This window comes from Mya arenaria, chromosome 13 (assembly GCF_026914265.1).
Source record: "Mya arenaria isolate MELC-2E11 chromosome 13, ASM2691426v1".
Taxonomy (NCBI): domain Eukaryota; kingdom Metazoa; phylum Mollusca; class Bivalvia; order Myida; family Myidae; genus Mya; species Mya arenaria.
In genome coordinates, this window is record NC_069134.1 from 4575283 (window position 1) to 4647371 (window position 72089).

Below are 72089 nucleotides of genomic sequence, written 5' to 3' on the forward strand. Positions count from 1 at the left end.
GTTCCGCTAGTTGACACACCACTGTAGAATGGTTAGTTCTTTCAAGAGTATAACTTAAAAGAAATTATCATATACATTTAAATAGCAAAATTGTAAGTTGCATTATATACATGGGAACTACACCATAGTATATTGATGTGTAGCTGGTAAGCATGTTTAACTTACTGTAGCTTAATAGGAAACATCTTTGATAGGTGTTACTAAGAGGAGGTATTGTATTTATCATGTAATGTAAATACTACTAAGTTCTGCTGATATTATCAGAAACAGTAGCGTTCAAACGCATGGTTTTTTCCATGATAAGGTCAATCCCTACCCATAGGTAACCCCCAAAAACTCTGCCCAGCCACTATTCTGACAATATATCAGCACCTACCACTGTGTAAGAATATTACTGGTTGGTATATGTTATACATCCATCCAACACAATAATGTATGAACTTAAGCCGCACCAACTCTTTTCACATACTTTATTGTATATACTTATAAGCATAAAGAGTTTTCCGGTTATTCTGTGTTACTGTTATTCCACCGACCCCTTTCACCACATGCTTTTCTTGTTGGTAAACTCAAACCGGAAGTATCTTAACTGAAATTCCTGCGACTTGATTGGCTGACGGGTGATCGTGTGAGCCTTTTTAATTTTTGGGTTACGTACAGTTCCTACATCATATAATTTATATAGTGTTATATGTGAAGAATTGTCATTGACTTTTCTGGTTTGTCAATTTATTAAAAGTCAGATTATTTTAATAAAAAATACATCCTCCGAAACGCGTTTCCTGAGCTTTGGTGAATCGAGTCCTTAGGTTCGAATAAAAAGAGATTTAAAAACCCTGTAGCCTACGAGTTTTAGAACGAGTTATCAAAAACCCATTAAATGTCCCCAACGGTGTGTTAAAACGGTATCTTGATGTTTCCCTTTTTCTTGTATAAGTTTATACGATTATTTGTTTATAAAGTTTTTTTATTAAATCACGTGACCCTCCATGATACATCATTGAGACCTATTCCAACACGCGACGTTAATAAAAACACCATATGATGGTGAACTAGGAACGTATCCATCTAATGAACGGTAATTAATAATTTCAAAATTAAAATCATTACGTTTTAAGGTAAATTGGCTAGACCTTGGAATTAAAATGTTAAACATACCACATTTTATTGTTATTTTACACGGTGAGAAAAAAGATCACATACGTATTTGGTATGTATTGAAACCTCTACGCAGTCTTAAAAACTTTTACTTGCAATGTTTAATTTGTCGGTCAGTGTCTTCTGGACCCCGATAACCATGGTGACTTGTCGGTCAGTATGTCCTTTGCCCCCATAAATGATAGTGTGTCGGTCTACATCCCTTAGACCCCAATACATATGATGACTTGTCTGTCAATATTCCCTTGTATTCATACTTATGAAGACTAGACAGTCGAAATACTTTGTCTAACATATGACTTGTCGGTGAATATCGTTTTGACCCTTAAACCTTCAGTCAATAACCGTTTTAACTAGGGATGGCAACGAGTACCCGAGTACTCGAGTACTCGATCGAACGTCCGAGTACTCGAGTACCAAATCACTACTCGAGTACTTGGAAAAAAATAATCTATAAAATCACCAAAAACACGATTTACAGACAAATTATCAGATCTGGTTAGTTGCCAAAAGGACAATTTACGGTCCCTCTAATCCCCGCTGTGTATACAATTGACCTCAATCAATTAGTTGACAGTTGTTGTGATAGTTGCAAACTGTCAACAAAGGACCCCTATATCAAATTAGCACTGATGTCAATTAGCGAAGTTTTGATAGCGGTACTTTCACCTACACAATTCTATTGTATACCAATTAGTTTAAACATTATATATTTTACAACGATTGTGAAGAAAACTATGAAAGCTTGTACTGATTCACTATCGTTGGCACGATGTTGCGCGAGAGTGTGGCCTTGTGTTGTGGGGGAAACCGGCATTCGGAACTCCTCGGCCATTTTTTCAAAAACAACCTCGGATGTATTTGGACGGTTTACATACTCAAAAAGAGGAACGTTTAAGTCAGCTGCAAGTAGATCGCGTAGTAATTTTATTTAGCAGTTAAACTTTATGTCTTTACTCTTGGAAATCTTAACCATGTTTGCAATAATACACTTCACTGGTAATCAATTTAAACTTAGATCAATTAATACAACTCTAAAAAACTAAATTTAATTAACGATATAATTTAAAAAAAAATACGAACTACTTCAACTGATGTACCGGCATATATCCGAAATTGTTTTTGAAAAAAATGGCCGAGGAGTTCCGAATGGGAAACCGGAGGACCCGGAGAAAACCCATTTGTCCGACCTGGTGACCACTAACCAAACTCACATGCGCCCAGGCCGGGAATCGTACCCGGGTCGCCTTGGTGAGAAGCTAGTGCGCTAACCACTGCGCTAACCGGACAACCAAATACCAATTAAAGACCTTTCACCAAACAATGGACGCTAACGAGCGAAAGAGTATCGACCGTTACGAGAATTTATTTCTTAATGGGCGTATTTTAATTATTTTTGCAATGATTATCACAATTGATTGGTTGATATTTTAAATCAAGAATTATGAATATTAATGAGGTAAACAACAAATACACAGTACGAAAAACTATCATTTGAAAAAAAAGTAGAGTAAACAACTAATAAACTGAACTTCGTATTGAATTTCGTTTACTTTTTATGTATGCTATAAATTTTCTGATTGTTGTTCATTTCTGCAGTGCATACTTGTATAAAGTGAAACGAATAAAACAAATTAAAAGCCTGAAACAACATTTGTTTTCTTTTTATATCATTTTTTGTTAAAATACGTAATGAAAGTTTACTTTAAAGGTGAAAATGACCAATAATACGACCAACGCACAATATACAATTAACGATACATGTATACACAATCTTGTCTTCGCGAACACATATTCAATTTTTTTCGAGTAATCGAGTACTCGATCGAACGATCGTCCGAGTATTCGAGTATTAATTTTACTACTCGTTGCCATCCCTAGTTTTAACCCAATACCTCGGATGACTTGTCGGTAATTGTTCCTTTGACTGCCTTACCTATGGTGACCTATTGGTCAACAACCCTTTTATCACAATATCTGTACCCATATTATATGACTGTTCGTTGAAAATCCCTTTGACTCACATACTTACAATATTATATTGACCTGCATATTCCCGATGACTTGTTCGTCTATACCCCCTTGACCCATAACTGATAACTTAAAAAAAGACGTGTCGTTTAATATACCCTTGACCCAAATACCTGTGATGACTTGTCGGTCAATGCCATCTTGGCCCCCAAACATGTACTTGTGATTACTTATCGGTCAATATCTCTACAACTTCCATACCTGTGTGTTCGGTCTTGTCTTGTCCGTATAAAAGTTGGCAGATATTTGTGTATCTTTGCTGATTTCAAAATACATGTTCAGAAATTTACTTTTGTTTGAATGACCTTCACAATTCTTAAATATCATATTATCATATATGACAAACATACATAATTATATCGCCATATAAATATGATATGCATTAAAAATCGATATAATAAAACATGTACAGTTTAATTGCTCCGTTCATGTACACATTTGGAACCGAATGTTTTGACTGTGAGAAGCAAATCTGAAATCAGACTCTGATCTTTGGATGTCAAAAGGCATTTACGGATTGCCTTGACATGCATTGCGAGTGTGCTTTTTTGCTTTGGTATTGTTTACTAGACCCGGCGACTTCGTGGAAAACATGTTTTAAGTAAGTGAAACGCCCCAAACTGTTCATCATATCGCAGCTCCTTTTTTTGTATGGTATTTATATTTTACAACACATTATCTGTATACAGGCACTTTTATATACATGTACATGTAGATTATACACTGGCATAAAGCATGAACTGGGTCCTGGTTTTTGAAGCAAACATACAATGTGTATTTGATTTTTTTCATGGATGCCAACACCTTGGCCCTAACATACAGGAACTCATTATCAATCTGGAAAGAAATATAAACAAAAGTTTAGATGATTGGGTATGATTTTTAATTATTGTAAACATAAAAGGGACTACGATTGTTTTTGTCTATACTATAGAGAAGTACAATTATACATCGTTTGAAATAACGTTTTATATCGGTCCATCTGGGGTTGTCCTTGCTTTTTTTGTGGTTAAGTTTAGATCGCCCAAACAGTTTCATTTCATGTGAAACATACCTTGTTAACAAAGCTGAGTATGTTTTAAACGCAAATTAATTCCCCTAAAATAGAAGGATTTTAGATAATTGTACTTGTACATCCATCATGCATATTTCTTTAAATTCCTTTATTCGTCTATTGTACAAGGGCTTTCTGCAAAAAATAGACTTTACGTCTGTTTTACAGTGTTGCGTTTCCAATAAGTATTCAGGCCGTACATTTCAGCTTTTCCTGAGAGAAACGAATAAAATCGAAAAAAATACGGCAAGACAACGGTATCCAGCTTAATTGTACACGCTTTTATGGCGAAAAACAAGACAATATATCAGATTTAATATTATAATAATAATACCGAAATGACATTTAAACTATGTCGCCTGTACTTATTTGTCCTGTTTTTGATATTGAACATGAAGGGGAAGGGTAAGACACAAAGCAATTAAATTCAACCGTCTGTTGCGAAGCGTTTGAAAAAACAACAACAGATGACATATGAGGCTGATAAAATAAATGACAATGGATCAATGTTGTAAAAACAATTAATAATTCGTTTGCCTTACATTTAAATAAAATATTAATGAACGGTCCGATAACCTTGGCCTTTTGATATGTTTTTTTTAAATGGGTTTTTCCTGAAGAAGATAAACTAACAAACGTAAAACTAAACTATATGAGCTTTAATGTTTTTTTTTTAAATGAATACTGTTGTAATATGATATCGGCTACCTGCGAGTGGCCGGGCTTATCAGCAGTCTGTAGTTAGCTAGCGTCGAATAAACATCGTAAACTACATAGCAGTCTTTATCTATCATCCCTATATAGTTAATAAGTAATACGACATGGTGGCAGCGCGGGATTAAACTCAACAATAATATTGGAACTATTTGCACTAGTGTTAATAAACAAAATGGCAAATTTTAATTTCCAACATCCGGATAGATTTGACTTCCAAAAGCAGGAACAGTGGGAAAAGTGGTTAAAACGGTTTGAGAGATTTAGGCTTGCGTCAGGATTAGGAGAAAAAGACGAAGAAGTGCAAGTTAACACTTTAATTTATTCAATGGGACCAGAAGCAGAAGAAATTATGTCATCGTTCAATCTTTCGAATGAAAACAGCAAGAAATATGACACTGTAGTGGAAAAACTCAATCAGCATTTCATTCCAAAAAAGAACGTTATTTTCGAAAGAGCCAAATTCAATCAACGATCACAAATGGCTGGTGAAAGCGTGGACAGCTTCATCACAGAACTGTACCATTTGGCAGAAAATTGTGAGTTTAGGGACTTACATGATAGTTTAATTCGCGACAGAATTGTGGTCGGAATCCGAGACCACAAATTGTCCGAAAGACTGCAGCTTGACCCAACACTGTCGCTAGAAAAGGCGGTGACTGAGGCCAAACAACGAGAGTCGGTTCGAGCCCAACAAGCGGTAGTAAGAGGCGAACCGTCATCTACAGTTGAGGCAGTGACAAGACGGCAACACAAGACTCAGGGGCACCGGAACTGGAAGCCAGAGAAAAAACCGGTCCCATCTACGCCAGCAAGCAGGGATTGTCAGCGTTGTGGCAACACGCCGGGGCACCCTCGAAACAAGTGCCCGGCAAAAGATGCGAAGTGCCGTAAATGTCAAAAAGTAGGACACTTCCAAAAGAAATGCCGCTCAACCGTTGGAGCCGTGAACGAGGCTAGCAACACCGAGCATTCCGACGAAGACGAGTCCTTCCTTGGTACAGTACGGGGATCAACGACCACGGACCCGTGGAAAGTGACACTAACCGTAAATGATGAAACGGACGTGACGTTCAAAATCGACACCGGGGCAGACGTAACAGTTATCCCAGAGAAACTGTTAAAACACATGTTTGGAGTGAAAATACAGAAAACTAACAGATCATTATTTGGCGCAGGCAATTCTAAATTAACAGTTCTCGGTAAATTCCAAACAACAATTGAATCTTCATCAAAAATGTGTGTTACAGAAGTGTTTGTTGTAAAAAGTTTGGAATTTCCTCTCCTTGGCCGACCTGCTATTGAGGCTTTACAAATTGTTCTGGTAAATGATTTTAAATACATTTCATCTGTCATCGTATGAACAAGTATATGAGAAATTCCCCATTGTCTTTAGCGACAAATTAGGTAAAACTGATTGGGAATACAAAATCACATTAAGTGAAAACTCAAAGCCGTACTCATTGTCTACACCGCGTCGAGTACCATTGCCTCTAATGAAAAAAAGTCAAAGCCGAGCTAGAGCAAATGGAGAGATCAGGGGTTATTTCAAAAGTATCAGAGCCGACCGAGTACTGTTCGCCAATGGTAGTAGCTCCAAAACCAAATGGTCAAATTAGGATATGTGAAGATCTGTCAAAATTGAATCAGTCAGTAAAACGAGAGCGTTATCAATTACCATCCGTAGACGAGTCACTTGCAAAGCTCGCTGGGGGACGTTTCTTTTCGAAAATTGATGCACGCCACGGTTTCTGGCAAGTAAGATTAGCACGCGAATCGCGACATTTAACTACATTCATAACCCCATTCGGTAGGTTTTGCTTTAATGTCTCGCCATACGGTATAAATGCTATGCCAGAATTCTTTCAGAGAAAAATGTCAGCATTGTTAGAAGGAGTACCGGGCGTAGTTTGCAAAATGGACGACGTCCTCATATTCGGTGAGAATAAAGATGAACATGATCAGCGTTTATTTCGCGTGTTAGGGCTCATTTCTGAGGCTGGCATCACACTGAACAAAGAAAAATGCCAGTTTGGTAAACACAGTTTGACATTTCTAGGTCATATTGTAGGCCAGGGCACAATTGGGGCCGACCCAGCCAAAGTGAAAGCAATTATTGACATGCTAAACCCGCAGAATATTTCAGATATCCGGAGATTTCTTGGAATGTGCAATCAATTAGCAAAGTTCACGCCAAACTTAGCACAAATGTCTAAACCGTTGCGAGACCTTTTAAAGGACAAAAACTCGTGGTTCTGGGGTCCGGATCAAGAATCGTCCTTCCAGAAATTGAAAGAGGAGTTAAGTTCTCCCAAGGTTTTGGCCCAGTATGATCCTAATAATGAAACAATGGTCTCAGCAGACTCTTCTTCATTTGGCATGGGGGGAGTTGTTATGCAAAAGCAGGGAAGTACATGGAAACCAATAGCGTTTGCTTCTCGTTCGCTTACTGAAGCAGAACAAAGGTATGCTCAAATAGAGAAAGAATGCCTTGCATTAACATGGGTTTGCGAAAAGTTTCAAAACTTTTTAATAGGATCCAAGTTTGTCTTAGAAACGGATCATAAACCGTTAGTTCCTTTATTAAGTACGAAAGACTTGACCGATTAACCTGCTAGAATCCAGAGGTTTCGCATGCGCCTTATGCGTTACGATTTTAGCATGGTTTACATAAGCGGATGTAAACTGGTTACAGCCGACTGTCTATCAAGGGCACCTCTGTGTACGTTAATTGATAAAGAATCCGAAAGTCTGCAGTCCGCGAGTGACGCATATGTTCAAATGATTTTCAATGACATCCCAGCGACCGCTAATCGACTGGAACAAATTAAGTCCCTTTACAAAGAGGATAATATCTGTACACAGCTTTTGTTGTATTGTAAACAAGGGTGGCCAGATAAGTCAGCACTTCCTGAATACATGAAACCATACTGGTGTTATAGGGGTGAGATAACTGTTCAAAGAGGTCAATTGTTCAAAGGAACGCGACTAGTAATACCAAACACATTACAGTCAGAAATGATTGATAGACTTCATGGTGAAGCGCATCAGGGAATTTCGAAATGTAGGGAGCGGGCAAAACAATCTGTTTGGTGGATTGGTTTGAGCTCGGCTCTAGAAAAGGTTGTAAAGTCATGCCATTAATGCATTGAAAACGGTTGCGATAGAGCAGAACCGCTTATGCCGTTCGAATTTCCAGAACGCCCTTGGCAACGCGTAGCAACAGACTTATTTGAACTAAAAGGTCACACATATTTGTTAGTAGTGGACTATTTCTCGCGTTATATTGAGCTGGCCAAACTTTCAAATGCTACAGCAGCGTGCGTAGTAAATCACATGAAGTCCATTTTCGCGCGACACGATATACCAGAAATAGTATTTAGTGACAACGGACCGTGTTACAACGCAGCGACTTTTAAAAAGTTTGCACGTGAGTATGGATTTGCACACCATACTTCTAGCCCAAAAATGCCTCAAAGTATTGGTCTTGCGGAAAGGTCTGTAAGAACTATTAAAGAGATGCTAAAGAAATCAGACGACCCGTATTTAGCACTGTTATCATATCGTGCAACGCCATTGCACAATGGATTCAGTCCGTCAGAATTATTAATGGGCAGAAAATTAAATACGTCAATACCGGTTAAACCCGAAACTTTAAATCCAAAGTGGCCAAATTTAAAAATTATCCGAAATCGGGAAAATAAGATTAAAGGTCAACAAAATAGAAATTTCGATACAAGACACAAGGCAAAAACTTTGCCTTGCCTAAAAAATCGCGACCGAGTTCTTGTAAAAGATCAAAACAAGTATGGGGTAATTAAATCACAATCTGTATTCCCACGTTCATACAATGTTGAGACGGATGAAGGTATTATCCGCCGGAATAGGCGCCATCTTATAGAAACTCCCAGGCGGCCTAATGGTCAGCAGGATGGTCAAGGAGAACAGATGGTTCAGATTAATGAGAGTGATAGTGAAAATTCTTTATCTTCATGGGAAAGTGAGGAGGAGACCGTGGAACCAGAGGATGGTTACGTAACAAGATCAGGAAGATTGTCAAGAAACCAAGAAAGACTAATCGAATCGTGTTAGTTAAAATATAGTATATGTTTCATATAAAAATGTTATATTTGTTTCAGAAGTAAACACCTCTAAATAATACATTCATTAAATTACTTATTAACTTGAAAGGGAGGTGTTGTAATATGATATCGGCTACCTGCGAGTGGCCGGGCTTATCAGCAGTCTGTAGTTAGCTAGCGTCGAATAAACATCGTAAACTACATAGCAGTCTTTATCTATCATCCCTATATAGTTAATAAGTAATACGACAAATACCTACGTAGCCACAAATCCCACAATTAAAACAGCATATTGCTTATACTTTTTATCTGTACCTAAATCATATGCAATTTCCGATACTGTCATTAAAGTTAAATAAGTTTAAAACGATGATGCATTCATATTTTTTTGCTTCAAACCGCTTAAAATGTTTTACTATGTGTTTGATTCAACTGTTATGTGTATATGTATGTTTCTGAGTATTTAATGATAACTGCAGCTGAGGAAACTCTTAATCTTTATAATGCTAAATTATAATGCATTTCTTAAACACACATTTACAAAAGTAAATTAGGTCATCACTTTAAGTTTTTACACGTGAAAAGCGGCATACGTGTAACTATTTCATCTTAAACTATACTTAACCAGTAATAACCTTTTTGTTGTTAATCTTTATTACGCTACATAACACTGAGGCATTATTGCAAACATGTCTCATTTTTACAACAAAATGCAATTTTTCGGACCAATTGGGAAAAGTAATTAATATTTTTATTCTTACTTTTATCTTGTTTCATGATAAGAAGAATGCAGGCTTGAAATATAAAGAAATGACAAATCGCTGTTTTTGTAGGAACCGAGCAACCGAAAAAAGAGTTAACGAGTTCGTACTTTAAAACTTTCCCGGTGTCAGACATTTCAACACCGGGAATAACTTTCTACTTTACATCTGCAGGATATATAATGCATAACTATAATCCGTAAGTTTGGTGTCCGAATGCGCCATGTAACATTAAAATATTGAAGCTTTTGTTATCCTACCCTATAAATTATAATAAATTGCAATTGTTGCATATCATCTGCTACCTGGTTCCAAAATACTACAGTGAGTTGTTTCTGGTAACACTAACAGCAGTGCAGTCAACTGGTAATATGTCTCTCTACCTGTAATTCGTCTTAAGTCTCTGTCTGTGAATTAACTCGAATAAATGATTGTGTGTATTCTTATAAGGTTTATGTTTAAACTTCTTGCTACTGAGCTTATTTTTGTAGTTTTTTACATAATAATTTATAAGAATTCGGAATCATAAAACAATTCGTTGCTATTGTTTTTAGATTATAGTGCAATTTCAAACGAACTGTAACTCATGGCGCATTTAATTTTAGATTAATGAAGTCTCTTATCGTCTTATCCGTCTACAAACGTTAAAGTAATGGTTGAAGATACAAATACCAACAAGAAGAAAATACCGACCACTTGTATATTAATTCAATGCTCGTATTGATGTTGCAAGAAGTTGTATTGAACTGGAATTCTTAGGAGCATAATTTTGTTTGAAATCGAAGAGGAACATTTGTTTAAATGCGTCTCTCTTATAAGTATATTTTGATGTGATACGTCGCAGTTGGGTAATATTAAAGGTGCACTCATACTCTCAAGTCAGCAGTATTAATTAATACAATTGTTTTTGTTTACCGAAAGGGATGAATAAATATTAAAAACAAAAGCTTTTTATGACGGACACCGTGTTTAATTTGTAAGAATGGTGCAGAAAAAAACGGTATTTCTACCTTATGAGACTATCGTTGATATCCGTAAATATTTTAGGATCTACAAGTCATGGTTACAATATTGTAATCAGTAATTGATATTTTCGATAAATACATTTTTAATAAGTAGTAGTTAAAGATTAACCACGCAAAAGTTATGTTTGTAATTTTGATTATAAATTATTTTAATACGAGTATCACTTAACGGTTGGTATAATTGAGTATACTAAATCAACTAGATATGTTATACAGTTTTGAGATTATACCATTTTCTATTTTTGTTTTCTGAAAGCAAACTCCGCGCAGTGTTACTTCCCTTGCAGTACAGTAATCACTGCCACCACAAGATTTTCATCCAAAATTGGATGAAAACTTTTAATGGCATTTTTTTTAATCATATATATTTATTCTTATATCCTTTCTTAAATAATTACTTTACGCCAGTTGATAGGCATAATATGTTTTATAAAAAAATAACAATTAAAAAAAACATTCGGAAATGTTCGGTCTTTTTTCAAATTCAAGCCCTACAAAGTCCATATCGTGTTGAAGGATGTACGGAAAAGAAATCTCGGAAATTTTTACCTGATATTGAACTTAGTTTTTGGATGATTTCGTCTTCCGTTGCATTTTTTCCTTTTATGGAATAAAATCGTTTATTTTCTAAACAAATGAAACATGTTGCTGGAATTTCTTTTAAAGGTGTTCCGTCCATTTTGTAAATTGCAATCACGTGCCGTTTCTATCATCACGTGATATTTGTGAAGGCAGTGATTACTGTACTGCAAGGGAAGTAACACTGCGCGGAGTTTGTTCTGAAAGCTTGAACGTACGCGACCCATTTAGGTTACACTAAACTATAATTTATTCATATTAAAGATATTTAAGTGCCATTAGGAAACATGTGTTTTGTAACAAATCAAATACTATAAGCAATTAATCTTGCAAATGATTCGTGCACATCTATATCTTCAAGTTATGCAATAGTGATAATAATTGTACAACTAGGGTCTCACTTGAACAGGCTGATTGTTTCGGCTTATAAAATGGTTTGTGTTCCTGTAAGAAAGGTTGCCAGTATAGTGCGACAGTTGATTTTGATGGCACTTGTTATTTGGAATATATCTTAAATTAACACTAGATATATGAGTGCAAACGTTTTGAATGATCGCCTTTTGATTAGTACATTTGTTTGAACGATGAGAGCAAAGAACAGGTTTTGTTTAGGAATAAAAAAGCGTCAATAAATAGAAAAAGTTTGAGCAGTACAAACATGTACTAAATGTAGTGTATTCAGATGCTAGTGACATTAGTAGGGTACGAGGTAAGTTCTGTAGAAGTGTAGATGGGGTTTCGCAAGGAGTCTAGTCAGATGAAAAGAGTATAGAATCGTTAACATGGCTGGAGTTACTTGCAGTGTACATAGAGTTGCTGTCGTTGGTACATATTGCAAGGCAACTAAAGGTTAAACGGTATACTGGTAATCAAGGTGTAAGATCAATTAGTTTTTGTTTCAAATCAACATGCTTATATAATGTGTACATAAAATTTAAATGAGAATGCGTTATACTGTTTAACAGCATCCGGTTTAAGTCTGCAAATGCGGTTTATTTGCAAACTTATTTTTTTATTATTTCAGATAGTATCTTCAAAACTGGCAAATAGCTAGTTTACACGGTAAACATGAAACAGTTTTAATAAAATTCCAAAAAGAAAATGTGTAAGGAGTAAAAACATTTTAATTCCAAAATTGATTTCTCCCGTTGGCTACCAATTGGACTTTAGGTCCCCCGCGGGTTTTTTGGCAAACTCCAATTGGAAAATTTTCCAAATGAGCACAAATTGGGGAAAAAATCATTATTTTGAAAAAAATCAAATGTTTGAATTTGAAACAGAAAATAACTTTATACTTTTGGTTTTAGTACTAGATAAATAAATATTAAAATCTAAAAAAATTCCAAACTTTTGATTTTGTGAAAATGGCTCTCTAATTGGGGAAATTTCCATTTTTCCAACAGTCAAGATCTATTGATAAAAGCCACCAATTGGAGATTTCAGAAGAAGGGGACCACAGAAGTTGGAGATAACAGCAGTTGGAGATTTCAACAGTATAACAGCTGCTAGGGGAATAAAGTTGGGATATATACATGTCTTCATATTATTTCTAATTAATTGTATATTAGATGTAGATTATTCAAGTAAATAACAATAAGCTGAAAAGCCAGATAATACACGATCGGCATTTTTAACTTGTGTGCAATCCAACGCAGTTTTATTATGAGCAACTGCGTCAGGTGTGTAGTTTTGTTATCCAATGTCTTAAAACAGTTTAACCCAATGCATATTTCACTTCAAATTCTGAACAATCAAACTGTTTGCTTAGTTTTGCAATTTTTATAAATACTTACTGGTGTGCTTGGTTTTAATACTGAATTTTAATCGACTGAGGTTAGAGAACACTGAATGTATTTTTTTAGACATCACGGTCAATGATAACCCTTGAAAGTGCAAGCACTTACTTCAAACAGGGTCCTTTGTTTTACAAAGGACCGATACACGGGTACAACCTGGCAAAAAAACCCATGTCATTTTTGAGAGGCCATCCATGAGAGAGTACCCCTGGTGGTGATCGAACCCACATTGTCTGGAGTTACAAGCGGACACCTACACCGCTAAACCACTCTTACCCTTAAAGTACCGAGCGCTTGGCAAGGGATCGAGCTACATGTACCTCCTTTTTAGGTATTACGGCATGACGCGGTCATGGATTGAACCCACAACAACGAATTCCGTAGGCGAATGCCTTAACCACTAGGCTATGGTAACGGTATTCCAACCAAGCATGTACGTACATTAAAAAGCGTATATTTCTAAACATACATGTACATACATTAATCGGCGTTAATGCATGTTCTCAATAGCAGGTTGAGGGGAAGGGTAGCATTCAGCGCGCTCCCCGTCTCCCAATGTCCCTTCGAATCATCCATATATACGTTCTAAGTCAATATCGGAAACAAATACAATATATTAAGCTAAAAATGCACTATTTCGGACTATAAATTGTAAATAAATAAGGGGGAGTACTCCCTACACCCAGCCAACATTTTAAACAATTAAAATTATTCTGTTCTGAGGGAGGGGCGAATGTGGAAAAAATGAGCCCCTAAGTTACACGTACCCCCTCTTTAGTTCATTCCTGGAACTGCCCCTGGTATTTGTTATAAGATTGTTGTTTCATAATTACCTAGTTCCTTTAAAAAATAAGGCGTTTTATGACATATAAATAAACAGATACATGTAAAGTTTAAACTTTCTCTGTATACAACGTTCTCGTACTCCAGAGCGATGATGCTATGCATAAACTTTATTATTGTCCGACCTCTGACGAATTAGAAAACGTTTTAAATATTATGATATTCAACTGAGTATCTGCCAAAAACTTTTCCGTTTAAAGAGACTCTCTCATGTTTTGACACCAAATATAATTTTCCTCTTAATCATCTGAAAACAAAAAATATATAATAATTATTTTACTCTTTGCAATTGATACTGAATTTGCAGATAAAATAGTAACCAGGTTGATTTTGTATACTATAAACTTACTCTGGCTTTGATTATGAATATCAAAAACTAGGTGTGTTTATGAAGGATTGTTAGTGACCGCATTGGAACGGTCAGCAAACTTCATGAATTACGTTGGAGTGTTTCAGAGAGAATCATTTGTAATAACGTTGATGATTTTTTAAAGTAATCATTGTTTTTAAACACAGTAATCATTTCCAGATGAGAGGACAAGGAAGTCCACACAGTTTTTATATATTAGCAATTTGATTTTTAAATTTTTTAAAAATACCACTGGAAAACATTTTTAACAATATCTAGTTTTTAAATCAAGTTAAAGACGGCCCGGAAGAACTTTTCTGTTTTAGTTAATCAGTTAAGTAAACATTAAATTATTTACTCTAGAAGAGAAATCGTTAAGTTCGATTCGCTCCTCTATGTCACGTATGCAAATATAAATGCAACTCTGTAAGACGTACTTTTGATCCTTTTGATGTCACTTCATAACAGCTTACCTGTTTATCGATCGTTGCGTTTATCCGTATATAGGATATCTGGTCCTACGAGTTCATACGAAGATTGCCGATGCGCCAATGTATTTGTTTGCTCCATAGTGATCTGATTTAACTTCCGTGGTATGACAACGCGTGAAGAGCGTTGGTAAGTTATTTTTGCGTTTGCTTATTTTTTGGCACAAACATATGTTTTACGCATTGTATACGTTTGTATTATATATGTATAAGATATAAAACAAAATAGTACAACTCACGACATTTAACCTTGCCATAAATATAACTTTATACACAACAAGGAAGTATGCTACTTATAACATCTGTTGAATTCTATGCATGCAACAATGTAAGTTGACGTAAAGAATGATACATTAATGGCAACCATGATATATTATGATGATTTTAAACTACTTAAGGGAAATGTGCAGCGTTTTATCCCTCCATTTGTTTTTTTTAAACTTAAATATTTACATTCACACTTCATTCCTTAATGATGGTTGTTGTTTATCAATTGCACTTTATTTCAGTATAAAGTGGAATGACATTTCCCATCGATATCGCGTGCGTTTGTTCGATACTTCTGTCCTGTTATTGGGCGCAATAATACCAAGGGGCGGGGCATACTTACTACGGAACTATTTTTTTCAATGAAATCGTAGAAAAAGTTTTGCCAATATTGGCAACATTGCAAAACTGTAATCTGCAGTAAAGCAGTTAAAACAAAATAAGCAACGATAATTTGATTGATTTTAATGTAGATAATTTCATGATGGATGGAACAGTTGAAGAAACGTTTATGTTTAAAGAGGCTGTTAAATTTCACGAAAATGCAAAAACAGTTTGTTCAAAATAACCTCTATAACGGGTGCTTGTATGACGTCATGAGTGATGTCATTGAAAAAGTTTTACATTAAGCTCGATTCGGGCCGCAACATAATTCGGCAGCTGCATTTTGTTTCGATTCGAAGCCAGTTTTTGCAGTGTTCATCCGTTTCACCAATATCAAAATAAATTGACGCAAGTGACGTTATGAAATATTCAAAATTAGACAAGAATCATCACGATTTTCAAATTCTTAGTCAAACTTTTCGACCTGGTGACAATTAAAGCCAAGTCATATATTTTTATCATATGGGGAAAATAATTATAATAAACAACTGAGATGTCTCCAAACTTACGTCTGATGTACGATTGACCTAAAAAATTTGTCGTGCCCTTTGCAATGATATTAGTTTTCTTATATATCTGGTGTACCTACATAATTTTAGCATCATTGAATGCCGTTTTCGGTGTATTTTAAATTTCGGTTCAATTTCTTTTCCTAATTTTTCCTAAACATAAATACGTTTCAAATGACACAAACATAACATGGAGTCACTATGCATACCTTACGCACATACCTATACATATATTTGAAGTTGTGCACCCTATAAAAGCTGTTTTCTACACCATTGACGGAATAATAACGGAAAATTGGATTACCGGAGTACCACGTACTCTTATCATTTACTTTGGGACCAACAACTGACTTTGTATAATTGTCTTAAATACTGTTTATCATGCATTTGTGTAAAAATAAAAAGCAATTTTCTCTTCAGGGTGAAATGTTTTGTCGCAAATGTGGTGAACTTTCTAAAGAGAGCTGGCGGTATTGTTTACATTGCGGCACGAAGTTTACATCTTTACAAGGTTTGTTCAATACGATTATACATTTGTACCCTTTTCTACTTTACTTATGTTTAAGTACGGAATTCATCAATGTTAGGAACATTTGGCCAGTGCACGAATACTTGCGAATTTTTCCGGTTCTATAATTTCTTTCTGTATTTCATCAATATAGCCCCATTTGTGTACATTGTGATGATGTCTATCAGTGTTAATTGGCGCGCAAATCGGCCAACTCACAAAATAATATCAATGAATTTTCTTTAGTGGTATCTAGCCACTAAGGTCATCTCTGGGTTATCTAAAACTACAAAAATATGTATTCTTTTAACAGTGTTTTGTGACATTTCAACATTCTTCCAACGATTAAACATACAAAACGTGGATAATAAAATATTTGGTAATATAACGGAAGCCCATAATGTCACCATGGACTAAATATGTATCTCCTGATGAAATGTAAAATGACATTTTATAGTCTAAATAATTCATTTTAAGCAAATTACCGTAAAGGCAAACACAAGAAAGTGGTATTGAGTGAAGTATGAAAACAATTATAATTTCATTCTTTTCGCAAAAACACGAATTTGGAGTGTTTTTTTCCAAAGAGCTCTACAATTTCCATTTTTTATGCCCCAACAAAAATTGGGGCATATATTTTTGCACTTGTCCGTCCGTGCATGCGTCCGTCCGTCCGTTCATCTGTGAATATGGCTGTAATCAGTGTGCACTTGTTGCGTTCAAAACTACAAATCTATTTCACCTAGAGTCAATACTTTGACAGAATGTTATTTAGGTAATGAGGTTTTGCATCTGATGTTGCGTTTCCAACTACACTTAGTCAGAGTTATGGCCATTGAGTTAGTAGAAAGGGGCATTTCTGTAATTGTGTCAATCAAAAATCCTTAACCTGTTAACCTTGAGTCAGGAATCTTTGCGGAATGTTGATCAATTGATGATTGTGCACCTTCGGTGTTGTTTGCCACTTCACACCAAATTAAGTTTTTCAATGTAAATCTATATATAATTTATTGTAAATATATTTATTCTTTACATATGTATATATATTGGTAATTATTATTGTCGTATAGTTATGTAAATAAATATCACATTCGTACTTGTCTTAAAGTTACCATTATCACATTCATAATTGTCGTATATTTATGTATATTCTCAGATAAACAAAGATGGTCGGTGGGCACTGTGTCCAGCACTTTTGCCTGGTAAAGACCGATCATTGAAATGAGAAAACATTATGATTAAATGGGCACTAATGTCAGGGAAACTACAAAATGCGGACTAATTTGCAGTAGCAAGAACCACAAGGGGGGCAATTCAATTCAACCCTTTTTTCAAAGTCCCCAAAACTGGTAACGAAATGGAAGAATTTTAGGGTGTTCCATTTACGCCATTTTAAGCTGTTAAAGCATAAGTTTGAAGCAAATGACGTATGGTTAAAGTGGATACTTTGATCTTGTGGTGCACGGTATTCTCAAATAAAATGTGTAAGAATTACTGGAAAGTTATTGTTTGTAAAATTTTAGATTTTGTTAAAAACAGGTTAAAGATCCCGTACCAATGCAAAATATAAAACGAGTATAGTTTCATACCCATTCTTTTAACAATTGCAAATAAAAACCACATTAATTGGGCGTAGATCATTAAAATTTGACCATTATATAAACTTGTTCGGATGCATGTGGATAAAAGAAACCATTGGGTTAAGGATAATTAGAAAATAACTTTGCGTAAGTATTTTTAGTGTAATATGTTGTATATATTTGAGAAAAGTACTAGTTTTTGGTTCTTTACTGCAGAAATGCCTAATAATAACAAAAACTGAAAAGTCTGCTTTAGGGTATGTGTTTCTATTAACCTACTATCTACTATCTATCTGCTTTTGATCGTTTTTGATATTGATTAAAGATTTGTTATAAATAGTTAGTCAAACTATGAAACGCTTTGGATAAATCAAAATACAGCGTATGAATACTTTACGTCAGTGAACCCCCAGATTCAGCTTGAAAATGCAGACATCGCGATTACGGCTATGAACAAGGCCACAAGTGCCCTAGTCCAAAAACTATAAGTATGTATGACGTTTTTAGTTTTTGAGTAATGATATAAACGATGGTAATCTGTGGTGAAGTTTCATTTCTATTTAGTTGGATTGTATGTTTCACCAACATTGGAAAGCTTGTATTGAATAAAGAAGAAAGAATAATTAAGAAAGTAATTTTAATTTCATGTTTTTAAGTCAATGTTCACAATTTTTAATTTAATTCGTAAATAAATGGTTATATCGACTTAATTTAAAATAGAGTACCGAAAGTTCTGTAAAGTCAAGTTTTTTACTTTTTTTCAACAACGTAACCTTGCTATATATATATATAATCTTACCATCTCCGCCCAGAATCCCGCGAAAGCACACGTGCTTAATAACTATGTCAGATCTCCGTTCAGAAGGAGATATCTCCGTCCATTACAGACGGATACATCTGGGTCCATTACAGACGGAGATACAAAGTACAAAAGTTTTGATGTTTAAATGGTTCTGGGCGGGAAAGTTAACTATACATAATTGGTATACATAAAACAATTAAGAAATTCGCTTTCTTCGCGACAATTTCAGTTCAAAGAAACTAAGTGGCTAACAGAAACAAAGAAATGATAACATTTTGTTTTGTTTGTTTCTCTTTTGTGACAAATATAGGAAAACTTTAGATCAAAATTGACTTGTGCAAAGTCCATGCAAGCTGCAATAACATGTAAATTGTATTTCCCATTTCACAAATCACCAATACTTTCTATTTAAAATGTTTCATTTTATGTAGTTCATAGTCATATCTTCCAGTTGTTTTCCAAAAATCTTTGAATAAGATTTATACTACCATTGTAACATAACACAGTTTCAGACAGTTTTAAAGCTAATTAACAACATCCCACAGATGTTTTAGGCCAAATTGCAAGTTTTCGGGTTGAAAATATTTATTCGAGTGTTGGTAGCGATTTTAGAAAAAAACCCATTAAACATGCATTTCTGTTAAAGTTTGAAAATTTAAACTGTTTTGAACATGTCCTAGCTGGATAATGTATTCAGTATATTTAATGATATTGTTTTAGCCAATCAGAAAGGACATGCACTACCTCATTTAAGGTTAAGGTAGGAAGTTTAGGTTAGGTCAAGTCAAAACACCCACAAAATGAGCCTCGCTCTTCTCTGCGAATCTGTTAGAACATATATAGAATATATCTCAATGATCATTTGATTCTTTTCCAGACAGTTGCAGTGGGAAACGAGCTTACGCGCTTTATGACTTCGATGCCCGAGATCATGAAGATCTCTCTTTCCGCAAAGGCGACGTTCTAATACTCAAAGACCAGAACAATATAAAGTAAGGTTATAATTGTTTCCTAAACGGTTTAGATTATTCTATTGCTTGAGGTAAATTATGGTCATGTATTCGTTGATAGAAATCACGCCATACTCTGTAAAAACCAGTCTGGAAATTAACCGTTAGTCGTAAAATCAGATAAACAATTTAGTCTTGACTCATACTTAAAAATTGAAAATCAGATAAAATCTAGGTTTAAAGCAATTCAATTCAATACTTTTATTGCCTCCAATAATGAAGATAGGAAAATACATATGTAATACACGAAACACATACAAAGGGATTTGGTGAATAAACATGCACTTATATTATATTTTATATACATTTTGAAGTTTGCACAATTTGGGCTTTCTTTATGGAAACAATACTTATGTGAGAAACTACAGAAACAAGCTCAGTAGCAAAAAGTTTAAACATAAACCCGGTTTACTCAAATCTTAAATTTTCTAATTTTATATTTACAAGTTGTATGGGAAACCAGCACTGATCGATTTTGTTCACGTCAATTTTTCCATTCAAAGGTCCCTTATTCCAGATATGAAGGATGGTGTTACGCAAGGCATAACGACCCAAAAAACAAGAATTTCCAGGCAGAGGGTTACGTGCAATTGAATTATGTGGCCACTGAAGGTATATTGAGCGTGTGTATATAATCACACGAACGTGATATCAAATCATATATATCAGTTATTCATAACGTCTTATTGTAAATGCCTATTAGTTTGTCGAATTTAGAATATCAACGAGCCCTTTTTATATGAATATTTAAATGATATATAGTTAATAACCTGTCAGAAACGCGTTAGGTTTTTAATGACGATAAACGATAGGGGTGTTTAATAATGCCGAAAATATACAGATGTATCATTTATGACCACAACTACTGTGTAATAGCGGCCGACAGTCGTAAATATTCGACACCGCTTACCAATTCCAATGGCAACAGCTTTGATAATACCTCGTATTGTTTTAGTATCATATATGTATTAAATCTAAAATGAAAGGTAAATTGTGTTACCATACTGGAAAAAACTCGAACAGAACCTTATTTAGACTTGTGCAGTGTACATCGTTAACATATACATACATGTTTTCATATATCATGCCAACGTGTATAAGATATCTTTTTCTTACACCAGAATACCATGGACATATACAAATAAAATGAAATTCTTTTTCTATATCAAATTCAAATTCAAACATTATATCATTTATAGTACAAATAAGCAATATCGTTATTTTCTAGGTGTTTTGTTTCTGGCATACCATTAAATTAAAACTGAAGATAATACCAAGATAATTCTGTTTAAAAGTATTTAATAGTCTACCTTTAATTCATACAAAATATTTTAAAATCAATATTGGCCACATTATCAAAGATATGAGAGAAGCCATGGTCATAACATTTGACACCCAGCTTCTTTTACCGATATTATAATATTTATATGTAAAACTACACAAACAAGCTCAGTAGTCGAAAGTTGAAACGTAAACCCCGTTTAAACAATCCGACAAAGTTTGCTCATAAATAGTTTTTAGGATTATATTATCAGTTTTAACTACTTTAAACCATATATTTCTTATATACCTATGTGTATAAAGAGATTATCTACCTAGTTATCTAAATTCCCCACATAATGAAACCTGCTTATTAGAATGATGAACGTCGTTGTTCGGGCGGGCGGGCGGCCGGGCGGCCAGGCGGCGTGAACTCACCTATGAAAGTGAATATTTTCAGTAAGGGGTGACATATCTTGACCAAACTTGGTCTATAGAGAGTGTTTAAGGATCCCTTTTATTCGATAGCGTTTTGGGTCCCTAGAGTTAAGGTCAAGGTCACTGTTACTAAAAATAGAAAGACGGTTGAAAATGAAAAAACTTTACATAAATATTGACATATCTTGACCCAACTTGGTATAAAGGAAGAGTTTATGGATACCTTTCATGGGATTGCGTGTGGGGTCGCTAGGGTAAATGTCAAGGTCACTGTTACTAAAAATAGAAAACAGTTGAAATTGAATAACTTTAGTCAGGGTTCACATATCTTAACTAAACTTAGTATAAAGGACGAGTTTATGGATACCTTTACTGGAATTGCGTTTGGTGTCTCTAGGGTCAAGGTCAAGGTCACTATTACTAAAAATAGAAAAATAATTGAAACTGAATAACTTTAGTCACATATCTTGACCAAACTTGGTTTAAAGGCAGAGTTTATGGAGACCTTTCGATGGATTGCGTTAGGGGTCCCTAGGGTCAAGGTCACTGTTACTAAAATTAGAAGAATGGTTGAAACTGAATAATTTCAGTAAAATTGACATATCTTGACCACACTTGGTCTATTGGAAGAGTTTGTGAACAACTTCGTTTAAAATCATTTTCATTTTCCAGCAACAGAGTTTGATGATTTACTAAAATCACATATGATAACAGTATCTATATGTGCAATGACAAGTAACATTATCATCTTTATTAATTGATTAGCCTTTCCCTTTAATATCCATTTCCACTCTTATGCATGCTTCCTGTCTTCTGTGTGTATCCTCTAACCAATTTGGCATGTTCTTATACGTACACACATCATTATAAGGGGTGTGATGTTTAAACTTTCGGCTACTGAGCTTGTCTCTGTATTTTTTTCAAATAACTTTTAATGTTGAGTTAAATGCTCTGTTTGATGAGTCTTATTTTATTTCTAGAGTATGAATATTCATTTTCCATGTATATTGTTATCATCTTTCAAGGAAGTATTTCTATATGTAATTATTGTAAAAGCATTGATTGTTAATATATGTTTATCCATTGTAAATTATTATAGTCGTACAGTTATGTAAATAAATATCACATTCATAATTTGTATTGACATTATACTGAAGTGAGATAAAGTTATGATTAAATGGGCATTAATGTCATGGAAAACTACAATATTCTGCGAGCTAATTAGGATATAAAAGAGAACGTTTGTAAAATATCATTTTTTTGATATCTCGAAGAACATTAGACAGCATAATTATATCTTGTTTCTAGTCTTTCTATTTTGTTTTTCCTCTTGGTTACATTACAATAATACATTGATTGACTGCATAATTCCATTGCATCGTATCTTTAAAGAGTCGTAACAAACGGGAAGTATTTCAAGTGAGTAGTAACCTTTTAATTTCATCTTATATGTAACTATACCTGTTTATCCTTATGCACATAAAAGAGATGCGTTGATATTGATGTAACCATTTTTAGTTACCTGACTTTATATATCTTTTAAGGAATAGGGCATAAGTTTCTTTCGCAATATATATCCCCTCGTGAACACAAAGAGTAAATATGTTACTCGTGGCTGTGCGACTACCTAATAAATTTAGCTTTTGGTGCATGTTCGTTGAAAAATATAACGGTCTTACGCTGAAACAAACTTATATCCTCTTTGTATTCTGTGTTTCTGGTGATACTGTTTTAGCCAACCAAAGAGAACTAGAAATACCTCATTTAAGGTAAGGTGAGGTCAAATCAAAACACCCTCGAAATGAACCCCGCTCTTCTCTGCATATCTATAAGGACATATATAGAAAATATCTCAATGATCATTCCTTTTTTTCCAGACAGCTGCAGTGAGAAACGAGCTTACGCGCTTTATGACTTCGATGCCCGAGATCATGAAGATCTCTCTTTCCGCAAAGGCGACGTTCTAATACTCAAAGACCAGAACAATATAAAGTAAGGTTATAATTATTTCCTAAATGGTTTAGATTATACTATTGCTTGAGCTAAATTATGGTTATGTATTCGTTGATAGAAATCACGCAATAACCTTTGTAGAAAACAGTCTGGAAATGATACCGTTAGTCGTAAAGTCAGATATATAGAGAGTACTAGGTTAGTGCCGTGGATGGAGGAAGTTTATATTGCAAGGCGGAGGAATTTATCGGGTTCTCAATCCACGGCACTAACTTAATATTCTATATATCCTGTTACTTTGTTAATAATACACGAAAAATTACCATTTAACTACCAAATACCTGTTATAAAGGGGGACCAATGATTTTTCCCATGGTGACTTCGGCACGCAAGGTACCCGTATTTAATTATGCCTTAAAAAGTTCTCAAAACTGTTCAATTTCATTCAATACGTTTGTAGTCAAAGAAGTTCCATTAAATACGTCAATAAAATTCAAAACGTTTTTGAAAGTGAGTAAACGTTGATCAGTTACCAAACAGTATCTTGTCGTGATACAATTATTCTGCAAGTCACATTCAACATAGGTGAATAGTTCAACATCACGAGTGTTGACAAACAATCGCCACATGTTAAATCGATTTATGTTGCAATAAAGGATAAACTGTTGGATGATTAGAACTTTACCGCCAAAGAGAAAATTCATTTCTGTTGTAAGTGAGGCTTTGTTATTCAGCACAAAGAAGGATTTAAATATCATTTATTGCTGCACAGTTTTCAGCATTGACGGGTGGGGTAAATGAACATGTAAAATTTCTGACCAAGTTTCGTTGCCAATGTCATTATCATGCATAGTGTAATAATTTCAGGGATAGCCAATGCTGATGCTGCTGTTGGCGGACTTTGAATCAGATTCTGCAGCATTATTTGCGCTTTTCCTCTGTTATTTTAGAATAGTCCGTTTTTGCGGTCAAGTGACTTACCGACTGTAGACAAATATTACGTGGTCTATTGTTTTAATAAACTAAAATTTACACGGTACCTTGTTATTAGACCAATTTATATGCGAGTGACAAGACAAATAATATATTATGAACTTGTACTTAGAATTTGAAAAGCAGACAAATTTATTTTATTTTATATATACAATTTGTCTAAGAAACCAGCACTGATGAATTTGGCACCCGTCGTTTTTGTCATTCCACGGTACCTTATTCCAGATATGAAGGATGGTGTTACGCACGACATTACGACCCAACACACCAGAATTTCCAAGCAGAGGGTTACGTGCCAATGAATTATGTGGCCCTTGAAGGTGTGTAGAGCGTATACATACAATTTTACGTACGAGTAATATAAGATCGTATACGTCAGGGATTCAAGAAAACTTTTAGACGTCTTAGAGTTAACGTCTATAAAAAGTTCACATTTCATTTTTAAAACCTATTGACTATCAAAACAAGTATACCAACTATGAAATACCTGTTATGGTAATACAAAACGTTCTGAAATTAAAAGTGGAAAAATATCTTATATGCGTTTCTATCAATAGATGCTTATAGTTTAAAACATATATGAGGTGTCTGAGGCAAGGTATTACTTTGATGTATTGTATACTTTTAAAGAGACTTTAAGGAATGAAAACAATATTTCGCTTTTTCAAAAAAACAACAATATAAGCGCGCACAGTGTCGGAACACAAATTATATGACGTTTTTCTCCGAAATGACGTTACGTTTTCATACAATACTAATCTGAAATAAATTGCCGCATTAGTTTTGGCAAAATATTGTGATATGGCCATTGGCTACATAGTTTGTAGGAATAACAAATGCCATTTGTCTGCAAACGTATTTGTTGTGTAACTTCTGATGGTATGTTAGACACTCAATTTCTTTGTCTTTGCAGTGGTGGTTTTGTTTCTCATTATGTTTTCCTGAAATTCCAGCTGAAGTTTATCGAATATATATCACTCTTTACCAGTTGTGTCTTCAAAAGAGTTCTTACAGATTGTTTGTTTGATTTTGTCGTCTAGAGCTGTTCCTCATCATTGAAGCATTTCCATTTCCGTCGCTATCATTGTTTGAGGAAATCTTTGACAAGAAATGCCAATTTGAAAAATGTGCTGAAGACTGCAAAACTATGGTTTCATCTTATGGCACATATTCAGAGATTGACATGAACCGATACTTTCATGCAGTATGACGGTAATCTCGTCCTAACTTATCCGGTCTTGATTTCTGAATTGTCGTTCCGAGATGTTTTGTTAATTCAGTGTTTTTGTAATGTATGTAATCGAAATAATTTGAAGAACTTAGTACAACCTAATGTGTTGATATTCTAGTACCAAACAACCCCAAATCAGTTTGTCCTAGGTCTTTTCCGTGTTAAGTAAGCGTATGGCAGCACACTGAGTGCCCCATAACCAATTACGGCTCATTGTGTGCTCCTCCATGCGCCAAACAAATTCCACAAAAGATTCTGAACAACACACTGAATGGCTGCAATAAAGCTCATTTTTGTATATTTCTTACTACAGAGGGGATCAATGAAAGCTAAAAATGGAATGTAATGTACAGTGAAGTCCATTCATTATCAAACAAACTTCAGATGGGCTCTACGAAAGCCAGGCCAGGGCTTATTTTGCCGCATTTGGGCTGTAACTAACCCTTCAGACAGTCATAACACTTTTCTCGAAACCATTTTTTAACCGTATTGAAGCCACTCAAATGCCAGTGATAAGTATTTTTGCTAAATTCAGGACCATGCAAATTAGCCCATATAGGATTTTTTACCAGCAAATGTAATGCTAGTGCTTGTATACAGTCAATCATTAACTTAAAGGTCTTTAATTAAGTTGGTAAAACAACCAAACTATGTGCATCTCTAAGTTAGTCTTATCAGTGTTAAATACCACATTTATCAACCGAAAAGCCATATAGATCCAAAGAAACCCTTGTGCAGCTCTACATAAGCCTACACCGTGCCGATTTGACCCCATTTTGGCAATATAAAGCTAATATAGAGCCAAACAAACCCATGTGCAGCACTATGAAACCCTTTCAGTGTCAAATAGGCCACATTTTAGAGACAATAAAGCCCATTTAAATTCAAATAAACCCATGTTCAGTTATAAGTAAGCATACATAGTGTTCATTAGACCATATTTTGAAAACCACAAAGCCCACATATTTTCACAACACTGTTTTAACCAAATTGAGCTTTAAATATCCTCAAAGAATATTACCGACAATCTCGAAAAGTGAGCTTTAGAACAGTTACTACACCGGCAACATTTTATATATTTCAATAACGAGGGTAGAGGGTGTCAAGTAACTGTTGTCAAGGAAAAGGTCCAATTACTATCATGTGTAAGTGGATTGTTTTCTTTTTTATCCTGACTCTATTACCTACATGGTCAGGATCCGCCTATAGGTTACCGTTCAGATATATGAGTTCTGAAAATATAAATCTTAATAACCAGTTCTAAAATCATGTTGGAAATTAACATGCCATAGTTATCTTTCAAAAGAGAATATACAAGATATCCCCATTTTTGCATATATTTTATTCTATTTTGATATTGATATATATGCAAAAAGCTACAGAAACATGCTCAGTAGCAAAACGTTTAAACATAAACCCGGTTTAGTGGTAATGGGCAACGCCAAAGACATAGAACACAAATTCACAAACAAGAAACATATATATATATTTAAATAATTGGTATGTTTATCAAGAATTGTTAGGTACCGCCTTGGAACGGTACTTAAACTTACTTGACCTTGACATTGAAGAGATCATTCATGCATGTTAACATAAAAACACAATGAAATAGATGCATGCCATGCAATTAAATATACTGTTGACTTAAACTTAGAGCATTATACTTGCACAATAACAGCCATATCAACATTGAGACTTCATTTGGATCTCTGTAATGGTATAAAATGTTGGCGTTTTTTAATCTTAAATATTTACATTGAAATAAAATTACGAAAACTCGGTAAAACACGTAAAATTGGATCTTTTTAAAGATTCAATTAATTAGTCGTTTGGAGTAAGATATCAAACCAACATTTTAAAGTGACACTCTTATTCAAAATCAGTACATACACATATATAACAAACATATATTTTAAGTGATAAACCTTTAACTACTTTAACTACTTTAACTACTTTAATTACTTATATAATGCATTTATGGAAAGTATTAATTACTGGTTACAAGATTGTAACCGTCACTGTATTTAATAGCAGAAAACACAAACATATTAAATGATTGGTGAATGCTAAAAGATTTACTGTGTTGTACAATAGACTCAAAAGGTAGAAATACCGGTGTTGATGCTCATTTCTTTCAAATGAAACTCGGTATCCTTTATAGGACCATTGCTTTCGAAAATTATTCATCCTTTTGTCGACTTTTAAAACAATATAAATTGTGGTAAATCTAATTTGGGATTAGGATTGCATCTTATACTTTAATCAGTTGTGATTGCAATTGATTATTAGTATAGTTGTTCAACAAAGCCCTTATAGATCGGCTCATACTTGACAGATTTATTAAAGTATTTAATATTCAATATGACGGAGTTAAACATGTATTTATGGAAAATTATGTCTATAACCTTACTTAATACATTCAACGGTATTGGACGACAATTACCGATATATTGCGTGAATAACATTGACATGCCACAATTTCTTCTGGTTTGGTACTTAAAAGGAGCGCAAAGAGTAGTTAAAAGCGTATCGGAGGGGCTATGCAATTTGATAAGATTCTTCGTTTAGAACATAGATCTTGACAGAGTCCTGTCCGATTATATTGCCAGTTTTTAGAACCTTTTTTATGGCAAGAACATATTGAAGGGAACTTTCAAAACCCTGTAGCGATGGAACATCAGAGGCAATAGGAAAAAGATACTTATTGTGTTTTTTATTGTTGATTATAGTTTTACAAACAGAAGGTACTTTCCCGACGTTTCGAAGCAAGTTTGTCATGTTTCTTTCGCTTGGCTGTTCTAACGAGATGATTGACGTGGTTGCGTTTTTTACCTGTTAGTACGCCACTGATGGCCATTGCTCATTCGTCTGGCTCTTCTGAATTTTGTCACTATGCCTTTGAATGAGTGATGTTTGAATTTCATGCTGTAAACATTGTGGATCCGGATTGCAAATCGAGACAACCTTACGTGTAAACATTTTTCGCATAGCTTAAGTTGATTAGCGAACAATAATTAGGAAATAATGTAAAGTCACTAGGTCAAATATGCTCTTGACAAGTAGTTAACCTATATTACTTAAAAGACTAATAGGTGAAAGATCAAGGTCAAAGTCCTATTCAGCGGTAGGGTGCCATTAACCACCAATTGACCTATATTGATTAAGATGATATAAGATATGTTTACTTATTCATAAAAATATGGAGAAACGCCCCAGGTTAAATACATAGATAAATTTGAAATGGCGTCTTTCAAGGCAAATCGAAATAGCAAAATTAAGTGATTGTGATTTGCCCTGAAGCTAAAAGGGTTTGCAAATACGTAAGGATAAACCCATAAGACGTCGTTTATTTTGATTTATAATTTTTTTGAACCTTCACTTTTTCACTTTTTGAACGGTGTCCGGGTTATAATTTATGGCAGATCTAAGCGAGTACAATCATGTTTGGTACATTGGTACAGGTCAAGTTGGACTTTGATTACAATGATTGATTGACCAATTTTGACGATAGTATAGCCTATAGTTTACCACTCCTGTGTCAAGGCTGTATTTGGTCTTAGTTATTCCTGTGACAGCTCTAGTGATAATCTATCATAATTATATTTGTAGAAAACAAACAGTTAGTTCTGAAACATGGTTGATTTATAGTTGTAAGGAGGGTTTTTAGATATATAATGTTGACACATTTGCTATTATTTTTCAGCTTAAAAGCATCTATTTCAAACACTTCTTTTTGGAAAAAAAACATTAATACTATGACTTTTTACAATTGGTAGGTATCATTATATCCCATTTAAATTGTTTTCCGCGTAAAATATATTGAAATTCCTCACCAACTTCATTCAACGAACATCATTAACATTCCCTTTGATTTCGTCACCAATACATCTGTCTTTTCCAATTGGTAAATGATTAGTTCAAAGTCTAAAGTTTCCTAGAGTTTGAACAAAGTTTGTATTAACTTTGAAATAAAATCTTAATTTCAGTTGCATAAAATTCGGTTACTGAACCATCCATAAACACATGAACATTAAACATTGCGTAGTAAAGTTGAGTGTTAGCTTATACCAAAATCCTAGAATGCGTTTCTAAATCATAATATTTAAAGGAAATCGACCAAAGTCGCCATACTTAGGAGTGTTTCTCTTAGCATTCAGAAGATGTTTATAAAATCAATCTGAAACCTTTTTTCATAATAAGCTCACCCTCGCCCTGTTTTGTAAAGCATAAAGTAGAATAGGTGGGAACGCATTGTCGAATAATGCCATTTGGCAATCACAGGTATGAGACAAATTCCCCAGAAAGGCATCGTTGGTCAGAAAGCCGTTAATATAAAGGACTATATAGACAGAACGGATTTAGTATCGAATACATGTTCATGACGACCTTCCCTGCTTTCCCGTAAGGTTGAAAATATTGATCGCGTTCATTTTTAATAGAGTAAAGTATAGAGACGGAGTTGATAATTCACTATAAGACTAAGTGGATGTCATTTCCTGTCTCCTTTTTAGATGTGATTGTTGAACATGAATGCGTGTGAATATTATACATAATGTCAACGATATTTTCTCCAGGATTCAATTTTTTAAATGAAAACCGATGGTATGACCTTTTTTGTGCTAAAGAGAGTGAAGAAACAAAATAACATGAGTGGATGAATCTATAAGTGAATGATAGTAGTAAATATCTTGATCATGTTAACCATATTGAAATCTTAGTATACATTATCAATAGAGGTCATCATGTGGTAGTGATCTACTTATTATGTATGAAGTTATTAGGCCCAAGTGTGTTGTCGGTAATTTTATACTTGAGTTTATAATATTTATTGAAAGAACTAAATTAATTTGAATTTTATTTGTTATTAAATATCGAATTTTCAAAAAATCCTAACTAAAATTTACTATGTTTAATTTGTATCCTTTACAAACTTGCTTATTTTATTCTATTTTATAGTTTGTATTAATTTCTCAATTGTGACATTAATGTATATAACCCAAAACTAGTATTCCAAATGATTTTCAAGAAAAGATGTTGTAAACGTGAATTTTAAATATGCTGTTGTAAACAGTTGAAATGTTAGCCCAAAAATGCTTCGTTAAAATACAAGGAATTTAGTTATTTAGGAATAAACGTCACCTTTTTGTATTTACATCGGTTTTGTCCCGTGGTGAACCATGTGAAAACCCCGTTTATGTCATGTGATTCCTCACAATGAACCAACTTGTCGGTGTTGACATAGTTATAACTATCATTAATATTTCATTTACATGAATTGTCACCAATTCTTACTTGTTAAACTAGTGTCAGAAGTAAACGACAGGGTGTCTGTATTTGTTAAAAGGTAAGGGTTAATGAGGGAGGAGTGTAGAATGAATATAAGTAAACTAATAAGCTCAATTATTAAAACATTATTAAAAAAAAAAAAAACTATCTATAGATATATGCTGCCAGAAAATGCTTGGAGGTCATGTGTATTAATTTCAAATATTTATGTTGCAGTCGGTTGGACTGAATTTCATTCAAAATCTATTTCAAAACTGATACCCTTGTCCGCGATTATAACATGAATATCCGGCATGAAAGCTAATCCAAAAATGAAAGTGCCGCACTGTGGCGCTAACAACCCACAGACAAAAGCGTGGCGTTAATTTACATCCATACCTAATTTGGTATGTATCAATGCCTTTTAATGGAAAGGGGAAGAAGGAGCAAAATGCAAATAAATGAAAACAGTTAAGTGAGGGTTTCCATTGCCTGCGGCAGAGGTACTCCCGCTATATTTTCTGTAAATGGCCCAAATGGAACCCTTAACACATAAATGATTTACAGTTACGAATAACAACACCATTATTTTTCCTTGTTACAGATAAATCAGATGACGAAGCGACTACAGCAATGTCGTCGCTGGACATTCAAGATGAGAGCGAATCCGAGGATGGTATTTATCAAAGTTTATTTTGTACTTGTATAAGTGAATCATCTGAATAACAACGACTCAAAACGAAAAGGAAGACTAATAGGAAAATGTTAAGGTTGATAATAATAAAATCCTTTATAACCAGGAAAATAATTCGAGACTGACTCGAGGGAGACTGCTTTCAAGATTTCAATCATTTGGCCTACTTTTATTTATAAAACATCCTTTTTAATGGAAGTTGACCTGTAAACACACATTTTAACTATCTTCTAATAGGTTTTGGTACATTGTTAATAATAAAAATAATTATGACCGTCATGGAACAGCGACTAAAACATTTACCCGTATACATTTATTTAATGGTTGCTATTTTCCAACATCAAGGAAAATAAGAATGATGAAAAACTGTTTGATCTTTTCAAAGGTTTTTGTAAGACATAAGTAGTCAGTAATGCCTATCCAGGACAAAATGCACCCATTGACCTTTATTCTATATAAATGATGCAAGCCTGTTCGAAGTCAATTTTTAGACGCAGTCAAGCGCGACGTGTTATCATAGCTTATGACGCTTGATACGGTTAGGGTTAGGGTTAGCGTTAGGGTTATGGATGTGGGACCATTGTTTATAATTCATATGAATTGTTTTATGTACATGAAGGCAATTGATATGTATGTAACCCGTTGTTTGTTTTGAGTATTGTTTCTTCAATAATGTACAGTCTAATATGAACAAGTTTGTGATTCGCGTTAACGTCAACGCACTTACGAATTGTTTTATGTACATGAAGGTAATTGATATGTATGTAACCCGTTGTTTGTTTTCAGTACTGTTTCTTCAATAATGTACAGTCTAATATGAACAAGTTTGTGATTCGCGTTAACGTTAACGCACTTACAATGTAGCCTTATTATATAATGAACAGTATCATATTAACGAGTTTGGGGTTTTAGGTCCGCAACCTTTCAACAGCAGAACTATATTTGTAGCAGATTTTTGACAGCGTAGTGAATTAATCCTATACTATAATCATTGTATCTTTACACCTGTATATACCCGTGTCTAGACGATGTAATATGCCGGATCCCAAATTTGTATTCATAACCATGACGTTATATGTGCGCCAAATCATTTATTTCGAGTACAGACACTATTCGGCTCGTGTTTAATTGCTGCTTATGGGATAGAATAAAGGTAAGGTCCACTTTTTAATTGACTGTTATTTCTACTATATATTGATTAGATATTAATAGACACATATACATTTAGGTCTTAGCGAATGCTAGTTGAGTAGAATGACTGAAATATCATTTGAATCTCCCTCTCGCTGGTAGAAAAGTACGCCATTGGTCATACATATTGTTTCGTATAGAAAACCGCTTCGTTGCGTTTGTGGTATGTGTATAGTATTATCATATTTGAAGCAACCTTATTTCAATTGATAGTTTGTTAAAATTTACGACCATGCTTGATTCAATTGTTTTCGAATACTACAGTGTTTTTTAAAGCGAAATAGCATTGAACATGATACGATTTATCTGTGTTATACATATACATGGGACATGCCAGTAAATAAGAATAAAACGTACCACGGCAGTTCTTAGTTCCTCTAAAATGTATTTATACCAGTAATTAACGCAAAAGAAAAAAGCACATCACATTAATTACTAGTGAGATACTCTCCCAATTATTCTTACATATCCAAATTAAGAGGACAATATTGTATGTCTTAAAATTGTCAAAATCACTCCAATCTGTTCACGCATATCAACAGATAATTTTAGTAAATTAAATTTTGTTGTTCAGCATACATAATTAACACAGAATGTCCCATAATTTATTTCTATTCTATTATTTATTTCCTCAATTTCACCGGCCTTTTGCTAACATGATACAGAATACAGGTAAACTTATTTAAACTATATTATTGTTAGCCGATATGGTAAATATGCATAGTTGTGCGACTGAGTCATATACATATTGAACGTGCTTGGTTGAATAAAACTAGGCCAATATTATACTTTAACATTAGGGCCTTAAAATGGCGCAATATTTGAATGGTTTTGTGATATTGAAACTTAAAAAGGCGAAATGTGATTATGCATATTAATCTTGTAAGCGTGCAATTATGTGTCCATCCATACATTTAATTAAATGTAATATACCTTGCTTACCTAATGCTCCATTTGAATTTTATTCAAACGTTCGTTTGGTTATTATTGTGTGGTTTAATTTCAGTCATTATATACTAAGGTCATTGTATACCTCTAGTGCATTAAATAAGTATATTCATCCAGTTCAAAAATACATAAGTGCTCTATAATTTGAAACTATTTGTTCTATTTATACGAAACATTATGTATGACCAATGGCGTACTTTTCTACCAGCGAGAGGGATATTCAAATGATATTTCAGTCATTCTACTCAACTAGCATTCGCTAAGACCTAAATGTATATGTGTCTATTGATATCTAATCAATCTATAGTAGAAATAACAGTCAATTAAAAAGTGGACCTTACCTTTATTCTATCCCATAAGCAGCAATTAAACACGAGCCGAATAGTGTCTGTACTCGAAATAAATGATTTGGCGCACATATTACGTCATGGTTATGAATACAAATTTGGGATCCGGCATATTACATCGTCTAGACACGGGTAAATACAGGTGTAAAGATACAATGATTATAGTATAGGATTAATTCACTACGCTGTCAAAAATCTGCTACAAATATAGTTCTGCTGTTGAAAGGTTGCGGACCTAAAACCCCAAACTCGTTAATATGATACTATTCATTATATAATAAAGCTACATTGTAAGTGCGTTGACGTTAACGCGAATCACAAACTTGTTCATATTAGACTGTACATTATTGAAGAAACAGTACTGAAAACAAACAACGGGTTACATACATATCAATTACCTTCATGTATATAAAACAATTTGTAAGTGCGTTGACGTTAACGCGAATCACAAACTTGTTCATATTAGACTGTACATTATTGAAGAAACAATACTCAAAACAAACAACGGGTTACATACATATCAATTACCTTCATGTACATGAAACAATTCATATGAATTATAAACAATGGTCCCACATCCATAACCCTAACGCTAACCCTAACCCTAACCGTATCAAGCGTCATAAGCTATGATAACACGTCGCGCTTGACTGCGTCTAAAAATTGACTTCGAACAGGCTTGCATCATTTATATAGAATAAGAACGAGTCAATGGGTGCATTTTGTCCTGGATAAGCATTACTGACTACCGACATACATTTTCGCACACATATTTTTTTGTCGACTCCAGTATACCATTAGCGATATACGAGTTTTCCAAGAACAGCGAAACATAATATTATAATCTCTGTATCAAAACGGGATTTCATTTTCTTCCATTTGTGTATGAGTAATAAAGTTGAGAAAGGTTGGTGTTATCAGACTTTTAATGGCCCCCAGAAAATAAAGGATTGTGTTTGTTTTGAAACAATTTATTTAGGCTTCATATTGTAATGCTACCTTTCGGATAATGCTTTGGTGTCTGTAATATTTATTATTTGCATATTTTAATAATGATAAAATACTAGTTCTTTGGTATAAAACGAAGAAGACATATAGCTATAGTAGCGCAGATTTGATTGGCAAAGAAGGGTAAACGTAGGTAACATACACGACAAAGGTAATTGAAAACGCAAATAGCATATACTGTGGTTTCAAATCAGTACTAAATAAGTGTAATTTTAATATTAAATCAGATACCTCTATATTAATGCACAGTTTATCCCGGCGAAATTAAGGTGTCTTTCCCTTTACAGGGCCGAGCGGCGCAGAAGCTACAACTACTGATGCAGGTTTGTGAATTTCTTAAACTATAATAATATTAAACTTATATGTGATAGTTTCTGCACCCATTACCCGAGATAATGGAATTTTGCACAACGAGCACAAAATACAAGTTATGTATAATCTCTTAAACACGTCAGGCAAGCATTTTAGCGATGACATTTGGTTTGACAAAATGTTGCCTCGTTACAAATGATAAAACCTCACATGTTATACGCGAACCACAGAACTGCTTGGCAAACTTAAAGGAGAATTCGATGTCGAATCTTTTAAAAGCAATACAACGAAACTTTAAACATAAAGGAAACTCTATTGCAATATAAAAACAGTTACAAACCTTTTATACATGTACAAACCTAACCCTTCATCATTGTTAAATTCATGGTGTGCATTTCTTTCCATTGGACATTGCAAGTAAGATAGATAGATAGATTTAGATAGATTTATTTCAACATAAAATGTACAATTTACATGGCAATTTTAAAATTAAGACAAACAGGTGTTAAACAAACTGTATGAGTTAATACAGCCATGTCAATCAACATTACATGTTAAGGATATCACAAAAAAGAGTTTAAATAAAACTCTTATTTCCATTGTGGTCCTTAAAATATAGTATTGTGTGGCATAGGAAGACTTAAAACAAAATATACTTAATTATCACAGTGTGGTTATCAAGGAAAGACATTGAATTGCATAAATAAATAAATTAAATAGCTAAAATGATGGAACAATATGCGGCTTTGACAAAACAATGTAAATAGAGTGACTAAGTAACAATATTAAATAAAGCTTTATCAGATAAAAATATATGGATATCACATATGAATCTTGCCATGAAAAAACTGACCTGTAAAACTACCTATGTAATTGAAATATCTATCTTTATGCATGACAGTTTAAAAAATTATAAGAAATAAATGAACTTATAGTAAAATTGCATTAAAAGGAGAGCAAATACATTAATTAAACCGAACTTAAAAGGTGTTCCTTGACCTTGCTTTTAAAGGAAGAAATAGATTTGGCATCCCTCACATCCTGTGGTAGACTGTTCCAAAGGTTACAACCATTAAAAACAAAAGATTTGCCACCAAAGCCTTTGACCTTAGGAATTGCAAACCTCTTGCATTCCGACATTAAATTATTTGTACCATCGACCTTAACTCTGAACCTGGTAGGATATTTATGAACTTCATTGATGGGGGTAAACTGTTCCCTTAAATAGAAAGGGGAAAGTTTGGAGTTGATTTTATATACATGACATAATGTTATTTGATTCATTCTACCTACAACTGGCAACCACTGTAAACGTGAAAAATGCTCTTTACCAATATGTGACCTAGGTTGTAAGTTCAACACAAATCTCATTAACTTATTTTGTGTGACTTGCAATTTATTCTTTAAATCTTGTGTCAAACTGTTATACCAAGCAAATGATGCATAGTCAAAGTGACATTGTATAAGAGAGGCAACCAGAAGTTTCTTTGTGTGTAGGGTGAGGAATTTACTTTTACGGTACAGAAATTTTAGCCTTGCATTTGATTTTCTAATAATAGACCTTGCCATAGACTCAAAGGACAAGTGTTGATCAATGGTTACTCCAAGATATTTAACTGAAGTCGTTGATTCAATAGGTTGGCCATTACATTGAATATCAAGTTTGGACTGGGATTTCAACCGTTGTTGGGACCCAAATAGAATAGACTCTGTCTTTCCAAGATGCAGGGAAAGTTTATTGCAGACGAGCCACTGACTAACAATATTCAGGTCATTACTTAACAGGTTTTCTATTTCCATTTTACTTTTACCTGACACAAGAATTGCTGAGTCATTTGCATAAAGGAGTAACTTATTTTCGACAACAGCAGACATGTCATTTACATAGATAAGAAAAAGAAGTGGCCCTAAAATTGACCCTTGGGGCACACCACAGGAAATAGTTGTTGAGGAGGAGTATTTACCAGAAATCTCAACTAACTGACTTCTATCAGACAAGTAGGAGGTAAACCAGTTAATGGATATTTCATTGAGACCCATCGCTTTTAGTTTATTCAATAAAATAGAGTGATTTACTGTATCGAAAGCCTTCTGCAGATCTAGGAGGACCATGCCAACATAGTGTCCCTTGTCCATCTGAAAGCGAATATAATCTGTGAGATGAATCAGACAGGTATCAGTTGAAAATCCTTGTCTAAATCCAGACTGATACTCGTATAATAAACTGTTTTGGACTAAGTATTCTTCTAATTGATCATAGATTACCCGCTCGAAAACTTTAGAGACAATGCTCAAGATTGAGACAGGGCGATAATTTCCAACATCAGTCTTATCATTCTTTTTGTACAACGGGACTACACGAGCAGACTTAAGATCATCAGGGACCACACCCTGTATTACGGAAAGGTTAACTATGTGAGATATGGGGCCAGCAATGATTGAAGCCGAGTCCTTAACAAAACGAGAGGGTATGCCATCTAGGCCTGTATCCTTTTTAGGACTGCGACTATTCAAGTATTTATATACTTTCTTCTCTGTAGTAATTGAGAATGAAAAACTGTTGGGTTTAACCCCTTTCGAAGAATAAAAATTCGATACAAAACTTGAACCAAACCTGTTGACAATAGTTGGCAATTTGCTCACAAGTTTATCGGCAACAGAGGTGTAGAATGAATTGAATTGTTCTGCCACCTTAAGTTTGTCAAAACAAATGTTGCCATCGATATTTAAGCCAATGTTATTTGAACACTGCGTATTTTTACCAGGCAGACCTAAGTTTTTCAAACTTTTCCACAGAGACTTAGAGTCATTTTTATTGCTCTCAAGTGAAGATTTAAAAAAAGTTCCTTTTCGCATTCATAATTAAATAGCTGGCCTTGTTTCTCAGAGACTTAAAATGGTTAAAATTTTCATCAGTTGTTCAGTTTCTAAAATTATAGTTAGCTTTATCTCGAGCCTTAATACATTCCAAGATGTCAGAATCAATCCACTCTTCAGTTCTTTGTTTTAAGCGTACTTCTTTTACAGGGGCAATAGAGTCCAATATAGAGACAAAGATATTTTTAAAATTATTCCAAGCAATATTAATATCATCACAAAATAAAACTGGTGACCAATCTAATCCCAAGAGAGATTGCTGAAAACTTTCTTTTGAGTAGTTTTTTAAGGAACAAATTTTAACATTGTTGTGTTTGCCAAAGAATTCATGAGAAACTTTTCTGGTGCAAAATGTCATCAAGTGGTCACTAACAGAAAAGTCTATTACACCACTTTGTGAAATCTTCTCCGGATCTGATACTAGAATCAAATCAATCGTTGTAGACGATGTTGCAGTTATCCTTGTAAAATCAGTTATCACTTGTTTTAGACTAAACATATCACACACAGATTTTAATTTGTTGAGAAGTGGACATCTAGCACTAGAAGACAAGTCGGTATTAAAATCACCTAAAATAATAGTCTCAGATGTATTTAAAGAAGAACATGATATAAAAACAGTTTCTAAAATGTCATAAAAATCATATTGGTTTGGCGGTCGATAGTTACTATCTATAGATATTTCTTTCCTAGGGTTCAAAGTTCGTTTGAAATCTTGAGAGATTCAAGGTTTTAAATCATCATTTAAATAAAGTTTAAAGCAAAATGGACTTAAGTAGGTGATAAACGCATGCATGGACGCAAGAAAGAAGTTGCTAGTGAATCAGTCAGTGTTCGATACTATTAAGCGTGTTAACAATTACTATAAGGGAAGTAGGACGGACATACTCAGTGATTACGTTGATTAAATACGTCTGTTATGCTCATTTACCTTAAGTTACTGAACTACGTTTGAATGACCTCATTGAAACACCACTGTTCTCCTGTATTACACTGTATTATGTTAAAGAAAGGATCTTACAAACTGTCTACATTATCGTGAAATTCGTCGATACTGTTATTGTCTATGTGTAGTAGGACTTTTCAACTATCGTGGATTTTCTCTGAGTGAAAATTGAATGTCTGCCTTTTTTAATGCCAATCATTATTTGCACTTACTTGACGTTGGTCTTTTGCCACAGTTAATACTTCCATTTCGAGCTGTGTACAGCAATATTTTGTTCATGATGACTTCTTTTTATCAAGTGGTCAAAATGTTCGCTCCATACTCAAGTATGTTACCTTGTGCTTAAGATTGCAAAAATTGGAGATAAATGACATGATTACGTTTAATGTTAAAAATCACCCCCCCCCCCCTTGTTGGTTCCCCCACCCATTATTGAGATGCATCTAACCAGTAATGGATCAAAACGTTCTCTAGCAATTGTTTGTCATTGCATCCCGATGCATCTGTAACATGTTTTACTCAATATTTTACATTAAGTCTTGTTTTTATGATTCTAACAACTTATCTTTACAAAAAAAACCCAACAACATCATTTAAAGTCCGTGGGAGTGTTTTTGTTGGGATTATTTCACAACAACAACCATATGCTATATAAACTATCATCGTTTGTATTCTCGTATCTCAGAAGGCGAAGCAATGTTTTAAAGAAAGCGATTTGATTAATCGATTGTTTGTTGTGTAAATTTACCATAAAGTTCATTTAAAAGTTAGACAGTTCAAAATTACACCTAAAATATAATAAAACATTTAATTTATATTCAAGCATTTGTTGTTTGTTATGATGTCCGAACAAAACAAATGTTGGAGCATAATTCAGTTTAAAGAAAATGTTGAAAAAAGGTTAAGATTTCAATAATAATCGGTAAGTTTTGTTTATTTACAAACACGTCTGTTAGAAAACACATAATACTTTTTTCCATCTAAAATTGTTCATTTGACAGACATTTTGTTGTTTCAAATGTAAAGTTTTCATTTTTAAGCAGAAAAGTAACAACAATTGACTATACAAGTTATTCTTTTAGTTGTTATTTTCACTACAGGGCAAATAGGAATTATCGAAATGCTGATTTTACTGCTGTTAATTCACTGATAAAACTTCATATTTCAACGGAAAGCATAAAATACATATGAACAATTTTCACACCATAATATATTAGTGTGCCTCTCAACCGGGTCTTCGTTACATATTCAACTGGGTCTTCGTTACATATCAACTGGGTCTTCGTTACATATCAACTGGGTATTCATTACATATCAAATGGGTCTTCGTTACATATCAACTGGGTCTTCGTTTCATATTCAACTGGCTGTCTTTTCCGTTATATTATCATACATTAAGAGCTGACCATGACTTTCTCAACTCGAGAAATTTAACTATTTTCATGGCTTTAGGCTGAAGTGAAAAGGTAGTGTAAGAGTAAAATAGTTAGTTTGAGCAGGATTTACATTACATGCAATGAGCAGGATTTTCATTACATGCAATAATGTATCCATATTTTGTTAAATGATCATTTTTGCATTTTTTAGTAACACAAGAATACGAAGATTATAAGTTGGGAAGTGATATTCTTGATAACTTTGATGTGGTAAGTGAAAACTAGAACATAGGTGTTATCGTTTTCTTCAAATCGATATTATATTATATACTTAGAAGTAAATGCTGGGTTGCTACTCGCCGTAATTCTATGCTCTCCCGAAGATGTCCATTAGGGGCTCGAGGTTGAGTATCTCATAATGGCGCGCAACAACCAATTATTAATATTTTCTAAAATACCTTTATGTTTCCTTTCCATTCATTTTGTTATGTATTCGTGCAATACTGTTTAATAAAATTCAACTGAATAGATAACATATAATTTCGTACATCTTTCGATTGATCTACGTTGCTGTAGGGATCAATGCGTGCAACCAAGCCTTGTCTTTACGAAACGGTTCACTATCAAATCGAAGAAAGTAACACAGTGCCTTGAAGTTCTTTACCCAAAACGATATCATTAATACATTGCAATATCTCACTCAAATATGGTGTTTCTACTGTACGAATACTCCAGTCCGGGTTTTGTTTTCCTTATAAATCAATAGAAGTTTGAAGTAAACACAAGTATTCATATCACTCAAATATCATTCCAGATAAGCTAGCGCTTGCTAAATTATGACTCCATTTAAACATGGATGTTATCATTACCGTATAGAACTAGGTTAATTTCACCCACTGACTTTTCCCGTAGATATTATTGTAATGCCGAACAGTTAGTTATTCACGCACACGCACACGCACACGCGCGCGCACACATACACACACATGCTCGCGCACACATACACACACACGCACTCACGCACGCACGCACGCACGCACGCACGCACACACACACACACACACACACACACACACACACACTGATGAGATATTATCAAATCAATATTTCGTTTTTGGCTTACCATCATAAACTTTAACATAGTATTAAAAGTTTTGTACAAACTGTTATTAAGTATATGTCTAAGTGGAATTGATGGAATCCTATCAGATATCGGATACCGAAACAGAGGAATACAAACGAATACTGAAGGAAACGGGATACACAGCTCTTTGTGAAAAGTTAGAAGAGCCCACCAATGGATGGAAAAAGGTCCAAATGAATATTGCTGTGACAGGAGAACCTCGCACAGGGAAGTCGTCCTTTATCAACTCTATCAGAGGGCTGAAAGCTGATGATCCTGGTGCAGCTGAAGTATCCTTGTTCGAAACTACTATGAATCTGAGATGTTACCCACACCCTGACAATCCAAATCTTCGGATTTGGGATTTGCCTTAAATAGGAGCATTAACCTTCACGCGGGATAACTACTTGCAGAAAGTAGCATTAAGTCAGTTTGACTTTTTTTTACTCCTGTCTGCTTCGCGGTTTAAGGAAAATGACATTTGGCTCGCAAAGGAAATTCTTAAGTTGAAGCCAAATTTTCACTTGTTCTTCGTACGAACAAAGATCGACGATGATCTTCGCTCCTCACAAAAAGGACGACGCAAACTGCAGACCGCCGAAGATATGCATGCATTGCAGCAGGAAATCAAAGAGAGGGCAAGGCTCAATCTTGTGAAAGACGGGATATCCAATGCAAACATATATCTTGTTGACAACTATGACACAGCAGCTTTTGATTTTGGTACAATGTATTCGAAACTGATGCAAAACGTTTCCAGACTTGAAAGGGAGGCAATGATCATGGCCACAAAGGAAGTTGTTCAAACGAAGCTCGCTTTTTTGAAAAGTAGAATCAGCTTGGTTTCTCAAACTGCGGCAGAGGCTGCAGTCTTTGCAAATGCAGTCACAAACAAGTATCCGGCAGAAATATACGTCTTGCTAGAGGAGTGCAGATTGTATCGTTCGCAGCTAGGACTGAATTTAAATTCGTTAGAAATCATCGCCAAACGTTTTGAAATTGATTTCGAAGAATTGCTGGTCAACTTGTCAATGACATCTTACATATATGTAGATTGTGAGGATAGGTTTGCCAACTTTTATACAAGGTTTGGAATAATTGAACCAAAAATTTGGCATTCACTGCCACTTATTGGAAACATGTTAAAGGTCAAAGCTCACCAGAAAGAAGGCGCTTTTATTCTGAAAGAATTCCTTGACATGTGTGCGAAAGAAACACATGACCTTCAGATGTACATGGCCATGGCTTTAGAGGGATCCGAAATTTAGAGTCTGAACAGGAGAACCAAACGTCATTTTCCTTGAAACCGTCGAATGTAGATAAAAACTTCTGCTTTATACGCTGCTCGAAACCAATTTTGTGTGTGTTTTTATTTTTAAATTCTAATATTAGATCTGTAAAGGAAATTTGTTATGTTTGTGAATGTTTCTATTGTTGGAAGTGTTTTGTATTGATAATTATCCCGATTGCCGAGCTTGGCTCTGCTGTGTCGATTGCAGACTGAATAGGTTACTCCTTTTATTCGCGATAAATGATAACATAACTTTCTTACACTGAATAAATATAAAAAATAAAAATAAACTGAATGATTTCGTCCGTCAGAAAACCATCAATTTTTATCAGATGGTCTTCATGTGCTCAATGTCATGGTTGGAAAAGTATGATGTCCGACCAAACCTTTCGTCTTGAGGTAAAAAAACAAATATTGTCTTGTGATGTCATGGAACGATTTTAAAATGTCGATTTGGTACGCATGATTGAATTTTAATTATTTATCTTTACTGTTTGTGTTAAGATGTTGTATCATTGCCGTTTGTGTATTTCTAAAGAAGATCAATATATATGTTTCATCTATTTCTATTTCGTCTGAATGTTTTCAATTCTGATTTGTTTTATACCGTTATGAGATGTATGCAGTTTATTAACTTCGGTTTAAACAATATTTATTTTGTAAAACATAACATAACTTAATTGTTAAAATAAAAAAAGAACAGTAGAATAGAAAATAAATCGGCTAAATTTCATTATTTGACCTTGACCCTGAAGTAGATAAGGTCATATGTAAATTTGAGAAACATTATGAAAGAAGTAAATCCATGAAAATATTCACCCTTATTTACATTACATTTTTACTGATTTTGGTAATTTATGGCAGCCATCTGTTATTATTAGGCTGTATTTGATGAATTTCAGTTTCATAAAATTTGGAAATTTCTTCATTTTAGACATTTACAACATCTGAAAATGAAGTAATAACCGAATTTTATGAAACTGACACTAATCTAATACAGCCTTATAATAATAGATGGCTGCCATAAATTACCATAGTGGCTTGATGACAAAGGCTCATTAAAGTTATAATAAATCAGCTCCATTAGCCAAAATTATATTTAACACATAGTTGAACATGTATATTTTCAATATGATACATTGCCTTAAACATGAAATGAGATTTGACAAAATTCAAAACTACCGTATGCTGTAATATGAAACAAGTGAAGAATGTTCTCCCGGCGAAAATATAGACAAAGACCAATTTTCGTTGAAAATTATAATTTCTTGGTAAGCTTCAAACAAAATACCTGGCTCATAGATGCAGTGACCCGTTATGTACACGTTAACACCGGTTTCCTTTTCCGATGGTTCCCGTCCTTCGGCCTTTTTCGCTCATCGACGAAGGCGAACCGGGTACTTCATCATTTTGACAGAACAATGTCTGGCTAGCGTTTGTGATAATTCGCATTTTGAAGCATTTTCATCGTAGACTGTTACTCTCGACTTAATATATAATATAATTTAATATTGGTCTTGAATTTTTTCGAATTTATATTCTTGTTTTAAATATAACATGCATTTCAAAATCACATAAAGATACATACAATCAAGCATTTGAGATACCATTGAGCCAAAATGTTAGTACGATTAGTTGAAAATCTTGCTGTATTTGCATATTATCGAGCAATTTAAAGCATGAACGTTTCGGAAATAACTATAGTGTTACATATTGATAAGCAATATTAAAAGAAATGCTGAATATGTTCAATATAGTTTTATAGATGAAGGTACTATATACATAGAAAATGTATTTTTTAAATAATAAAGGAATTTTTACTTTGTATATAAATCAATCTTAGCATATATCTTTTTTTATAAAAAGTGTTTACAACATAATGCATGTATGACATATACGTTTTTTATATTTATTAACTTATATATATATATATATATATATATATATATATATATATATATATATATATATATATATATATATATATATATATATATAATGGTTTTAGGTCATCTCATGGTCATTATACATGTATAACCTTTCGAAAATAAAAGTTCTTCTTTATCTTGCGCACCTCTTTTATCTTGAGTGTATTATATGTGATGGTTACATTTACACGTTTTTGATAAAGACGTGTTAAACATGTTATCAAAGAAGCACTTGCTAAATCAGAATTATATCGTTAAATGTTATATAAATACACATTTCATTATTTATGCGAAAAACTACAGAAACAATTACGAAAATGTCCTATATGTTAATAAATAATTATCGAATACAGTGTATGAGTAAACTTTCAAGTCCGGACTGCTGCTTGTAAACGGTGTTGTTTACCCATACTGTTTAACAAGTTTGTTACAAATAGAAATAGGATCCTGCGCTTTAATCTATCGTATGTGTGTCGAACGATGTTCAATTCGTTGTAATCTTCAGCATGCTTCTGCAGACAGATTGAGGCGTTCCGATTTGTTCTAAAAAAGCGTCCTATTTCGGAAATCCGTCTTTTGCTGAGAGAGGTTGATAAGTTTAAAAAAATCCGAACAAGGTTAAGTATTACTTCTTATGCCTAAAATCAGTCACCGGGCCTCTCTGAATTTACTTACAGTTTCACATTTAATTGGGTACTTTTAATATTTGGGTTAAACACCATGAGAACAACCTCTATAAATGTTTGGGCTAACATATTAATTCAAAGGTAGATAAGATATATTGTTTGGTTCTGGACTTTGAACTTAGTTTTTGTACATATTTACTGTAAAAGAAAGGAAGATTTAACGTAATATGATCACCAATATATTATTGATCTTGTCAAAAATTCAAAATCTGAGACATTTGTTAAAATGAGCGTTAATATTTTTGAAATAAAACTGTATATTTGCGAAAAACTACACATTTACGCAAAGGTCAATTCAGTTCACTTCAATACTATATGAACAACTTCAGAAACAAGTTCAGTACACGCTGAAGCTCAAGTCTTTAACCCCTAAAAGGTTCCCTTCTAACCATAAAGCCATCAATACAGAACACCGCAACGTTTTGAAAAACAAACGCATCTATGTCCATTTGCTTTCCTGGACAATTCTTATCTCAAAGTGTTCTCGGAAACTATATAAACATGAATTGGGACAAATACACCAATCAAAAGTTCAAAAAAAACATTCGTTTTTGCGCTATATCTCTTTAACGAACTTTCCCGTATAACAAAGCTATTGATAAGAAACTTACCATGATTGACAGTTAATAAATACTACTGGCGTTTGCATTTGTGATCACGAGACCTTTTTGTTCATTACCCGAGATACAGAACACTGCAGCGATTGGAAACCAAACGCAATTTCTTCAAACGCCAACATACATGAGAGGCCAGAAATGCACAAGGTGAGAACTTTATCACTTTATAAACGATTGTCACTTCTGTCCCAACAATATGAATTAACTGGCATTTTATTCCAGACTAATCTTCAACCTTCCAACACTACAGAAGAGATACCAGAAATCAATAATTTGGGAACTAAGAAATATCACTAAAACTTATTGTCACTTTTTTCGAAGCAGTGTGAACTGTCTGATATTACCTTCCAGACTACCACTTACACAGCCAATGAGCCGACCACTGGCTAGAGCCATTGAATCATGAAATAGAAAATTGCACAACACGGCCATCTCCGGCAAGCTTCGAGATAGACCTCGTAAATAGTAGTAAGGATATACGAAAGTGCGATGCGGCTACCGGCGATTAACACCGTTTTCAATCCGCGTAAAGAAGGCCCATTGTAACAACAAGGAAATGGATTGTGTTAAATTAAATGTGCTTGTTTTAAGAGAAAATATTTATTGTAACCTCAAACAATGTTTGTTTTATGAATATTTAGATGTTTCCTTATACATGAAGCACTCTGTTTCCTCTAGAAAAAAACATGAGCACACAGAAAATGATCATATGGTTCATGGCATGCATGAATCATTACATCGGATTAAATGCATGCATGGACTAAATGTCAGCATTTTCTCAACAGCCATACGATTACCTTATGAAATGTAAGTTTTTAGTCATACTTTGCTTGTGTTATTTTTCACACCATGCTTTGCCATTCTAACAACATTACTATTCTGTAAAATCATTGATTGCATTGTGCAGAAATTTGTGGGTTGTGGGTGGGTGTGAGCTTGGCACCCAGTCAGCTTTACCAGCTGATAGCCATACATGTCTTTAATTCAGCATTATTGGGTTTGGGCTTCAAAGTGAATGTTTTTGTCTAAACAGTTCTGTGGCCAGTGTGGAGTTGGGGTGGGGCGGTGACTAGCCACCCAGTAAGCTCTATTTGTAGTACCATACAAGGGTCATGTGGCTATGCACCAGTCAATTGTAACCACGCCTCTCCCCCCCCCAGGGAATAGCGGGGACTTTGACTTTCAGTACAGCCAACCCCGGCTAAATGGTAAAATGCCCCCACACCCCAGGGACTCTAGTTAAGGCCCATTCCCCTCTATGTTTTAAGCGAAGACAAAACCACCGCATTCACCTAGCACTGCAGGGCCACCTGATAGGTAAAAACACGGCCCATTTCCTCGTTTAACCCCAGTATAATCCCGGACCTGGGGTCGGGGGGGGGGGGTCGTACAATTCACTGGTGCACTAAGTTGACAGAACTTGTCTTCAAATAGTATTTGTTCACGGCAGGTCATGCTTCACTTTACCTCCTAGGCTTGGGAGAAACCCACTCATTAAAAGTTTCTTTACACATTCTATTTGTCTTAATCAATAATTATAAGTCTCAATATCTTTGAGTAAATTGTCATTTTTTATTAAAAACAACAACACCAAAACAGTAACTGATAAGGTACTCAATTGATTATTTTGAACAAATATTTAGCCTCGTTACTAATCTTTTCAGCAATGTATACCAGACCTTTTTTCATTAATACTTAATCTATTTCGAATAATTAGCCTTAAGATCACTCTTCACACAATGACTCTTAAATGTCCAACTCCATAAAATGCAAACAAGAATAATTACAATTTTGATCAACATGTCCCTTAATTTTATTTTTAATATTAGTCAAGCAATAACAGAGCCATCTGTATGCAATCCAATGTAAAATTAATGATAATTTAGTTTTTGCTCCCATTTTTTCATTTCTGTGCCAAGCCCTTTTAAGTGCATTGAGTATTTCGGGAGACTTCACAATCTTTCTGGCATTTAATCCCCATATATTTATATGGCTTTAAGTTGCCATACAAATTTAAGTCTTCATTATAAAAGATACTGTAAGTCTCAGTTTTAACCATAAACACACAATGAGAGGACTAAAGCATTACCATGTGTCAGAGGTATAGATCTTTCTATGCATTTTATTTGTCTAAATATATTACCGGTCTCTTTAGCAATATCCTTGTGCCTCTTTGAGTACTTGGCTTGACGGTTTGGTTTTAAATACATTGTTTTGAATGTTTTATTTGCACACAACAATGATGATGATGATGATGACACTATGCTATGCCAAAGCCTCAATACATTTTCTTCAAACAAAAAAAAGGACATTCAGAATAACTTTTATTACATCATTTGAGAAAATAAACTCATACAATCAACAAAAGAAACATGCATCTGTAAAATCACAAGTCATGTTATGTGTTCGTTAAATTCAACTTAATAAAGAAAATAAATATTGGTTGCGGTAAGCAATGCTTATCACTTCTAATAAACATTCCAACAGACTGAAAAATAAATCAACACAAATGGAAAAACTGTTTGCAATTCAGCTTGTATCTTATTTTATGCCTAATCAGATTGCTATGCAAGCTGGAAGCTTACAGAAGCACTCTTAAGTATGTTGCCAAAGTAGAAACAAGTACGGACATCCTTTTCCTAAGGTCATGAGAAAGTATCTTGGAGGGGCTTGAACCCACAACCTTGGATTTGAGGCTTATCCTCTAGACCACTTTCACCTTTTCACATTTTAACAATATGGCATTTGCAAGGATGTGCCCTATTAAAGGCTTTTCTAAAGTCTTAAAAATTTAACCGAACAAAATAGTTCTCCTTTATTTGCAACTTTACATCAGTATTGAGTCATCAAATATTTGAGATGACAAGATTTTTTCACTGAACGCTTTGTTTCCATCTTGCACTCATTTCCCCTAGGTAGGCGTTGCAGTTGTGTTAGATGATTTCCATGCATTGCAGGTCAATCCTCATACAATGGCATTTTTTTTATTTCATTCGGATTCCAGTGTCTGAAATAGAAAACATAAAATACAACAGAAATAATAGGAATTATATTTTCAGAACAATTATTTCAAAAGCCTGTACAACAACAGAAAAGTATTCACAAAATATTAAGTGCAACACCAATTTAAAGCTGCATCCTCACAGTTGTACTGTTCTGCCACCTTTTTATTTTTGTCTTTTAACGAGCCAATTGGCAATTATTGTGCAAATGTATAGAAACCAGTGATATTAGACTGCTGACATAATATCAGATCATATTCTTTCATATTCAAGATTGAAAATTTGGTATAAATGCCTTCTACTTAGTCATATAAGATCACACATAATAGAACAGATTTCAATTGTTTGGAAAATAATTTGTTGCTATTGCTTTAAGCCATAAATTTGTGTACATTTCATTTTATTACTCCTTTGATATCAATTGAGGGCTTTTGAAGAATGACCAAGAAGAACTGTCAATCTGTGAGAGAGCAGCTTTTAGCTCTGGACTACTGGTAAATTTAAGAATATGAAATGAAATTGTTATCATGTTTAAACTCCACTACAATGTTGATATTTTAATAATAATACTATCAATCCTCATTGATTAATTGTACAAACATGCAGGTACATTTGGGCTTAAACCAATAGGATACTTGATTGGTAAATTATTGTTCCAATTTCGAAAATAGCACAACCATTACCTCATCCGCCTTTTTTCATTAGAACAAGCCAGGAATTCAGAGTCGGCTACACCACAAGTACCATACTGCTCTCAGAAAATGACAATAAGATTAAAATTTAAATGTCTGCATTTCATTGGCACATTAAAAATGTAAGCATTTTTCAATGTTTCTGCATCACCACCACCGGTCGATATCATAGAATTTAACCATGAAGTTGAAACTGGGACCAATAATAGTAATCTGACTCCCAGCTTGAAAGAAATGTGTGCTGGTTTATGCGTTCAAACTCATTTTGCTAAACCACTTGAATGAAGATCTAATTTATTTAAAGAGCTATATTAGTATTTAGAGAGCTATATTACTAGTTAACGGGCATCAATTGTGCCATTACATTAAGCTGTTCGATACCAACACTCACGGACATATAAACCATACATCTTTGGTTAAAAGAATGTAAATTTTAATTATAAAAAAAATCAAGTTAATGAAATGAAATGTATATCCTAGAATCTGTCATAAGGAAGAATACTTTACCCCACCCACTTAGAATTAATGACATTTCCATTTAGTTTCTCATTAGGGCTCTTTTAAAACCATTTTTATATTTTAATAAAATACAATAAGTATTAAAATAACACTTACACACAAATAAGTGGTAAAAGTTACGCTCCTCATTCTGTCTTTGGTCTAAAATATCTCTTGGTTGTTTGAACATCTTCTTGGTCGGCCATGATGGACTATTTTCTTACGACCCGTATTATATCCGAGGCCATATCTTGATACTAGCCGAGGAGTTCCGATTGTATAATTACCCTCAGTGGGTTGGGAACGTCAACGTCGATAATGTATGCAACCTAGTTTTAGTAGAATCTCATCGCATCAGACTGAATAACTCCGTTTTTACCTCCCGTGTTAATAATTATTTTAAATCAAACCCTAAATTTATCTTTAAGTAAATCCTTACTGTTTATCAATGTTCTCCAATTAATATGTGTTTAAACTGGCAACAATCAGCATAGATAACAATTTAAATCAATGAAAATCTGCAGCTTTGTTTAGGAATAAAACAGCAAGTGGAAATTTATAAACAAAGATGACAATCGTGAGGCAGTTACACTTATCTCCAGAAACATGCCATCTTTGTTACTATTCATGTAGTGTTATACCTATTAATATAATATAACTATTAAATGTATTATTCTGAAACATATTTTAATAAGATCCAGTTAGTATAATTGGTACAGTACAAAATTAATATTCCGTATTTGGCTTACCATCATTAAATAAAAAATACAAGTACAATGATGTTTTTTTATAATGAAACTCTATGATCACACAGTTTTAAAACTTTTATTTTATAAGGCAGACTGCGTTTGATGCTCATAGTTTTAAACAATGACTGCATCGAATCTTTGAAAGTTTTTTTGCATTAGGTGCTATGAATTGTATTCATCCGTCTGCAGATAGAGTTGGGATCTCTTATCATAGAAGTACTTGGGGTTTACCTATAAGTTTATTATTATTTGTTTTATTTTTAAGTTTCCTCAACTCAGTGCATACGCTGATAAGATTTACCTTTTACGTTTTTTTCTTTATTTAGGATTGTTGGGATAAGAGTGAGGTTTGTGCACTAAAACTGGTTTAAACTCCCAGTAAATTTACATTTTACTGACCGTTCCAAGGCAGTACCTAATAATCCTTGATAAACATACCTAGTTGTTTATATATAGTATGTTTGCGCTGTTCTTCCATGTTTCTTGTTTGTGATGTTTTGTTTTTGTGTTCTATGTCTTTGGCGTTTACCCAGTGCCATTAAATCGGGTTTATGTTTAAACATTTTGCTACTGAGCTTGTTTCTGTAGTATTGTTTAAAATGTTCAATACAATAATCTCTTAATGAACGTGATGGAATTCTGTCAGATATCAGAAGTCGAAGCAGAGGAATACCAGCGTATATTGATGGAAACGGGGTACACAGCTCTTCGTGAAGAAACAATCAATAGATGGAAAGATATTCAAATCCAAATTGCTGTAACAGGAGACTCCGGCACAGGGAAGACGTCATCTTTTCAACTCTATCAGATTGATCCTGGGCAGCTGATGTTGACGAGGTCGAATCGACTTTGACACCAACACCTTACACAAACCCTGGCACCCCAAACCTGAAAGCACCCCAAACCTTCAGGTTTGGGATTTGCTTCGAGTAGGAACGTATCACGGGAGAAATACCTGCATGAAGTCGCTCTAAGTCGGTTTGACTTTGTTTTGCTCATATAGATTCCGCGATTTAAGGAAAATGACATATGTCTCGCAGAAGAAAAAATCACAGGTTTAAACAAAAATATAACTTGTGTTTTTTGTACGAACAAAGATCGATCGATTGATGTTTCGCCGCACGAAAGTCACGCATCATAATTCTGACATCCGAGGATAAGCAAGCCTTGATAAAGAAAATAAAAGTTAATTTAAGGCTTAATCTGCAAAAAAAACAAATATCGAGCGCACATATATATCTGATTGACAACAATGACACAACAACCTTCGATTTTGCTACATTTGTCCCGCAATTGAACCGGTTTTAGCAATTAAAGGGAAAGCAATGATTGTGTCTCTATCTGAGATTCATTAGAAATCATCGAAAAGCGTCTTGACATCGATCGTGAATTTAATGCTGGTAAAGCTCCCGATGATACATATACGTAGATTGTGATAATAACTTTACCCAGTACTATAAACTATTTGAACAGTTTGAAGCAAGCACATGGCATTCCAAACCACTCATTGGAAATATGTTAAAGTTCTGAGTTTACCCAAAGCAATGCGCTGTATTTCTGAAAAAAACACCTGGATATGTGTGCAAAAGAAACGCTTGACCTACAGATGTACATGGCCATTACTTTAAAGGGAAACGATTAAATACTTAGAGCTTGTCCTTGTAGTTTCTTCTGCATACTGAATATTCTACTACTATTATTACAGTAATTGAAGTGACTACTTTTTAACACTGAATAAACTTCAACCCTTCATCTTTAGGGGAAACAGTAAAGCATCTTGTAAAAAATGGCATTTAAAATATATTGTTTCCTGTGTTGTAGAATAACTACTGAATCATATGTTATTTGTCTTTACTTTGGTCACTATCTGGTCTGAATATATTCTGTCTTTATTTCTGAATTGTCGTTCCGAGATATTTTGTTAAGTTAGTGTTTTTGTAATGTTACATACATTACAAAAACACTAACTTAACAAAATATCTCGGAACGAATCGACAGGTAACAATATGTTAAGTTTTGCTTAAATTGAAACGATTGGCCACGATTCAAGTAAAAGTAGGATCTTGTTTAATCATTAATATAAGCGGAAGGGCGATGTCAAAGGGATATAATTAATTGTAAATGATCCCGATTTGGGATAGTTTTTCACACCACACTGGGAATGAAAGTTTTGTTCATATTTGAGGAGTTTCTCTTCAATTCCACATTTTAATTAATCAATTTCCAACCGACTTTTTATATAACACACAAGTACACACTAAGTAAAATGTAGAACTATAATATTTTCGCTACACTGCTCTAACCAAACTGAGCTTTAAATATTTTTGAAAAGATACCGGGCCATTGCACATTCGTCTGGCTCTTATGTATGCTCTTTGACTTTGACTGAGTGATTTTCGAACTTCATGCTGTAAACATTGGGTATCCGGATTGCAAATCGAGACAACCTTGCGTGTATACATATTTCGCATAGCTTATGTTGATTAGTGAACAAAAATTAGCAAACAAAAATTGATAAAATGTTGCAAGGTGGGTTTTAAAAACATAATGTTGACATATGTGATTATTCAGGTTATGAGCATCATTTTCAAACACTTCGTTTTGGAAAAGATTAAACATTCATACTATGACTTTTACAAATAGTTGGTATCGTTTAATCCCATTAAAATTGTTTTCAACGTAAAATATATTGAAATTCCTTACCAACTTTATTCAAAGTACATCATTAACATTCCCTTTAATTTCATCACCAAGCCATCCGTCTTTTCCAATTGGTAAATGATGAGTTCAAAGTCTAAGATTCCTAGAGTTTGAACAAAAATTTCATTAACATTGAACTTATTACTTAATTTCATTAATTTCAGTTTAAAAAAAACTCATTATTACTAAATTTTACATAACTTTTCCAATTTTCAACCACGTTTATCAAAAACGCTTCAAACGTTACTGAACCATCCATAAAAAATCATAAACAAATAAAAAATGCTAAGTAAAGTATGGTGTCAGCTTATACCAAAATCCTAGAATGCGTTTCTAAATCATAATATTTAAAGGAAATCGATAAAATCACCATGCAATTTAATATAGGAGTACTTCTCTTAACATTCAGAACATATGTATTTAATTAATCTGAAACCTTTTTTCAGGGTAAGCTCACCCTAGCCCAATATTTTAAAAGCATTGGGTAAAATAAGAGCGACCGCATTGTCGAATAATGTCATTTGGCAATCACAGGTACGAGACAAATTCCCAAGGAAGGTATCGTTGGTCAGAGAGCTGTTAGTATTTAAGCCTTTTTGGACAGAACTCATTCAGTATCGAAGACATGTTCATGACGACCTCCCCCACTTTCCCATAAAGTTTGAAAATATTGACCGCTAACGTTCTAAAAGAGTAAAGTATTTCGACGGATATGATAAGTCACTCTAAGACTGAGTGGATGTCATTTCCTGTATCCTTTTTAAATGTGATTGTTAAACATGTGTATATGTGAATATTGTACATAATATCATCGATATTTTCGCCTGGATTCAAGTTTTTAAATGAAAACTTAGAATAGAACAAATGGTTTGACTTTTATTTTTGTGCTAAAGTGAGTGAAGCACTTGATGACTATATAAGTGAATGATATAGGTAAATGTCTTGATCATGTTAACCATAATGATAAGTTAGTATCAATTATCAATAGAGGTCATCCTGTAGTAGTGATCTAACTGTTAATTATGTATGAAATTATTAGGCCAAAGTGTTCATCAGTTTTTGACCTTAACCTTTAAAAATAGACTTCAAAATCAATTTGGTTCATCTACTGATCATGAAAAATCTGCCTTCCACGTGTAAGGTCTCTTATACTGAGGACTCTTCAGTTATTGTTACGAAATAAATTTTCAGCTCGCTCAATGTCACTCCGACCTTGACCCACAAACCTCAAAGGGTTTTCCTGCTTGTCATGACCAACCTACCTACCAATTGTGAGGTCTTTGGGGACGAGCGTTTTTTTTTTGTTAATGATCTGAAACAGTTTCAATTCAAGGTCACCACGACCTTGATCATTGTCACACTGAATTAAAAATCGATATGGTTCATATGCTGGTCATGGCCAGTCTTTCGAAGTACGAAGTGCATCGGATCCATCGTTATCCAGTAATATATCGTAGTTTCAGCTCAATGTCACCACGCATTAAAACTTCGAAGTACTGATGTCAAAATTAATTATTTCTACTAAATTTCGAGATTACTGGATCACAGGGTTCTTTGGTTATAGGTCGGACACGGATTTACAGCTCAAGGCCACCACGACAATGAGCTTTGACCCACTGACCCAAAATCAATAGGGTTAATCTGCTTGTCATGACAAACCTTCCTACTAAGTATAAGGAACCTAGATCTCAGGATTCTTCGATCGTGATCGGAAACGGAATGTTTAACCAAATGTCAATGGGACCTTAAACTTTGACCAACTGACTTCAAAATATATAGGATTTATCGTCTGGTCATTTCCAACCTGCACACCAAATTTGAGACAAAGTTTAAGCTTAAGGTTACCACGATTTTGAACTTGGACCCGTCGACCTACTGGCCATTACCAACTTCCCTACTAAGTATCAGGTCGTTGGGGCCCTTGGACCTTAAGTTATTGATCGGAGACGGTTGTTCAGCTCAAAGGTAAATAGGGTTCATCTACTGGTAATGACAAACCTTCCTTCTAATCATGAGGTCCCTGGGTCATGACCTTTATCCCACTGAACTAAAAATCTTTTGGTGCTTAACTGTTGGTCATGACCAACTTGCATACTATATTGAAAATCCCTAGACCAAAGCGTTCTACAGTTATTAATCGGAAACCGCGGGGGAAGACGGACGGTCTGTTTTCTATGTGCCGCCTTTCGGGGGAGCATTAACATATGAAACAACAATTATACCGCTTAAATCAACAAAACAAGTTTATAGCTTTCTGACTTTGAAAATAATTCATTTTCACATAACATATAACACTTCATAAACTTTATCTGTATATTATTTTACAAACTCTTGATTAGCACACAAGATTGTAAAAAGCTCAAAAACCGCATTCACAAAAACAAGATTGTATAGATTGTAAAAAAAAATTCAGACACTTGTGATAAATGGACCACTTTTATTTTTTTCTGCACATCATTTCTTTTTTAGAAATGTCCGAAATGAAAGATAAAGTATTATTGCCGATTGGTCTATTTGAAATCGTCGGTGTTGAATGGGGCGTAATCTATTGAATGCCCAATTTCGGACGATATTTATTTTTGAAGACAAAATGCCTTATGTCGTGCAAGCTGAGCTAACTTCACACATCGTTTCAAATGATACTAATGTTAGTTTGCGTTATCCGATATGAACACAACGGTTATGGGTTTTGTTTGATAACAAGTAAGGGTTACGACTCGTACGGACAAATCCGGATATAACCGAGACATGACGCACGGAAGTCATACTTCCTAATAGATAACAGAGAACGCCCCTTGTATCGGTAAGTTAATTTCATTTAAGTTTTAAAAGCATTTTGCAGCTAAATGAAAATGCATGTATGATATTGTTTGAACATGGCTGTGCTTAGAAGCATATGCGTTATTACATAATGTTTCTGCTTTTTAAAAATCTACGGTGAAAGTTTATATATGGAATAGGGGTGTTGTTGCAAGTACAATATTTTCGCATGTTTAAAGTATTGCATCCATCGTCTTGTTTAACATTAACGCATGTTAAAGGTATTGCATTCATCGCCATGTACAAAATAAACGCATGTTTAAGGTATTGCATCCATCAATATGTTCAACATTTACGCATGTTAAAGGTATTGCATCCATCATGTTCAACATTAACACATGTTTAAGGTATTGCACCCATTATCATGTTCAACATTTACGCATGTTTAAGGTATTGCACCCATTATCATATTCAACATTTACGCATGTTTAAGGTATTGCATCCTTCATCATGTGTAAGGTATTGCATTCATCGTAACCAATACTCGCCATTTACATGTTTGGATTATGCATTAAAATCTATTTAAGCTATATAATTTTAACAAATCAAACAAATAAAACACCAACAATTTTCTACAGCTAGGCCCCATTGTTATTGCCATTGCAATGGTCGCGGCGGAAGCCGACAATTAGCAGTGCTAGTTTAGATGTTTCAACGGTGTTGAGGTGTGCTTCTTTAATTGGCTTACAAGCGACAAACACATACTAATCGTAAATTTTTCGCTAAAACACAGACTGCACTTAATCATACCCAACCCAGTATCCAGGGGCTCGCTTGTATTAAATTTAATCGCGACGTCCAATATTTTATTTATCTGTGTTCCATGCTATGAAAAAAACATACATTAACAGCTAATGGATCGAGTCTAAGTAACACAACCGACTCCTCCTCAAACGTACGATGCAATCATACATGACATCCATGTTGAACAGAGTCGTAAAATGAAGCAATCATATAGTAATCGAGTTGTCGGTGTTATATTTTGCCCAATGGGATGGCAATATTTTTCAAACCAGCCGTTAATGTATTTTTTGTTAATCAGCAGTCAGCTGTTATTGATTGTAATCAGGTGGTTCGGTAGAATGAAATTGAGGCTTGTCCAGTAGATAAAATATTATCTTGAACACTTATTATCTTAAACAAATACAAGGGGTTGAAGGGAATTAAGAGAGACATATTATATGAAGGCTGATAACAAAACCGGTCATAACGATAAACACAAACCAAGCCGAAGTTCAATGGTACTCGTTAAATCTATCACGTCGGAAGATAACATGAACATCAAACTCTGATATGATTGTATCTGAAACATGTAGATTTACATTGAACATAATATACCTATTAAAGTACCACTCATACTCTATAGTCACTGCCACTGTCATAGTGATCTTGTTTTAAATCAAATATTTAATGAGAAATCGTAAATAGAATGCCATTTTAATTGTTATAATTGCCTAAATTCCGCTGCGGTTATTGATGCTCACGAAGATCTGAAAAAGCAATGCGTAAGTTGTCAATATTAGCAAAAACAGGTACCTTTAATGACGATATCGATATTAGGTTCGAGCTAAATACACACAATTTCATATTTATTGAAAAACAACAACACATTTACGATGTACTTTCTATACAGATACATACTGTGCACCTCACCATGGTGTTCCCATAATGCTTTCCGCTCTATACGGTCATTAATTATATGTTTTCGGTGCTCTATAGAGATTCGTCGGTAAAATAAAAATGATATTTCACTTTTTTAAAGAGCGAAATAACATTTTGATATTTTTTACTGTTTTGAAATTTTAGCTCGCTCATAATTTCAAATCAACTCCTAACAAAATCTAAATGATGCCACTCTGGCATCGCTGAGCAACTCTCGGAATTCAAGATGGCGTCAAAGATGGCCGCCAACGTACAATTTGTACACGGAGTGAACAGTGCATTGGCTTCTATACATACTGTTTTTATTTTTAATTTTAATGGCTTGACATTACCAGAACAGAATCCAAATGATGCCACTTTGGCATCGATGGGCAAGTTTTGCAATTCGAGATGGCGTCCAAGATGGCCGCCATCGGACAATTTGGACCCGGAGTGAACCGTGCATTGGCGTCTATATATAATGTTTTAGCTTTTTCTTAATGACATGACTGTACTATACCAGAATCTGAATAATGTCTTCGGTGGGCAACCCTTGGAATTCAAGATGGCGTCCAAGATGGCTGCCAACGGATAGTTTGTACTCGGAATGAACTGTACATTTCGCATGCATAAAAATGTTTTTGTATTTTCTTAATGGCATGACTGTACCATAACAGTATCTGAATGATGCCAATCTGGATACGTTCATTGAAACGACCTGTATGAGGTATGGGCATGGCACCGGTGGAATAATAGGAATCACTCTCAAGCCGGAAACTCTAAAGATATGGGCACTCAATCTGCACATTTGTCGTCAAATGGAACATGACATCGAATAACTTTGTGATGAAGAACGGCCACAAAACAAAGGCAAGCATAAGGAAGACATGAAAAGCATAATATAAACCGATAGAAAAGACCGCACTTCTATCCAGACGAAGATCAATCAATGCGCTCATCCACTGCGGCCCATCGATCACCCACAAGAGCTGGTAAATGTTGTTACCAGCAGCCAATTGTATAAACAATGGTAAATAATTACCTCGGTAAGTTAAACCAACAGTAAATTCCGTGGTAATATTACCATGGCGGTAAATATGTTGTATAAAAGAAAATACCAAGGCGGTAAGTTTACCAGGGTAAATTTTACCAAAATGTCCCATAATGCAATAGAGTGACGTCATTTTCCCGCACAGCTGTCAAATTGGAGGTATCTTTTTATAAAAAAATGAACGTCCAAATTCAATATAATATATATAAATATTCAACAAAACAGTAAAAAGTATTTATAAGCTACTCCCGTGGCTGATTAATAAAACACATGCAACACAAGGGGTAGGTTTATTCTGAATTCAGGGGCGTTACTCTTTACTTCATACAAAAGGGTCTACGAATACCGCAGAAAAATGCGAACATTATTGCAAGTCATATGACACAATATATCTGAATGATTTTAAAACATGAATTGAATTAACTGACAAGAAATTATACTTACACAAAATAAAAATATCTTTGAATAAAATTTAATGGCAACGTCCGTTTTTCTCACGCTGACACCTAAGGAATTTATAGCCAGTTTCAACTTGTCATAGAAATGATGCACTGAGTTTCATAGAATTGATTCTCATTAAAGTGATCAATAATTCATAGCGTTAATCTAATATGTACCATTGGTTCAGTATTTCATGTATTTCTTAATTAAAGCTGGGGGTCCATTGTTATATTTTAAACTGAATTATTGCTGAAATTAAGAATATATGTCAGCAAACACCACTGATTCTTTTAGTGTCATTACAGACACATATTGTAAGTGTACTAAGTCTTGATCTTTTCTATATCTCCTATGTGAAATGTCATTTCTTGAAGAATTCCATTTATTAAAAGCTGCATCCAACCGCTTATGCAAATTCATAAGATTATTAAACTACATGCGACATTTGTATATCAGTTATGTTTATTATGAATGAGCAAATGATCTTGAATCTTTTTCTTTGATCTTGTTTGTAGCATATATATATATGTTTGTGTAATTATGTTCCTACCCATAGGCTTGCAGTAGCCTCAACTTAGAACAGAATGAAACATGATCTCTTCAGTTATTGTCAGCACTATTTAATAATATTTTAAACTATTTAAAAACTATGCTGTCCCATTGTGGATGTCAAATTTTGAGTGTTAGAAATACTTACTCATATTGTCACCATATTTCCATTTTACAGGAGCATAAAGTCAATATACATGGAGTGTCACATTTATTTTCTATTTTCATTAAACTATAAATGGTCTTAAATTCAAAATTAAAGTCAAGTCTTATGTAGATACCAATAACCAGAATCAGCAATGTTAAACAGCATATAAAACAGCTCCATGAAGTTCATTTTGTGATGTTTTCTTGAAGGCACAAACCTTGGTCCTCCACTGGTAGCAACCTTAAGAAAAGTAAAATTATTTTGTAATCATTAAAAATTACATGTTGTCTGAAAATCAGCTTCATATCTTGAATGGCTGATTAATGAATATTGGGCGCGGATATGGAAATATGCCTTTGGGGGTGGGGTGGGGGGGGGCGTCGTTCTCTAGAGGCCAATGTTTCTATAAATTTGAAAGGTAAGTTAACAAGAGCGTCGGTAAGAGATGATAGCTTTCACAATAAACAAACCAGTTATTAATATTTTGCTTTCACTCAAATGACAGTATACTGTTAATTTACAGAAGAAAAAAACATCTTATTATTACCTCACTGCTCTTGGTGGTGTCTTTAAACATGTGCCTGTTACATGTTCTAACATCACACTGGCTCTGCTGGCTTTCGCTGATGAAAAGCCTTAAATGATTATTTAAATTCATTATCACAATAATGAAATGGTTGTGTACAATTGAACATAAACGTGTTAATCACAGAACTGTACTGTACTGTATATGTAACAGTATAATTTATATACATTTTAACAAACTCAAAAAATCATACTTGGGTATGTTGTCATACCACAGCTGTTGTTATTATCAAATATACAGTAAACTTTCATATTATTAAGGCACTCTACAGTATTTGGTTAGCAATCACCCCATTGTGTGCCTCTATATAAAAGAAAACTGTAGAAATAGACTATACTGTAGACTGAGGTATTTTTCAAAGAAAATGACGTCACAGCTGTCATTTATATATTGTTCAATGTTTACAGGCGGTTCAATTTGATTGTAAATATTTAAGTGCAAAATACTCAAAATATGTGCAAAGTGGGATACATTTGAACAAAGTAAGGTCGAGACCTGCAATCAAGTGTTGGTCTCGAACCATTGCATTGAATTTTGAAAGATTTTGGAATTATTTAAACGCGAAAAAAGGTAAATACATTCTTAAATTTCAGATTTCTTGTGTCACTGTTTTTGTACATGAAATTTGTTCCTGGGAATATTTTTAATGCATTAATTTGTTCACACAGTGGTTATTGGCGATTTCTTACCTCTGTATTCCTGTCTTCTATTGATATGGATGTAATGGAACAGTTTTCTATTCACGAAGTTTCAATATGTCTTTAAAATCGACAAAATGAGTTGTGAATCGAACGTTTGTTTATGTCTGGTCGGCCATCTTGATTCTTGTAACTGAGACGGTAAATCAATTTACCCACCTCTGGGAGGAGGGTAAATATTACCGAGGTAAATGGCTTGGTAAAATCTTAATTTTGTTTTATACAATTGCTTACCGCCAATTTACCAGAAAAATTACCGCCGGTAAAATATTACCTTGGGTAAATCTGTTTATACAATTGGCTGCAGAACGATTGCTCCACCTGTAGTAAATGTACACGATGCCATCGCAATAAGTACAAAGCAAATGAAAAACTTTGAAAACGAATGGCCAAAATCATTCAACGAAGCCATTCCGCGATCAGATACAACACAAGCCGCATCAAATAAGTCATTTAAGATAGGTGAGTTGAGATCATTTGACACAGTGTTGTTCTATACCAGAGTTATTGGTCTTCAAGCGAGTTCACGGGAAATTGACTTTAAATATGTGTTATAGTATTAATTGTCGCCTGTTCCCACCTCTTTGTTTACTGCATTAGGTGATCTCAGAATTGCCCAATAAAAGTCACAATTGAAGCAGATTTTACAGGTAGAAACGTCTGCTAGACAATCATCAAAGCAGATAGAGAGTGTTATAATTGACGGCTCTGCAATTTTATTTATAATTCGCTGGCCCACAAATTGAACGGTCACGGGTTACATTTTCCAATTTAGGAATATTGCAAGAAAACTTGCTGACTTCAATGCATACCTTGTATTTGACAGAAACGAACCTCACTGTACCAGACAACAAGAAACAGTTGATTTCTCTCACATGTGACGATTTGTCGACAAATGTAACATTTCCAGAAACGGGCTCAAAACACAAATATTATCATATCTGGGGAAGATGATGTACCACTCGATGGTACAGAGAATGTAACGATAAGACGGGAAAACATGCTAACAACACATAAAGAGGCGGATAATATCCTTGTTCAACAAATTGTTCTGGTTGCCAATGAGACCGAAAGTGTTATATGCATACTATCTGACGACACTTATGTGTTTGTGCTGGCCCTTTATCTTTTTAAGTACACCAAGTGTCTTTGAAAGTATTAATGGAATATCCCATACAAGGCCGTACAGTTATTTACATCAACGCGACTGTTCAGGCTAACAAGGAAATAATACTGGATTTACCAGCATCTAATGCATTACCCGGTTGTGACATATTGGCGTGTTGTCACGGACTTAGGGTTCAGCTATAAAGTTTCTAAAATTTCATAAACACACATTTGAGTCTATTGGCAATAAAACATCGACTTTAGACGTCATCGTCAGGGAATCGACGTCCTTTGTTGCTGCTTGTTACGGACTCGACGGAATAAATGCATTGTCAGACGTAAAAATTGCTGCATGGGCCAAAAAAGATCGAAAGTCTCCAGCATCAGCACCATGCTTCAGTCACTTCCCCCAACAACTGAACCATTCATTGATAATATAAAGCGAGCGCATAAGTGATTTGTGAAACTTATAAGGTGCTCATGTGAAAGCCAAATGCCGTGCTTTAGTATGCGATGCTATTGTAATAGCATTCGACTGTCATGCAATGTGTTCTGTGCTTGTCGTGGAAAAGATATGTGCTGTAACGTACATATCAATTAGGAAATATATGTATAACCTTGCTTATATGTTATTTAACTAGACCGATGAAACACTGAAATCGAAATGTGTCAAATGAAAAAAAAGTGTTTCCTATAGAGTTCTTTCATATATAATTGTAGTCTCTTTTTGTGGTGTTATTAGTATTGAGTATATTAGGTACATCATAATTTCCGTTTTTATCTCTTTAATACCGGTCAATATGTTTACCACAATGTTTATTTATCGTAAAAAGAGTTAGAATTAAGTAGAAGTGATAACGTACGTTTCTTAACTTAATCATGTATTTCATGAACCTCTGCTAAAGTGTGCAAATGTATAATCATAATGTTATTCTTTTCAGTTATTTTGCCATGTTATGGTTTTATATTTTCATAACAATGCATATCTGTCGTCAAAAAAGAACTAAACTTAAGTGGACGTGGTAACGTATGTTACATTTCAGTGTTATCGTGCATTTCATTGGTTAGTAATTTATTATCATGAAAAATAATAATATATGCAGTAAAATGTTGTCGCTCGGATACAGTTTTATATTTTAAAACATGATGATTATGAATCCCAAAATAAGAAAATGTGAATGAGTTGAGTAGACATTGTAACGTACATTACGTACATGACATGCTCAAACTTGCAAATTTATTTTAATTATAGTTTTTCTAGCACGTAGTTAATATACCCATCACAAACCTATATAACACAATACACATGTAATTCATATGATTCTCCTTTCTAATAATACTATTGTTGTACTACTTTGTTAACTTATTTTTTTCAGAAAGTGACAATTTGATGTTTGTCTCTCTGTCTTAAACCAATACATTTACACAGAAGATTGTTGTTGATCGTTTGTTTTATTAACATGTACCTTAATAAAGAAATATAGAAATTGTATGTGATTATTCCTTTTTCGGCAGCCATGTTTGCGGCCATCTTGTTTTAGCCCGTTGCCCAAAGATGCCAGCATGACATCACTCGGATTCGTGAACTATAAGGTCTTACCTACACAAAAATGCAAAAACATTTTGTATATACGCGATTGCACGGTTAAGTTGAATTTTGGCTTTTATCTGCCGGACTATAAAGTGTAAGTAACACTTTTAGTCATAAAACAAAAAAAAATACGGAAATAATAAAACAAGTTGCGACCTAATCTTATGTCAGCAGTCTAATATCACTGATGTCCATATGTTTATGCAAGAATTGGCTTTTTCCATGACAAAAATAAAACAAGTTGTTAAATCTGTGAGAGTGCAGCTTTATCATAACTTGTGTATTCCAGTTTTACTGAACCATTTACATTTCGTCATGGTTTTAAACATAAGAAATCTTTTATAAGAAAGCTGGTGATACTGTTTACATTTAAATATGAAGTTAAACACTTATTCTAATTGTGTTTTTCACTGTTGTTTCGCGTGCAAATCGATCAATTCACTATAAAATATCAAGAGGATAATTGTTCGTTTCACTTGAAGCTTGCAATATATATTTCACCGAGTGAACAACAAAAACTATATTTTTCGAGTGACGTAGTCGTAATATCTGGTTATTCTCATACCAAAGAAATCCTTATAAAAATATTTTGTGTTCACGAGGTGGAGTATTTTGCGATAATACACATAAAAACATACTTTTTTGTTTTATTATATGCCTAATCTGGATATAAGATGATACAGATATCATAATGAAATTTTAACTGTTTGAGACAGTGAAATAGTATTTTTATTTTACTAATAAATCTCTTAAGATCACCGCAAAACATATAATAATTGATTTTTAAAGTGGTATCTAGCCCTTTAGGTCAACTCAAAGTTACCCTGGGGCCTAAAACAACCAACAATTGTGTAACCTTACCAATTTTGCGATACAGATGTGTAATTGTTATATTTAAACCAGTTTCCGTTTAAAAAAAAAAACAATCGTAGATTTATTAAATTTTCGGTAAACATTTGGGAGGAATTATTGACCTAAGCGCTTTCTAGCTTGATGCAATGTGAAATAGGAGCTACTGAAACTATCAGGCTGATAATGCAACTGTTACCAGTATGTAAGGGTAGTAAGTTAACTGGTAACGCAAATGAGCGGACAAGCTTGATTGGATAGAGCTCGATGCTGTAATATCAAAATAAATACGTTTTGTTGTTAGTTGTTTAGCACGCAGAAAGGGGAAATAAATACCACTTACGTTTTTTGTTCGTGTTGAATGCTCTACTGCAGGCTTGTATCGAAAGCGTGTTTTAATCTGGTTTTGTGTTATGGCTTTATAAACAATATCAATTTCAAATCCTTTTATAACTAATTTAGTTGTGTTTATGTAAAATTCACTAACCTTTTGTAAAGAAATACACATTCAACGGAGTGAATGGGAGCTCGTCCATCAATGTATTTAAAGACCAGTAAGAATATATTTTAGGTTAAAATCTTTGTCGCTAGGAAACGTCGAAAGTAAATTTCTAAATGGGTTTATGAAATGCAAACAAATGCTACGATTTGTACGAAGCGTCAAAAATATCTAGGTACACAATGTTCATGTAACGGAACTAAATAATTTTGCGTGCAAAACATATTCCACCTGTAAACGTTTTTCAAGCTCTATATCAACCCCAATTTATTGCCAGTACATTATTTTGTTTAGTTTTTAAATTCACTTAGATTACATTAATTTCATAAAAAAAACGATCATGAATAGTTGTCGTCAAACATTGAGTAGCCTCTGACTAGACCTTAACAGTCACTTAGTTATTAGAGTAAATATTCATTTTGATCGTGACAATGAGCAAGTGAATTATAAGGACCTGTGTCTCATTAAAGCTTAGGTCTGACCCTAAACATTTACACTGTTTTTATAAAACACCTAGTGTTTAGAACTGCTTACGACGGAGTCGGGCGTTAAATCGGTTTACAAGTAAGAGAATTTCTCGTGGCAATGAGCAAGTCATTATGCGTACCTATGGAACATTGTAGCGTAGGTCTAGCACTAAGTAATATCATAATGATTAATAGCCTTGTTTGTAAGGCTGGCTAGGTGAGATACACGCATAAAAACGGCGATCACAGGCTTATTTTTTCTATTTGAAATCACTGTTCCTTACGTGTGAGGCTTGTGTTAAAGGCAACGAGGCAGATGCCCATGTCAGGCTCGTGCTTGTGGACAAGAGCAAATTAAGGATAGGTACATATGCGAGTTTGTAGCCTAAATTTAATGAAAGCTATAATATGAAGGTTTATTGTAGCCTAGTCATGGCCGTGAAGACGCACAATATAGATGACTTTAATTTTGATTCTAATGCATTATTATGTTTAACACATTTCACTTTAAATGGAGTAGACACCAGATGGTCCCCAAATCAGCAAATACAGTATTTCCTCAATTTAACCCCTGCAATTATCAAAACTTATTAATTTGAGATCGATAATACAGCACTTTACATTATTAAAATTATTTTTGTCGCTGTCTCAGCTTAAAAATATCGCATAATGGTTTCCAAGTTTATAGAAAATATATTCAGCATGTGAATGTCACGTAACTAGTAAAAATACGCCTTTTTTATATTTACTTGGATTTACGTGAAAGACAAACCCAGTAAATTTCGAATTAGAAAAATACATAGAAACTGCGAGAGATACATGTGTCGTAAGCTTTGTGATAAGTCAGTAAGATTCAATGCATTCTACACAACAACATCAATTTTATGTAAGTTTATTACTATTTTTTTTTGAAACGGTTTCATCGGGTGTCAAGTCCTTTATAATAAATGATCAAGCCAAAAAAAAAAAGATTTGTGTACATATAAACAATATAAGCCTTTATAAATGTTTAGTTGCGTTAAGGGATACTTTAGCACAAATTCCTTAGTTAAAAAAGCCACAGAATATCGCTATTAATAGAAAAAATGAGAAAAAAACCCTTATGGTTATGGTTTCGACCTCAAATGGGTTTTACGCCCCTTTTTTATGCGTCTCCAAAAGCCTAACTCGGTTACAACAATGTCTTTGGTGCGCAACCTTTTCGCATGCTTGCACATGAGAGAGCCCGGACCGCTTCCATTAAGTTCAGGAGCCGGATGTCTTGTGATCCATTTTTTGTGTCCTGAAATGGGTTCTCCTAAACCGGTCTTAAGCGTCAACATAATCCTTATTCAGTTATTCGTAGCCAAACAAAATGCTACTCTCGTTGCTGCTTCTTACTTCTATGTTAAAGAAAAAATGTTAAAACGTACTGTAACGTGCCGGCCGTATGTTCAATTGGTGTCGTAGAGCTTTTATAGATCGCTCTTATATAAATTTTCCTCAGGCTGCTTTGCGTTATGATTGAAACAAATGAATTGAAAAATAATTTGTAAATTCAAACATAATCAACCAAATAATCAGGGTTCAAAGAATATGCATTAGTTTATATTAAGTTCAATCACTTTAATAATGAATGGCTTTCTCTTACGGGAGCTTGTTTATTGGCGATGCAAAATACCTGAACATTTGTCAACGCACAGAGTTTCTAGCCACCAGCTCCGTTAACCAGACTAGATCAATCTATGTATCAAACTACTTGAACTGGAACGCTAGTTAACCCCATAGATGTCAAGTTACTGGTGCCTTTTTATCCCACAGATCGCTATGCTCTGTGTTCAATACTAAACAGCCAGAAGGTCAAGAACCTAATTATTGCCTTCAAAAGACGATTTCCGGTTTACTGCTTGATTTTACCTCGACGGCATTCAAACACAGAATGAATATGTCAGCTGAGCGACGCGCTTATATACACCCGGGCGGACGAGTTCATTATCGACATGTGTAAAACGGGTATATTCCACTTTGCGAAAACTTGAAGGGAGACAGCTCTATTTTTACTAATAATCTTCATGAAAACAACTCCCGGTTATTAAATAATGTTTGACATGATTCCTTAAATTAGTATCGTCGCTAATAAAATATTTGTATGGAATTAATAAGTCTGAAATTTAAAACTAACCTTTGAAAAACACCGGCAGACATTTAACTTTGTTTAAACAAATGGCTAACTTACAACTATGGGCGGTAATCGTGCAAAAATGCGGTTATGCTAAAGTACTCGTCCCGTACTGTTTCTCTCGATCCGCTAAAAACAAATTTCATAGGAGCCGAAATGACATGAAGCTTTTAGTAAAACACTCTTCTTAAAGAACTTCTTTTAAAATTAGTTTTTGTAGTTACATCCATTTTATTAAAACGGGGTAACTCACTCTTGAACAAGCTGTCAATAATAATAATTTGTTTAAAAATAATTGCATATGGTTAAATAAAGATATGTGCTTTAGAAAGTGTATTATGGCATGTTCATTTACAAAATGATTGCAAAAATCACTGTAATAAAAAAATGTTTAAATGTTAAGTCAGTTTTGAGAGAAAAGAGTTATGTGCGTGAAGAAAACACAATGTCACATCCACAATGTTGCATTTATGTAATTTTAGAGTCTGCGTTCTGAATGTCAGCTTATTTAGTTTCTGTATACCGCGTACCACCTTCATTTTTCCGAGCACGTGTGGGGGGCAAAATGGGGAGGGGTTTCAGCCTAAGACTTAGTGTTGGCTTGTTGGCCTTAAATGATGAGTGAAATAAGTCAATAAGTGAGCGAATTATAACAAGTGTCATGTTTTAAAAATGTCAGGTACAATAAAAACTGCCATCTACATTGAATGGATTTTATATGGCATTTCCGATGTTACTACACAGAAAATAGGTCATATGTTCTGGTCATAATTTCTGAACTTATTGTCATAAGAAAATGCTACAACATACTTAATGAAGTTCAACGTCAATTTTATGAAAGATTGATGTTTAAAACATATCGTTGATGTTACCACAAATCAGTCAACAGTACAAGGCAAAATGAACTGGTGCGATGGCTTGACCGGTACAGTAAATGTCAGGCTCATGCTCGTGGAAACGTGGGTACTATATGACTTATGCTATGGTGTAGCCTAGGCGTGACCTTGGCGATATCATGCCTACGCGAGATGTGAATAGGCACGAAATCGTCCACCTCATGCATATTTGACCCAGTTAATTGCACTTAGGCTCATGCTCGTGGACACGAGCAAGGAGTGCATAGGGATATAGACCACGTTGAAGCCTAGGTCTGGTCCTAAGTGATGACACTGGTGAATAGCCTTACCCTTTAAGTTAAATCATATTGTATTGTTATCTTTTGTTTAGAGGTTGAGTTAAAAATTAGACTAATATATGTCCATGACATTTTCCATGACCAAAGCGTTATGTATTTATGGTATTCAACGAAGTTCATTAAAAGGCCGCCAAACATAAAGTGAGGTTAGCAACAACATAACTTCCGTCTTGAGAGGATTACAATGTACAAATCATAATTTTAGCCCAACTTAAACTATTTATTGTTATATTCCTTGTTGTAGCCTACGCCCGGCCCTAAGTGGTGGCTCAGGTAAAAACTTTCAAAATAACGTTATATATTACTTCTTATGCCAAAGATCCCACATCGGACCTGGCTGAATTTCTCTACGTTCACATTAAATTGGGCGATCTCAATATTTGGATAAAAATGACATGATCAACCTCTATAAATGTATTATTCTGTTTAAACCTGTTTAAACCGGAAAGTAAAAATATCACTACTGGTATGCACAATTTAACGTACTAATCTGATCACCCTCACTAATTATTGTTTATGTATGTTTTCAAATTAAAGACGATTGTTAAATGAGCAGTATTATTTAAAAAAACAAAAAAAAACTATAAGTTTGCAAAAAATACAAGGATTCACAATGGTTAATTAAGTACACTTCAAGTTGGACGTAAATTACTACTGAGCTACCTTTTTACTCTTAAATGCCATAATTAAAGAACGCAGCGCTTTGAAAAACAAACGCAAACGCGTTCAGTGTGGCACACACATCCTTGTCACTTTAAAAAGAACAAGTGAATATAAACGCTTTTTTCCAAGGCCGAAACACAGGAAACTCCAAAAACGCACACTATCAGAACTAAGAATAATCACCTCATAAGCGAGAGTCACTTTTTTCCCATCGATGTGAATGAACTGACGTTTTATTATGGACTAAAAGATTTAACCTTCCAACGTCCACACAAAGAATATTACGGAAAGTCATATTTTGGGAACTAAAATGTATCACTGAATAAGTGAGTGTCACTTTTGTCCAAGCAATGTAAATTGTCTGATGCTCCTATGAAGACGACCGCTTTCACAACCACTGAGTTCGGCCATCGACAAATCATTGAATTATGGGATAAAAATTAATTAATTCATAGTTTTCATCAATGGGTGGGTACGTATAATAGAAAGGATTGTGAATCATTCTAAGTGATCTAAATGTTTAATGATGAATACTTCCTTCCTCGTTATTTCTTTAAAAGAATCCGTCTGCAAAGTCAAATTTACAATTTTCTGTTATTACCTCAAGTGGTAGCAATACATTTAGAGCGATCAAACCCTACATTTATCGTTAGGTTAATTCTTACTGTCCTAGGTAAATCCTCTCCATTTATTATTTGTTTAAATTGAATATAATGAAAATATTAAATTAATGAAAATCTGTAGCTTTGTTTAGGTCTAATACCGAAAATTAAAACTGAATACTAAGGGATGAAATCATGAGGCGGTTAAATTAAACTAATTATTCCAACAGCCATTTTATGTAACACTTTTTTTCAGTTATAGGGTCAAAATGCATTAAATTTGCATTTTAACAAAAGCTGTAACAAAATTAAAATGGATTGAGGGGCAAAAAAGTGTGAGACTTAATATTTTCAACAATGTCGGCTTTGTAGTGCTTCACTTCCAAACAAATATCATTTTTTTATGTTTGTTACCAAAAGGAAATTTTGGTCAATATTCAGTTTCACATTCTATGATATATCTTTACTTGAAAAGTTACCATCAAGAAGGTGAAGAAAACAACAACATGCTTACTCAAAGGTAAATGAAATAAATTTCAAGTTTCCGGTGCCCATTTCAATTTAAATCTTCGTTGATTTGCGACATATTTCTGTGAATCGAACTAAAGCCAGTATTAAAAATGAGAATATAACAAAAGTGGTCACAGGAACGAAACAAATGCCACGAAATGCCTTGTTTAACATCTAGCCGTTAGAAGTTATAGGCATATATGGACAGACAGTCTTTAGTTTCGAACATTGCATATGACGACCTTCCCTAATTTCCCATAAAAAATGAAAATATTTATCGCTAGCAGTTTTAAACAGCAACGTACTTACTCAAGAGATGATAAGGCACTGTAAAATTGAGATGATACATATACATGTGTTATAGTTTTAAATGCGATTGTAGAGCTTTATTGAACATGCATTTATATGAATATTCACCATAATGTTAGAGATTCGTTTCGCTTTGACTC

At 34.1% G+C, this 72089-nt stretch overlaps 1 protein-coding gene across 1 annotated transcript; it reads left to right on the top strand.

Annotated features, from left to right (window-relative positions):
- The first annotated feature begins 15002 nt into the window (after positions 1 to 15002).
- LOC128213809 (uncharacterized) lies at positions 15003 to 42276 on the top strand. The gene is made up of 10 exons (XM_052919865.1): positions 15003 to 15010; positions 16461 to 16551; positions 19808 to 19922; positions 20458 to 20552; positions 23516 to 23630; positions 24810 to 24904; positions 31685 to 31756; positions 35556 to 35591; positions 40991 to 41049; positions 41989 to 42276. The coding sequence occupies exons 2-10, from the start codon at positions 16467 to 16469 to the stop codon at positions 42274 to 42276; spliced, it is 960 nt and encodes a 319-aa protein (XP_052775825.1). The 5' UTR covers positions 15003 to 15010; positions 16461 to 16466.
- Positions 42277 to 72089: the final 29813 nt, after the last annotated feature.

Coding starts and splice junctions, on each gene's coding strand:
- LOC128213809 (XM_052919865.1), top strand. CDS start 16,467: ATGTTTTGTCGCAAATGTGGTGAACTTTCTAAAGAGAGCTGGCGGTAT. Junction 20,553..23,515: donor GAATTATGTGGCCACTGAAG/GTATATTGAGCG, acceptor CTTTTTTTCCAG/ACAGCTGCAGTGAGAAACGA. Junction 35,592..40,990: donor AGCTACAACTACTGATGCAG/GTTTGTGAATTT, acceptor TGCATTTTTTAG/TAACACAAGAATACGAAGAT.